Here is a 72,089-nt window from a genome sequence, read left to right as displayed (position 1 = left end):
TATAACTAGCACAGTGCATGCTGGAACTTCCAGCAGACCAGTTAACTTCAGTTAAGACCAGCTGCTTAGTGGGACCTGAAAAGATCAAAAACTTAAAAATCTCCTTATAATTATTAGCAAAGCCTCCAATTTATTGTACTTAAAAACTTTCAACAAACCTTATCCCTACCATATACACAAAACGGAGATTTTTAATATTGGTATTTTGGGTAGTATGGATTAGATGGACATTACCCCAAATATCTCCAGCAAAAGAACCATCTTCTTTTTGTAGACTCTGAACATATTCCACAACTTTATTTACATCAATAACATTAATACTATCATAAAGAGTAAGAATCTGTAACAAAAACAAAACAAGTTAAGTAAATACTTCAACAATAAGTTTGCTCTAATGATGTCCTTCCTCAACTACCTTTTAAATTGTCAAGCAACCATGTCCTTTTGTCTATGCATACTGTGACCTTTTCGCTATCTTCTACTATGCCACAGGCATTATCAACAAACCCAAACCAGTAATGTAAAGAATTTATTTCCTACATATAAATTGTAACTTAGCATTCTGAAACTTTTAAATATATTAGCTTACATATACAAAAGTCGACTTTAAAGCCGTAATTGTGAATCTTCACTATTACCAAAATTAAAACATTTACCCTACTTGGTGATTTTCTTTCTTTTTTTTTTTTTAAAGATTTATTTACTTATTTATTTGACAGAGATAGAGACAGCCAGCGAGAGAGGGAACACCTCGATCCCACAACGCCGGGATCACGCCCTGAGCCGAAGGCAGACACTTAACCGCTGTGCCACCCAGGCGCCCCCCTACTTGGTGATTTTCAAGTTATTTACATATACTGAAAATAAACACGTTACCATTCAAGGTCTCAGTGTAATTTTACAATTTACATCAACTTTGGATTCAGCTAATACATGCCATCACATCATAGACCTTGTAGAAAACACACTTCATTTGAAAAGATTAGGAAAACTTTTTTGACACAGACACCAAGTTTGTCATGTTCCTAATACCCAATTCACTTTCTCCATTCTCAGGTAAGAGAATACACTACCAAGATTGTTAAATAATTATTAAGTATTTACCTGGACAGCACTTAGAGTGTACAAAAGATGAGGGTCATGTCCGATACTAGCACTTATTCCACCACACTCGTGCTGACACGACTTAATAAATGTCAGAATTTCTTCTCTATTCATCCGATGTAGTTGTCCCATGAGATCCATTACAGTCAGACCCCAATAGATACCACTCATTCTCAAATACTCAGACATACAGTATTCCTAAAATACACAATTATTTCAATGTGCCAGTTTGAATTGATGCAGGGTTATTAAAGTGATAGAACACACAGAACTAACTAGCCACACTTACTGTTTAATTCAATTGATCCTAACGTCAGTATTTTTTTTAATTTGTGGCTCGGGAGGGGGTAGTTATCTGAGATGCATATGATAAACTCATCTGTGACAAACAATACAAATAGGACTTAATCTCTCCTTAGAGCCAACCACAAGGTCAAGTCAAAAATATACCAACTTTTTTTAAGCTTGGGGACAGAGTATTTCTTTCAGAGTACCTACATATTTATTCAGACATCCATTCTATTAATATACGGACTGTGTACAAAGCCTATCTACTACCTATTAGTGGTACAACTACTTGAAAACCAAAATGGCCAAGGCATGCAAAGATAAAACAGCTAACAGTCGCTAATCAAAGAGACATAAAAACTGGTACAGAGACTAGTAAGAAATAAATTTATGCTAGTCACCAATGCATTACATGTTAAGGTTCTAAAGGTGAGTAGTCTTAGGGAAATTCATCAATACTAGATGTTTCCCAAGATGGTAATTAATTCAGTTGTTTGGACACTACAGGGAAAAATATTTAGTTTTAGTTTCATTACTTTTTTCTAAGATTGTCCCAGAGAGGAAAACTATTCTTCAAGGTTTGAAACTTAAGGTAAAACCTTTTCAAGGTCTCAGCGTAATTCTAGAGCTAAAGTGTTACTACACATCAGCCATAAATTCAGGTAATACATGCCAACACATCACTGACCTTGAAAATAATACCTCAAGTACAAAAATACAAATTCCTTCTGTACCTCAAACCTCTTAAAAATCTGAGCAGATGGGGAATCTATTTTGTCTGTCAAAGCCTCTGAGAACTATGGTTAATTCTGATAGAACTCAACCTAAGATAGCAAAAGGTACACTCACTGCACTTCACGGAGAGATCTTCAGTCCTTGGCATGCAAGAGTTACCATTTTTAATGGGCCACAAATACTGACCTACTTACTGTTTATGCATAACAGTCTCATTTCTTCAAAATAGAATTTCAATATGAAATCATACATACATAATCATCTTTCTTTGAGCCATAGGACGCAATATAATCTGCATGCTTCTCTAACAATAGCGTGTCAGGTGCATCTGACTTGATAGTAACATCCTTCTGCGGTGTGCCCTTTCAAAATAAAAAAGCAGTGACTTCGTAACAGTTCATTTTTTAATGCTTGACCCCAGTGTATATTCAATATTCATCTGAACTTTACACTCTCATTCCATCTTGCCACACAGAAATTTTCTATATAAAAACTGCCAAGTATCTTAACCAGAAAGAACTTAAGCACTGAAGTCCTTGTAAAGATTCGGGTATTTTTCAGGTCTCAGAGTAATTCTAGAGCTCAAGTAGTAATAATCAGCTTCAGATTCAGAATACATGCCAGCTCATCATTGACCCAAAAAATTATTACCCTCATCTGACGTTGCTTATCTTTCACTTAAATAAACACCACAGAGCAGCCAATCTTGCCAATTCAGAACTTAGTTTACATGCAGAAAACGGAAGCATTAAAATTAAAATATTAAATATTTATATACAAAATATAGCTAGCGCATACTTTGCAGTAAAATTCTTTTAACGAAATTTTATTAATCCTAGGTTATTTATCAGTACGTTCCTCTAGCCTCATCTTCTCCAGCTTTAGTCTTAGTTTCTTCATTTGCAGTTAAGCCCTCAGGAAATGGATGCTGCTCTAGTTTCCGCATTTCTTATTGTAATCGAGACAGCATTAAACTCACTGTAAGTAGGCCATGACGATTACCGAAAAGAATTGAGAATTTCCATCAGATCCCACTTAAAATACACTGCATCTTCAAAGACCATACCAGTAATGACATTACAGATTCTGAGCCATAAAATGTAGAAAGGAAAAAAGAACCACCGACTGGCCCGGCTTTTTTGAGGAATTAAGAAATCGGGCCGTTGAATCTTGAGGCCTGCCTCTTAGGAGGAAGCCTAGATAAAATTAGAAGCCATACGTGCGCTCCCGAAGTCTGCAGAAAACGCTGAGTAATTCTTCACCCTCTGAGCCTAAAGAAACCTTCCAAAGGCGGTGTCTTAACCCAACCGTTCTCCAATGAATTGTTAAGCAATTAGGGTGACTGAGCTGCCCAGTATTACTCGACCTAGACGCCACCCGGGCAGCCCCAGCAAAGAACCACCTCACTCACCATGTCTGAGACCGAAAAGAGAACTTCGGTTCTTTCCTGGGCAGAGTTAGGCGGCACGCGCCTGCGCATAAGCTCCCCCCAGGTCCCTTCCTAGCACAGGCATAGCTGACCACAGTCCCGCCTGTAGGAAGGAGCAGCCGCTTGGCTGTCCTAGGACCCCGCCGACTTTTCATAGCTGTCCTCGCTGCCTGAGCCCAAATTCTCTGGCGCCCATTTTCTCGTTCCGTAATGACCTTGGTTTGTCTAAAATTTTTAAGTAATATTTAAATACCTGAATTATTTTTAAAAAGTAATTTGTTCTTGAGGCTCTTTGAAAATATGAAGGGGACGGTAATTAGTAGAATTCTTGCATGTAGGAAGTGTTCGATAAATGTTTTTTTGAGTGAATGTTAATAAAATGTTCACGTTTCCCTCCTGTTTGCCTTCTCGGTTCTGGATGTGACTTTCTCACTCCCTTCACTTCCTCAGCAAGTGCTACTAGCTGGAAGTTTTGTCAATTACTTTTGAAGAAGAAACATCCATGTTATTTTCACAAGCGTTCCATGAAATTCAGATTTGTTAGGGCTGTTATTACAGCTATTTTCATTTGTGCTTCCTTAGGTCTTTCGTACTTAAGTATTTTGAGCGCCCATTAGAAAATACTGTCACCCCATACCCTTACAATGTATTACATTCAGTAACGATTTGGAGAAGTGTTCTGACACACTGACATATATGGGCTATCAATAATTAAGAGTGTTGAATCTGCTATGATGATAGATTTCATTTTTTTCTCCCTGTAATTCCGTTAATATTCCCGTTTATAGTTTGAGACTACTTTATTAAATGCATGTAAGTTTGGTATCTATTTCTGGTGAGTTGATCCTTTTACCATTAAGTGATGACTGTCTCTAGCCCTAATACTTTTTGTCTTAAAAAGTCTGCGCTAAATGCCTGGGTGTCTCAGCAGGTTAAGTCTCTGACTTTGGCTCCGGTCAGGATCTCAGGGTCCTGGGATGAAGCCCTGCCTTGAGGTCCCTGTCAGGCTCTGTGCTGAGCCGAGCTAAGCTGGGAGTCCGCTTGTCCTTTTCCCTTTGCCCTCCCCTTGCTCGTGTGTGCGCACGCGCGCTCTCTCTCTCAAATAAATAAAGTCTTAAAATAAAAAAACAAAAAAACCCCTCTGTCCTAAATACTAATGTAATTTCCCCAGCTTTGTTTTGCCTCTAAATCAGATGGGGGAGTGATGTGGTAGAGGGAGGAAAACCAAGGGAGAGAGGGAGTAGTCAGACTTCTGGGAAAAGCAATGCTCAAAGTAGTAATAATACAAGCATCAGATCCAAAAAGTACCCTTCAGATTGAGCAGTAACTGCTGAAAGAATGAAAAACAAGCCTCACTTCCTACTTTATAAATTCATTCAACAAATACATAGTGAAACTCTAGAATGTGCCAAATATTATTCTAGATTCTAGGGGTACAATGGTGAGCAAAATGGAAATCTGTATAGGAAGCATATGTTCAAGCAATTCTTATAATTACGTTCAGCAATTCTGTTTCTATGTATTTATCCTACAAATACAGTCCTTTGAGTATGAAGTGACTTATGTGCATGAATATTCATAGTAGCAACTGTATAATAACAAAAGATTACAAATATCTCAATTACCATTAAAAAGTTAAACTATATTGTATTCGTTATGCAGCTGTTCAGGAGAATGAGGAAGCTCTGCATACATTGCTATGGAAAAATCTCCAAAAGATATTAAGTGAAAACAAAAACAGAAAGTGCCAAGCTGTGTATAGTGTGCTACTATTTGTGTGGAAAACAAAGAAGAAAAATATATGGATATATTTGCAAATGCACAGAATTTCTAAAAGCAGTTGCCTACAGGAGGAGAGTGGCTGGGGACAGGATTAAAGGGAGGCTTATTTTTCACTGAATACCTTGGTACTTTTGAAATTTGGTATATTTTACCTCTTCAAAAAATAAAAATATCCCCCCCCCTCCAAAGAAAAGTAGCTACAAAAACAAACAAACAAAAAACAGTATTAATTAAAAAAACAAGTTCACCTTGGTGCACCTAGGTGACTCAGTCGATTGGGCATCTGGCTCTTGGTTTCAGCTCAGGTCATAGTCTCCAGGTCCTGGATCAAGCCCCATGTTGGGCTCAGTACTTAGCTGGGAGTCTGCTTGAGGATTCTCTCCCTCCCTCCCCCCACTTGTGCTCACCTATCTCTCTCTCCCCCTCTTCCTTTACCTCCCCCTTCCTCACACTCTCTCCTCTTTCTCTAAAATAAATATTAAAAAAAATAAAAAGTTCATCTCTTGCCTCTAGACCTGTGCTGTGTGCTGTGTAATATAGCTAAATGGGACACTTCCGATAATGGTCAATCTAAACTGAGATGTGTTGCAAAGTATAAAACACACACCCTATTTCAAAGACTTAGTGGGAAAAATAAACTAAAATATCTCATAAACAATTTAAAAAGTATTGATTGTTGAAATAATATTTGGCCATATAGGGATAAATAAAACTATATTCTCAACATTAATTTCATCTATTGCTTTTTACTTTTTCCCCCTTTTTCTTTACCTTTTTTAAAGTAACCTCTACACCTAATGTGGGGCTCAAACTCATAACCCTGAGATCAAGAGTGTCATGCTTTACCAACCAAGCCAGCCAGGTGTCCCTCTTTTTACTTTTGTAAATGTGACTATTAGAAAATTTGTAATTACATGAGATAGATCATATTATATTTCTATTGGACAATACTGCTGTGGTCACTGAGCTTTATGGGAACTGTAGCTGTGTCTGCTTTGTTCACCATTACATATTCTGTAAATGAAAAAAGTTTTTCTTTACCTACAATTTTGTTCAAAGCCCATATTGTGACTATGAACATAGTTTCCTTAGCATTTGACATCTAAACTGTTTCTAGTCTAACATCTTTATGTCATGGAATAGCATATCCAGGACAAACAATACCATATTTTACCTAAGATGCCATTGATTATAAGATACATCCCAATTGAAAAGATAACAAATGTGGAAAAAAACAGCCAATGGTTATCAACCTAAACCTTATCCAGATTTTTGAGATGTTAAATATGAAAAAATGTGCATTTTGGAATCAATGAAATATAATAACTGAGTCATTCTGAAATATCAAATGTAGAAGCACAATATTATATGTTCCATGCTCCATATCCCACTTGTAAAAGTATATTACTTTCTATTCATTGTATGACATTTCTGATATCTCTACTCTTCCATTTTTTTATTCCATTCAAGCAATGAAATCTTGTCTACAGTCTTAGGATTGTATGCCTTCCTAACTAAGTAGTATCAAAAGGAATTGGATAGGTAAGATGTGGGTATAGAAGGAATAGAATTCTGAAGCCATTTATTTTTTAAGATTTTATTTATTTATTTATTTATTTATTTATTTATTTATTTGAGAGAAGCGGGGGGAGGAGCAGAGGGAGAGGGACAAGTAGAATCCATGCTGAGCTCAGAACCAACTTGGGGCTCAATCTCAGGACCCTGAGATCATGACCTGAACCGAAATCAAGAGTCGACTGCTTCTTTTAGGTACAAAACAGTATCTTTATTTGCAACAAGAGTTGATATTTGTTCAGAATACATTATAATTTACTCTGTTTTGTAGTGAATTGCCATTTCCCTGTTGTTCACTTGTGTTTTTCTCTTGGTAATTGGGTCTATGACATGGTATAAATACACTATCATTAAAATCTTCTGAGACAGCTCAGTTATATATACGGTTTATATTTTTATGATATGTGATTGCACGCACTATTACTTGGTTATTACAATCTAATAAAAATATGGCCAATTAATTTTCTTTCTTAAAGCTCTGTACATTAAAATATGTCTGCTCTCTAAAAAAAAGAAAGGGGAGTCAGATGTTTAACCAGCTGAGTCACCCAGGTGCCCCTGAAGCCATTTAGAAGAAACTTTTTAGATAAAGTTAGAGATGAAAAACATTTATAAACATAATATAAACATTTATAAACATAATATAAAATCCTGAGGTTGGGGAATGGGCTAAATGGCTGATGGGTATTAAGGAGGGTACTTGTTGTGATGACCACTAGGTGTTGTATGTAAGTGATGAATCACTAAATTCTACACATGAAACTAATATTGCATTGTATGTTCACTAACTGCAATTTAAATAGAAAACTTGAAATTAAAAATAAAAAAATAGAAAAATAGAAAATCCGTTTCTTTAATAACAAACTGTAAAAAAGACATTGAAGTTTAGCTGTTTAAAACAACATTTGAGACATCTAGGTTTTAAGGTTTAAATTGGTTTTATTTATTTTCATTTTTTAAAAATTTTATTTATTTGACAGAGAAAGAAAGAGAGGAAGAGAGCACCAGCAGGCAGAGTGAGAGGGAGAAGCAGGTTCCCCGTGGCGCTCAGTCCCAGGACCCTAGGATCATGACCTGAGCCGAAATCAGGAGTCGGCCCCTTCACAAACTGAGCCACCAAGGCGCCCCATAATTTTATTTTTTTAAAAATTTTTATTAATCTCTATACCTAATGTGGGGCTCAAACTCTCGATCCCGAGATCAAGCGTTGCATGTTCTACTGACTGAGCCAGCTAGGTGTCCCTAAAAATTAAGTTCTAATACTTTGAATGAGCTAGACTTTTTAAAAAAGATTTTATTTATTTATTTACTTGAGAGAAAGAGAGAGAGAGAGAGCATGTGAGCTGGGGGGAGGGTCAAAGGGAGAGGGAGAAGCCGACTCCCCAACTGAGCAGGGAGCTAGATGCGGGACTCAATCCTAGGACAACCTGGGATCATGACCGGAGCCAAAGGCAGATGCTTAACTGAGCTACCCAGGTGCCCCTGAGCTAGACTTTAAAGGAAAAAAAAATCATTCTTATACAAACTGCTAGCCAGAAACATTTTTAAAAATTCAAGTTTACATAACTAAGATGAATCTTTGGGCAGATCAGAGGGGTTTAGTAATTTGGGTTAATGAAAAAACCAGCTATGTGTTGTTTTCTTTGCTTATCAGTGTTAAATAAAATACAAATATGGTACTATATGTATAAGTACAGTTTAAAAACATTTTAAACATATAAACATTTTTTTCAAATTTTTGTTAATTAAGTAATCTCTACCCCCAATGTGGGGCTTGAACTCATGACCTTAAGATCAAGAGTCCCACCCTCCACCAACTGAGCCAGCCAGGCACCCCAGTAGAGTTTATTTTTTAATGAAGACACAAATTAGTCTGAATTTCCTAAACTTTTTATATTGGCTTGTTGGTCAAATTGGTTAACCTAACTCCTGCATATATTTTAAGATTTTTAAAATTATAAATTTGGCTTCCACTAAATTGAATCATAATTCTAACAAACATTCTTTTCCAACAATATGTATGTTTTCAATTGTGTCAGATTAAAAATAATTTTCAAGAACTTTAGGAAATTTAATTAGTTTGAGTTACTTAATTAATAATCATAGGCAAGCCTAGATTGTTTCTTGGATAGAATATTAAAACCTTGATTACTGAGCATAATTTTAAGTTTATATACTTCTGGTTCTTATTTCAATATGCTATGGATTAAGTGATATCTTTGAGTCAAGTTAATAAATGGTTCTTTTTGCCACTTTAAGGTATAAAAGGACAGGTACAGCTGTATAAAATTGTGTTAATATTCATGAACTTTGGGGTGCCTGGGTGACTCAGCCGGTTAAGCATCTGCCAGCAATAATGACAGAGAAATACAACTATTTACATGTTTTTATTTTTCAAGAGAAAATAATAGTTTGTTTCAAATTATCAGTTTGTTCTAGAATATGGAAAGGCATAGTGAAAGACAAAATTTCAGGAAAGTGAATTTTGTGTGTCTTGGTGTGTAATCCCAGAGTCTGAAAAGATACTGGGCTATGCTACAATTTTGGCAAAGTTCAGTCCGTTTTAAGGGGCTTGCTTCCTTGGCTCACTCATCAATCCCGAAAGTAAAAGGTTCGTCTTTACCTTCTGCTTAGATAGCAGAGATTTTGTCTTACCAGAATAAATCTTCTATGCTCTATATGTTGACTTTATCATATCTTTAATTACTAAAAAGAAAAATGAGCAAACATTCCTCATTTGAGAAATATCTTAAGTTCTTATAATCATGTTACAGTACTTCTTCTGTATTCATTTATTTATTGTCCCTTTAATTAAATAGATAACCAAGCCTTCTTTTTCAGGCACCTATAATCCTATCTTAATCAAAGGATCAAATCATCTCTGACATCTCTTTTAATTTTGCCTTCCCAAAGTCAAATCTTGAATGTAGAAAAATAAAAATTTCAGCATCTATTTTACACCTAAATGTAACTGTGAAATTTCCTGGGGGAGGGAGGACCAGGATGGAGGAATCTATTCTTTCACTTTATAAAAAGAAAGGTATTAGGGGCACCTGGGTGGCTCAGTTGGTTAAGCGTCCACCTTAGGCTCAGGTCATGACCCCAAGACCGTGGGATCATGGGATCAAGCCCTGCATCGGGCTCCCTGCTCAGTGGGGAGCCTGCTTCTCCCTCTCCCTCTGCCACCAGCGGCTGCTTGTGCTCTATCTCTCTCTCTGTCAAATAAATAAATAAAATCTTTTAAAAAATTAAAAAATAAAAAAGATATTAGAAATAATTAAGTTTACTTTATGTGCTCCATATTTCTTTCTTTTTTTTTTTTTTAAGATTTTATTTATTTATTTATTTGACAGAGATAGAGACAGCCAGTGAGAGAGGGAACACAGGCAGGGGGAGTGGGAGAGGAAGAAGCAGGCTCATAGCAGAGGAGCCTGATGTGGGGCTCGATCCCATAACGCCGGGATCACGCCCTGAGCCGAAGGCAGACGCTTAACCGCTGTGCCACCCAGGCGCCCCAAATGTGCTCCATATTTCTTAATTATCAACACTATTGTGTGAGATTCGTAGGAAAAGTTGGTAAATAAATCAAATCAACTCAGCCTTCTTTAGCTTAAATTTGTTTAGTTAAAATGTTATTAACATAAACATGGCCAAAATTGTGTACTTTATGAAAAGGACATGGAGATTTGCCACTGTTGTTTCCCCCAGGAGAAATAATGGTTAAATTCTTGTGAAACAGTTATGCACTGTGTTTTCACAGAGATTTTTTTTACTTCCATTCTATTATTGGATATAGTAACTACCTATAACCTTCAGTCTTAGTCATTGCAATGGAGTGAATGTTTCTGTCCCCCCCAAAATTTTTAATGTTGAAATCTTAGTCCCCAGTGTGATGGTATTAGGAAGTGAGGGTTTGGGGAAGTAATTAAGTCACATTAAAGTGGAGTCCTCATGGATGGGATTAATGCCCTGTAAAAAGGGACCCCAGAGAGCTCTCTGACCCTATTTCTGCCACGGGAGGATATAAGAAGTTAACAGTCTATAACACAGAAGTGGGCAGGTGCTTTGATATTGGACTTTCCAGCCTCCAGAATTTTGAGAAAGCAAATGTTGGTGGTTTAAGCCAGTCTATTGCTTTGTTACAGCAGCCTGAGCTAAGACAGTCATTTACAGATCGTTTCTGTTTTACTCTGATGATAGCTTGAAGGCTCTCTTATAAACTGTAGGCCAAAGTTTGTGTGTTCAGGGACAGTCTCAAAGCCTCATGGAAAGGATCAGGTACTTTGAACTATTGTAGATACTTTCAAGAATAGTCTTTTGGGTACAGACTTCCAAGTGAACATAGCTTAGACAAATCTCACAGCATACCATTAGACTGAATCAGGATTTCTAGGACTCTTTAGTCTGGAAGGAGAAGCTTCTTGAAAGCAGTTTACTGACTCAAAATCCAGCAGAACAATTACAGAGAACTGAATGAGCCAATGAGGAGAACTTAGTCATAGTTACTTATTTGGAATATTGTTCATGCAGTTATAATGTTCTGTTTCTATGGATATACGAGGAAGCCCTTTTTAATTCTTAGGCTCTCCTCAATTTAGCGGACTGTGTTTTTGTAAACTGGAAATCGGTGTCTGGTACTCACTGAGTCCCTAGAATTGAGAAGCATTTTCTGAGTCTCCTTACACTTTATGGCAATATTCAACATGAATCTGTACTCCTGTTTACCAGGATATAATTAAACAAATTGATTGTGTAAACAAGCCTATTCCTGGAGAGTCATATTTGAGAATAATTCTCATGTAATCAGGTTTGAAAAGCACATTATTAAGAAAACAAGTTGTGTATATTGAGTCACTGCTTTTGATGCTGTCCCAGTAAAACTGGAATGGTACAGGGTTCCAGTCTTACAGGTGGAACGGAAGGGACCTTTTTAGCAAGCCAGGAACTGTAGAAAATTTTGGAGATGCTGAGGAGAGAAATTCACCCAAATTCTTAGGTACTACTAGAGAACTCTGGTGCAGAGTTTCTTGGGTTTGGTTCCATAGCCTTGAGATAGCAAATTAGAGAGGCTTTTATCTTTTTTTAATTTTTTTTAAAGATTTTATTTATTTATTTAACAGAGATAGAGACAGCCAGCAAGAGAGGGAACACAAGCAGGNGTTCCATAGCCTTGAGATAGCAAATTAGAGAGGCTTTTATCTTTTTTTAATTTTTTTTAAGATTTTATTTATTTATTTAACAGAGATAGAGACAGCCAGCGAGAGGGAACACAAGCAGGGGGAGTGGGAGAGGAAGAAGCAGGCTCATAGCGGAGGAGCCTGATGTGGGGCTCGATCCCATAACGCTGGGATCACGCCCTGAGCCGAAGGCAGACGCTTAACCGCTGTGCCACCCAGGCGCCCCTATTTTCTTAAAAAAATTTTAAAAGATTTATTTATTTATTTAAGAGAGAGTGAGAGCGGGGAAAGGGGCAAAGGGAGAGACTATCCATNCTTAAAAATTTTTAAAAGATTTATTTATTTATTTAAGAGAGAGTGAGAGCGGGGAAAGGGGCAAAGGGAGAGACTATCCATGCAATCATGATCTGAGCTGAAACCAAGAGTCAGATGCTTAACCAACTGAGCCACCCAGGTGTCTCTATAGAGGCTTTTAAAAGTCTAATTTGAGTGTTGTTATGAAAACTTTCAGACAGAAGTTAATCCTGCAGTTTTGGTAATTGTTCAGTACAGTATGCCTCTGGATTTGCAAAGTAAATTCAAAGAGGCTTACATGGTTAATTAACACTGTGGCAATAATCTGGCCAAACATAATGAAACCTGTCTTTTTGTATCAAGAGTAATCTTGGCAGGTTATTTACGATCACAAGGAAGAGGCTGTCAAGAAACATTGTCAAAAACACGGAAATGAATAAAAGGAATGACTGAGTGTTCTTTCAGTGGAGGGCTAGGTATTATCTAATGGATCCTGAGGGTATTACCTGAAGGGGTATATACCTGTGATTGTCTTTCTATTGGCTAGGCTGTTTTACAACTCTGTAAACTTAAAAGTTAAATTATAGAAAATGGATAGTAATGCATTTGAACAATGAACTACAGTTGAATTTTGCTCCAAGGAAAAGATGACCCCTTTAGATTTTTTTGCCCTATGAGTTATTAAAGTTTTATATCTATTAGCAAATTCTTTTAAGCATTTCTGATTGCCTATATATCTGTTCTTCAAATTCTCTCTTATATCAGTTTTAACATCTTATTAGTTCCCTCATTCATTAGTGAGTTAAATGAAATCTTCAAAACATGTTTTTTTTTTTTTTAAAAAAAGTGCTTCCTGTAGGATTTAATCTTCAGTCTCCAAAGACCTTTTGTAGTATTTGATCATGGGTAATGCATTCAAATAAATGGACATCATTCCAGAGGCCATATAAACAGCCATTTTTTAAATCCAGAGGAGTCTTGGAATGATCTCTACCTTTATATGCGAATTGGTGACTATGGCACATTCCTTAAATAGTCATTAAAATTGCCAGAAACATACCAGCTATGTTACAACCATCAATTCACAGATGTAGGCAACTAAGAATCATGTTTGTAGTCTAGGACTCTCCCCATGCTGACTGTAATGGCCCTAGCCAGTTTATGTAAGTCACGAGAAATCAAATACATAAATATTAAGTCTTATTCTATCATTGGATCAAAGAAGCAGAGAAAGCTAGGCTACAGAATGAGAAAAAATGAAACATGACAGTGAGAAGTAGAGTTGAAAGGTAGAAAAACAGTATTTCATGGATTTCTAAAGACTATTTGGGTCCTAGACACTTCCTAAAACTGACTCCATTCCTGCCCTTAGGATCCATGAGGCACTTCAATACACTCAAAAGACATTTGTTCACTTTTTTCATAAAGTAGCTTAAGTTCATTTGTGTTCTTTGCGACTAAAAAGTCTTATTTGATAGTTACAAAATTGCTTAATACTTATAATCAAGGGTACTTTAATAATTATTTTCATCATCATATGACTTTGGAATACATGTATATGTCTAGAAGCCTTATGTTTAGAATTCGTAGGTAAATTTTGGAGTTATGTATTGGAAGTTCAAATCTGCATTTGGAAAATATTCTATTTAACTTGTAATTTCTGTGTAATACTCTTAATTTTTTTCTTTTCAAATTTTTATATAAATTCTAATTAGTTAACATATAATATTGGTTTCAGTAGAATTTAGTGATTCATCACTTATGTACAACACCCAGTGTTCATCATAACAAATGCCCTTCTTAATATCCATCACCCATTTCACTCATCCCCCCCACCCACCTCCCTCCATCAACCCTCAGTTTGTTCTCTATCCTTAAGAGAGTCTCTTATGGTGTGCTTCCCATTATCTTTTTTTTTCCTTCCCATACATTCATCTGTTTCTTAAATTCCACATGAGTGAAATTGTATGGTATTTGTCTTTCTCTGACTTATTTAGCTTAGCATAATTTATACACTCTAGTTCCATCCACATCCTTGCAAATGGCAAGGTTTCATTCTTTTTTAATGGCTGAGTAATATTATATTGTATATATATACCACATCTTTATCCATTCATCTGTCGATGGACACTTGGGCTCTTTCCATAGTTTGGCTATTGTTGATAATACTGCTATAAACATCAGGGTGAACGTAGCCCTTTGAATCTCCATTTTTGTATCCTTGGGTAAATACCTAGTAATGTAATTGCTGGATTGTAGGGAAATTCTATTTTTAACTTTTTGAGGAAACTACATACTGTCGTCCACAGTGGCTGCACCAGTTTGCATTCCTACCAACAGTATTAAGAGGGTTGGTTCCCCTTTCTCTGTATCCTTGCCAACATCCGCTGTTTCCTGTGTTGTTAATTTTAGCCATTTTGACAGGTGTGCGGTGGTATCTCCACGGTTTTGATTTGCATCTCCCTGATGATTAGTGATGTTGAGAATCTTTTCATGTCTGTTAGCCATTTGGATGTTTTCTTTGGAGAAATATCTATCATGTCTTCTGCCCATTTCTTAATTGGATTATTTGTTTTTTGGGTATTGACTGGTGTCCTTATATGAAGAGAAAAACACCAGAGCTTTCTCTCACCATGCAAGTGCACAGACAAGAGGCCATGTGAGAACACAGTAAGAAGGTGGCACTTTACAAGCCAGGAAAAGAGCTCACCAGAAACCAACCTAGATGGCACCTTAATCTTAGACTTTGAGCCTCCAGAACTCTAAGAAACTAAATTGCTGTTTAGCCACCGACCCTGCAACATTTTATTATGGCAGCCTTAGCCCACTAACACAGGTAGGAAATTTTAGCCCCACCCTTGACCTCTGAGGAGATAAGGGCTGAAGATTCTCCATAAAAACTCTTGAATAAGAGATTCAGGAGTTTCCAGGTTGGGGAACACACTGAGGCATTAGGAGGGTGGTGCATTAAGAGAAGGTACGAAAGCTCTGTGTCTTCCCCTGTACATCTATCTGTTTCATTTGGCTGTTCCTCAGCTGTATCCTTTATAATAAACCAGTAAAGTATGTCAAGTGTTTTTCCTGAGTTCTGTGCACCATACTTGAAAATTACTGAATCTAAGAGTAGGCTCATGGAAACACCCAAATTTGTAGCTAAATTAGACAGAAATGTGAATAGCCTGGGGACCCAGGACTTGTGACTGGTACCCGAAGTGAGTGCTGTGTGGTGGGACTGAGCCCTTAAACCCGTGGAATCTGATGCTAACTATTTGGAGTTAATGTAAGAATAGGTTTGAACCAGACGCCGCTCAGTCGGTGTCAGAATCAAAATGGTGTCAGAAACAAAATGGTGTCAGAAACACCATTTAGTAGAACATAGTTTGGCAGTATTTGATGTTTAAGATTACAAAGAAATATTAAATTCACAAACTTTGTTTCTTACATTATCTTATATTTATATATTTTGAGAAGTCTAACAATATCATCTAGTGAAAAATGAGAAGATAACTTTATACAGTTCAAAATCAGAACATGACTTTTTTTCATCACAGTAAGTAAATTAAGCATACACTATTACATGAAGTAATCAAACTTCCTGGAAAGAATACAAACAGATATACTAATAGGCACTCAACAATTTTATTTCTTTTTATAATGTATGCACATGAAATGAGATTGTATACAATAGACCAAAGCCTACCCAGATACCAGGACTCATATAAAAATATTTTAAGGCAAATTTTATTGATTTATTTCTAAATAAGGCAAGTGAAATGTAGATTGAGTTAAACAAGATTTTCAATAACTTCTGGTCATTGTATGGTGAGAGAATATGAACATCAAATTTTTGAGTATTATTGTACAAAACTGCAAACAAATGCTTTTCAAATTGTAACAAAATGAATTCCCTCAATATAATACCATTAAGTCTATAAAGACACTAGCAAGTTATTTGATGGCATCCAAATCCTGTAACGCTTTCTCAATGTAAATTTTGGAACATTCTGAATACTTTTTTTTTTTTTTAAGATTTTATTTATTTATTCGACAGAGATAGAGACAGCAGCGAGAGAGGGAACATAGGCAGGGGGAGTGGGAGAGGAAGAGGCAGGCTCATAGCAAAGGAGGCTGACGTGGGGCTCGATCCCATAACGCCAGGATCACGCCCTGAGCCGAAGGCAGATGCTTAACCGCTGTGCCACCCAGGCGCCCCTGAATACTTTTATAAGCCCACTTTTCAAAAATGTCAGTGGAAAAATACTGAAATCCAAAGAACTTCTTGTTACTTTAAGTGGTTAACAAAACAAATGTACTTTTCTAGGTTAATGTAATTCAAGTACAGTAGTACTAAAGATAACACATCATTTTAATGAAATCTAATCTTTTTGAGTAAAAGCAAGTCACAAAGTTAAACAAAAGTGGAAAACTAGTACTAGCATCAGCTGCATGGGTTTTTGTAAGAGTACTTTTTTAAAGTTTTACCAGAAAAAATCTTAAAGCTCTTTCTCTTCTTTGGAGCTTAAACAGTAGACCGTGTTCTAATCACTCAACAATTAATCATGTTTCTATAGCTAGCTCTTTAATTTTTATACCTGCCAATGTGTTCACGGGCTATAATAAGTCTTTGAATTTGTGCTGTACCTTCATAAATCTGCAAGAAAAAAGAATATATGTAAGTGAAATATCTTCAGTACATAAATACTTCAACTTACTCAATATTTTGGACAGTATTATGAGCGCCATTGTAATACTAAATTGAATCAAACCACATATAGGGTCTATAATCTATAGAGATTCCAAAACCTGATTTTGTGAAACCATGAAAATACAATTTTCTGAAGATTAAATATAAAAAGTCATTTACCAAAATTTTGGAAGTCTCAAAAAATCAAAGGATATCAACATTTCAACAAGTTTGGGAAATCTAAAGTTTAATGTTGCAAAAATATTTGTCCAACTTTTCTGAACTGTTTTTAGCTAGTTGTAACCTTCAGTCATTTTCCATTTTTACTTTTACACCTGATTTTCTCTCTTGCTGATTAAGGAACAGAGTTGCTAAAGAAAAAGATGCTCGAAGGATTTGGTTTTAACTTAGACATTCCTAGTAGCAGTCCTTACTTCCAGTTTAAACCTCTAACCCTAGCAATTTGTTATATATAGTTCATCTTCTCAGATGAACTTCCATCAAATGGTTAGTACCACTTTATCACTGTCTCTTCATGTTGTTTTACTCCCAAATATGGTTTTAATTAATTAATACTTTAAGTGGTTAATATAACAAAACAAATGTACTTTATATTAATTAAGCAAGATTCAAAATTAAAAAAATAATAAAATAATTTATTTTTAATTGTTACTATTTATTTTATATTTTTAATAATTTATTTTAAATGATATGTATACTTTTAGGAGAACAAAGGGTGGATTACAATTAGCTAGGATGTTAAGACTCAAATATGGCTGATCCAGACATACAGGTACATGTCTGTGCCATTTATTTTGTTAGCCTGTGCTCTCTTAAGGTGTATACTTAAAGGTAACATTCTTCTGTGTTAATTAGTTTTACAAACCTCGGTTTACAACAATATATGATAGTTTGCTATTATTTTTAAGATTTTATTTATTTATTTAGAGAGAGCACATGAGGGGTGGGGAGGGGCAGAGGGAGAGGAAGAGAGAGAATCTCAAGTAGACTCCACGCCCTGCGTGAAGCCCAATACGGGGCTCGATCCCATGACCCTGAGATCATGACCTGAGCTAAAATCAGAATCGGACACTTAACTGAGCCACCCAGGCACCCCTATGACAGTTTATTATTCCTAATGGCATAAAATCCCTAAATAATTAGAAATCTGTCATCTATGAATATTCTTTTACCTAAAAAACAACAAAAATCATTTTTAACCTTACCTGATAGATCTTAGCATCCCTCATTAGTTTTTCTACAGGATATTCTGTATTAAATCCATTGCCTCCAAAAATCTGCACAGCATCAGTAGCTAACTGATTTGCAATATCTGCAGCAAATGCCTTTGCTATAGAGGCATAGTAGGTATTTCGGCGACCAGAATCAACCTCCCAAGCAGCTCTCTGGTAACTCAATCTAGCTATTTCAACTTTCATTGCCATTTCAGCCAGCAAAAATGATATTCCTTGGTGCTAGAATTAAAAAGAAAAAAGTTTAAGGATTATCTATTAACTATTTAAAAGTTTTTCTCCTATAACTTTTCTTTGAACTTTAAAACTAATTTTAGACTTAAAAAGTTACACTCTGCTTCCTCCAATGTTCACATATTACATAACCACAGTATACTGATCAAGAACAGGATATTAACATTACTACAGTATTATCAATGAAACTGTAAACTTTATTCAAATTTGGCCAAGTTTTCCACTAATGTCCTTTTTCTGTTCAAACATCCCATCCAAGATTTCAACTGTTATTTCTTCTTAATGTTCCCCAGGCTGTTAGATTCTTCAGTTTCTCCTAATCTTTTATGACCTTGGCACTGCCGAAGAATACTGAGTGGTTATTTTTTTTTGTAGAATGTCTTTCAATTCAGGTTTGTGTGATGTCTTCTCAGAGCTGGAATGAAGTTATGCATTTTTGGCAAAAATACCATAAAAACTACATGTATCCTCGTGGGTATCTGCTGGGAACTTTTTTTTTTTAAATGTATGTATGTATTTTTAAGTAAACTGTACACCCAACGTGGGGCCTGAACTCACAACTGCAAGATCAAGAGTTACATGCTCTACTGACTAAGCTAGCCAGACACTCCTGCTGCGACTTTTTAAAGAAAATTATTATAGATAGATACAGTGAAAAATAATGTGATACTGTATCAGATGCTGACAGAGGAAAGTAAGCACCATGACAAGGACAAACAAAAAATGCTTCTTATCCTCCCTCTAGAAGTTCATAAACAAAGAGGAGACATAAGACAAACACCTTCAATAAAAGACAGCAAGTCTTCTATCAGTTGTACAGCCAAAATATTATAGGATAGAAATACATTCACCATGTATTGGTAAGCGAAAATTTCAAATATATAGTATGGTTACAGCTTTGGAAAAATATATTCATGGAAAAAAAGAATACAGAGCAAAATGGTCACTCTAATTATTTCTGGACAATGGGATTATGGAGCAGTTTTATTACCTTATTTTACTTATGCTGTATCACATAAATTATTCTACAATGAACTCGGAATGGAACATATGCTTTAAAATAATACACACTAAAAGAAGGTCTTTAGGCATTTAGAAACAATATTAAAATTATTAAAAAGATGCTTTGTATCACAGGCAATATCAAAGTGGGTTTTGAAGACTAAGAGGTTATAAAAACCACGTAAGTTATGACTGTGTACAGACTAATATGCGCCAAAGGTCACATGAAACAAAAAACTGAGATGTTCAATTTCATATATTTACTGTACTTAAAAAAAACACACTACTTTAGAATGTGACAAGTTGCTTGAGAGTAGCAGGGTAATTATGTATTTTTTTATAATAATTTTTTATTATGTTATGTTAGTACATCATGGGGCAATTATGTCTTAAGAGGAGGCAATTATTAACCAATATAAATAATTCCTACATGGAACAAGGAGAGTAATATCCTCCTTTATTTCTGATTGTACCCATTCTTCTAAGCCAATGATTCTTTCAAGTTGTTTGTTTTCGTTTTCACTCTATTTTTTGAATAGGTAATACTTCCACCAGTTTGAAGTTCAAACTTTCCTCCTTCTATCATCCCTGCTGTCCCAACCCCATTTAATTCCCCTTCCTGGAGGTAACCAGATTAACTGCTTTTCATCTTCTCAGAGATATTACATACACGTATAAAGAAATACATCTATAGTCTCTCCCTTTTTTCCACATATGCTGGCCTACCATGTTGACGATTCTTCATTTTGCTTTGCTTATCAATAAATCTGAGTGCTTTCTATAGTAATACATGAAGAATTTCTTTATACTTTTTTATAGCTGCAAAATATTCCACTGAATGGATGATCCACATTTTGGTTGTTCCTATATTTGGCTGTTTCTACACAATGCTGAAATGAATTAAGTTATTGATATGTCATACTGCACATATGGGAGTAAACCTGAAACATGCATATGAAAAACAGGTGTAGAATAACCACTTTTGATATATAGTGCCAAAATGTGGTTCACAAAAGTTACAGTGAATTATAGTCCCACTGGCAATAAATAGAAGCACTCACATCACCACAGCTTTGGCAACCTGGTGTAAGATGTTCATGCTTCTCCCGTGAGATTTTGACGAAAAAATCCCAACGAGTCTCATTCAGCTTCTTTTTAGCCCATGCTTTTGAGAAATCCTGTGCTAAACACAGCTCAGAATCCCTGTAATGTCTCTGGCCCACCCACGACAGCTTTTCCTTTTGGTTTCTCTAACCCTGTCTGTAAGCTCTCACTTAGGGACTTAATCTTATACGGCTCTATATTATTTCTTAATATCTGTCTTAAGATATATATCCTATCTCCAAAGTAAGGTTAAAGGTTCCCTAGTAAGAGGCTATGCCAAACTTCTTTGCTGTTCTTGGAAATAGCACATGTCGTGTGCAAAAGGACAGACTTTTTAAGTGACTATCTGGGTTCAAATCTTGGTTTCATTATATATTAGGCAGACCTAATGTTTTATATGCAATAAATGGGACTAAGAGTTCCCACTCCACAGTAGCATGACAATTAAATGAGTTAATACATGTAAAACCCTAGAACAGTGCTTGGAACAGAGAAAGTATCCAATTATTAGTATTTTAATGTGGTAGGTGTTCATTTACTATTCATTGAATGGATGAAATAGAAGTCGATAGTGGAAATGCATTCTAAGTGCTAGGAGTATAAGGGTTACCAAAACAGAAATTCATAGCCTGTATGGCACTTACATTGAAATGAGAGAGTAAGGAGAGACTTATAATAAACAAACACATACATGATATAATGTTGAGTGGTAGTAAGAACTATGGAAAAAAACCCAAGTGGGATTAGTATATAGAATGTTGGGAGGTATTATTTTACATTGGATTATGAAGGTAGACTCATTAGTGAAATGAATGAGGAAGTGGATATTTGGGGGAGAAGAGTAAAGGTAAAGACAACCACAAAGGCCAGCGTGGCTGACAGAAGTCCACTGTAAAGACTCTGGATTTTAATCTGAGTGTAATCGGAACACAGCAAGTCAGTATTAAAATTACCTCTACGAGCAGCTTTCCAAAAGTTTTCCTCTCCAGGGCATACTTGGTAGCTTCATCCAAAGCTCTTTGTGCTAGTCCCACAGCACCAGCTGCTACCTAGTATTTTAACATTTTACAAAGCATAAGTTCATGTTGTCTTTAAAACACAGTTCAATGACTATTTGCCTAAAATTCCAAGTTAAGAATTATACAAAGAGAAGATGACCTATTACCTTCAGGCAACAAAATATTGGGGAATAACAAGCATTTCAATTTATATTTTTTATGAAATAAAGGCATTTGTGAGGCAGAGGATCATAGCCTAGAAAGTCATTCCTTCTGTTTAACAAGGGAAAGCTTCTTAGGGGAAATATTCCTAATGAGTAAGGGAAGAGGAAATAAGAACATATCAGCAGGAATGATTAAGTATGGACTGCCTCTCTGTAATTTTGTATTTGCTAAAATAATTTCTGTAACAGGCAGCAAGACAGTTGAAGAATTCTAAAAAATAAAGAAAAATGACAGTATCTCTCCATCCTTAATAAAAGTAGATATTAAAAAGGAAATACACACCAAAAAAGAGAAATATATACAAAATATACCACATTAAAATAAAACTACTCAACGTAATAAATAAAAGATCCTTTAAAGATTGTCAAGTCATTGATATTACTTACTGGAGGTCTGGTTTTATCAAAAGCTTGCATTGCAATTTTGAAACCAGCTCCCTCACCAATTAAAACATTTTCTTTAGGCACTCTCACATCCTCAAAGACAATTCCTCTTGTATCTGAACATCGCTGACCCATATTTAATTCCTAATAAGGAAAATAATATATATTAAGGAACATTTTTGAGCTAGCATGAAGTTTTTTTTTTTTTTAAGATTTTATTTATTTATTTGACAGAGAGAGAGACAGGCAGCGAGAGAGGGAACATAAGCAGGAGGGAGTGGGAGAGGAAGCAGGCTGCCAGCGGAGGAGGCTGATGTGGGGCTCAATCCCAGAACACTGGGATCACGCCCTGAGCTGAAGGCAGACGCTTAACGACTGAGCCACCCAGGCGCCCCGGTTTCCTGCAATTACCTAAAACAGGGGTCAACAAATGATGGCTTCTAATACCTGTTTTGTAAAGAAAGCTCTGTTGGACTAGAGTCAATACCTATTTGTATACATATCATCTATGGCTACTTTCTTGCTACAATAGCATAACTGAGTAGTTAGGGACAGAAATCTGTGGCCCTCAAAATCTAAAATAGTTATAAACTGGATCTTTACAAAGCAAGTTTGTTTTAGATGCCTAGTCTAAAACAATGTTTCACAAACTTTGAAACCAACAATAGTCTAAAGGTCTACATATATATATTACACTACAAAGACAGATTTCATGTTTGAAGGCTATCTTTTTTACCATGAATGTCAGGAAAAGCATTTAGCAAACATACTCTGATTTAGGATGCTTAATTTAGCTTAATGGAGCTAGCAAAGTAATGTACCAACTCTTTCTTAAAATCAGGTTTACTGAAGTGGAATTTACATACAGAAAAATTCACCCTCTTTACATATAAATCTCTAACAGGTTTGACAAATATATATGTGGAACCACTACCACAACCAAGATACAGAATATTTCAGCACCCCCAAAAACTCCCTTGTGCCCCTTTTAAGTCAATTCCTTTACTTTACTCCTAACCTGAAGCAACCACTGATCTGACTTTTGTCCATATAGTTTTTCCTTTTCCAGAATGTCATGTTAAGTAGAATGATAGTAATAAGTGCCTTCTGTGTCTAACTTTTCACTTAGCAGAGTGCTTTTAAGATCTATGTATACTGCTGCTGCTCAGTAATTTATTTCTTTTACTGCTGAGTAGTATTTACTATAGGGAGGCACCACTTATCCATTATCTGTTCACCACAGATAGACATTCTCTTCTTACTCCAGTTTTTAGAAATTATATAAAGTTGCTATAAATGTTTATGTATAGGCCTTTATTTTCATTTCTCTTGGATAAATACCTAGGAGTGCTGGGTATGTGGTAAGTGCACATTTAATTTTATAAGAAACTGCCAAAGTAGCTATATTCCCTCAACTTTTTATTTTGAAAATTTTTAAACCAACGGAAGAGCTATAAGGGTAATATAACAAATACCTACGTACCCTTTACTTCAATTCACCAAGTATCATTTTGTCACATTTGCTTTATTTCTGTGTTTTGTGTGTGTAACTATTAGCATTATTTGCTGAATTATTTGAGAGGAAGTGCAGATATGGTGACTCTTCTCCTTAAGGAAAAAAATTTTAATCTCGTTTTTAATCAACAGCGTGAGAAGCAGAGGAAATGGGAGGACAGAGTTGTAAACAAACTCTTTCACTTGCTTGCCTTAATCGTAATAGTCTGCTTCCAGGCTTGAATAAATAGTAAAATAATATACAGTTTTACCAAGAAAGAAACCAACATCTCTATAAGTCAATAAACTCTAGTGCCTTAGACCCTCACTCAATATAATGAGAAAACACTGTTTACAAAAATGGTTTACTCTAGGCTGTTTCCCAGACTCACTCCAAACACGGGAACATTTTTTTAAAAAGATTTTAAAGAGAGAGAGAGAGAGCACGAGCCTGTGCTCCTGCGAGTTGGGGGGAGGGGGGTAGAGGCAGAGAGAGAATCCCAAGCAGACTCCCAGCTGAGTGCAGAGCTGGTTGGGCTCAATCCCAGGACCCTGAGATCATGACGTAAGTTGAAACCAAGAGTCTGATGCTCAACTGACTGAGCCACCCAGGTGCCCCAAACACTAAAACATTTAAACCAAAATGCTTCCTGTACTCCTCTCAAGCCAGATTTCTAAAACACAAAAAACATTTTTAAAAACATCAAATTTCACAAATCTAAAAAATGCCCATATATTTAAAAAAATATTTAAGGAGGTTTAAATATATACAGTATAATTATCTGTCTCTCACTAGAAAGTAAGCTCCCAAGGGCAGGGATTTTTGTCTGTATTGATCTATATGATATCCCCAATACCAGAATACTGCCTAGTATATAGGATGAACTTAGAAATAAGTATTTATTGAATTAGAGATATTTTTTAAGTGAGAAAATTGGGAAAAAAGAGACTAGAAATAACATGATAAAATCACAAATGGGTTTACTCCCAAAAAGAGTATAAGCTGTTAGGTCCTTTATACTTTTCAGAGATGGCCATAAATTTAGCCTTAAGTTTTCCAGCAACCATCCCTAAAAAGGAAACATGAATAGAACATAAATAAAAACAGATCATTTGCTTGGAAGAAGCACATCCATTCTTACAACTTTTATTTTGTTATATACAACAACCTTACTATAATTTCACTGGTGAAGTACAGTCTACCTTTAATATCTACTCTTAAAAGAGAATATAGAAAAATAGGGTTAAAAGCCACATTGGGCAAGTTCCTAGGATACTTTAGTAGTAATCTCAATTTCACCTCTAAGTTTGTAACATTGGGTAAAGCATTTACTTGGATCTTTCAACATTCAGTAAACAAACTGAAACGTGTACATCTTCTACCTTTAATATTCTGTGACCTCAAAGAGAAGTTACCCCTCTTTCATATTCTAGTAAATGCTTCCATTTTCAAGAGGCTTGAGTACAACACAGGGATTCCGATGGCTTTTAATAAAACGGGATTATATGAATACACATGACTGGTGTAGAACTTTGCAAGTTGGTCAATTCACATTAGCCTTTCCAGGTCAGGTTATGCCACCCGTAGTCTAGTATCTCACATCTCTCCAGATAATCTGTCCCATTCCCCATCTGGGAGGAAGAAAATTTATTCATGTAACCTTTGTTAACTATTAATAAACTTCCATAATTTCTCCTTTCCCTTCAATAGAGACATCATTTGGTCATTAATAGGTTTTCTGTTTTATAAATTCATTTTTGTAAAGAAGAGTTTTACAGTTCTAAAATTGAGTCTCCTCTTCCTAGTCTCAAAGTTATAATCTTAATCCTATTTCCTTAGATCTCACTAAAATGACTTTAATGACTTCATTTCTTCTTTCTTTGATTTGCTAAATTTTAAACTCTTCTCTTTAAATGCTAGCGCTAAATTATTTCCACACATTCACTTTACCACCATTCTCAAATATGTTACCTTTTCTTATTTTTTTTTTTTTAAAGATTTTATTTATTTATTTGACAGAGATAGAGACAGCCAGCGAGAGAGGGAACNTGCTAAATTATTTCCACACATTCACTTTACCACCATTCTCAAATATGTTACCTTATTTTTTTTTTTTAAAGATTTTATTTATTTATTTGACAGAGATAGAGACAGCCAGCGAGAGAGGGAACACAAGCAGGGGGAGTGGGAGAGGAAGAAGCAGGCTCATAGCAGAGGAGCCTGATGTGGGGCTCGAACCCATAACGCCGGGATCACGCCCTGAGCTGAAGGCAGACGCTTAACTGCTGTGCCACCCAGGCGCCCCTACCTTTTCTTATTTAAATAAAATTTCTCCCCTTCCCACATTCAAGGTTCTTTACCATTCCCATACTTTCCTCAGGCATGGATTTTTCTCTTACTGTTGTTATACGATCTGGGGTATTGTTTTAATCAATACAATGGGCATAATGCCGGTTATCCTACCTAACAGGCTGTTGTGAGGAAGGAAAAAGAGTGGGAAAGTCTTCTGAAATATCTAAGACTCTATTATTGGGCAGGACATGTAAATGACAGCTAGATTTCTGCTTCATTATCCCTCACAGCTGTTTATTAGCATTCTTTACAGACTGGCACCATGAACAACCACTTTTTCAAATAATGAATCAAAAGGATTATTCTCAACTTAAAATCTTCAGCTGTAATAAATAGACTATTTCACCTAATATCAAAACATAGCTTTATTTTTAGGGATGGGTTAAATAGGTGATGGGGATTCAGGAGTGCACCTGTCTTGATGAGCACAGTGCGATGTATGGAAGTGCTGAATGCTATAATGCACACCTGAAACTAATATAACACTGTATGATAACTGAATTAAAATAAAAACTTAAAAGAAAGAAACAAGGGAAAAAAGGCTTTATTTTTACTGCAACTTACTACAAAGAAAATGTTTTCAATAAAGGAAACTGAAGTAGTAATTTTGAAATTTATAGTTAAAATAGTATTTGAGGACTTAATCACTGATAAATATACACTTTACCTTTCTTCCAATCTGCACTCCTGGGGTATCTGCTTCCACAATAAATCCAGTAAAGGCTCTATTAGCAGGAGCCTTTGGATCCGGATCAGAACGAGCCAATAAGAAATACCTAATATATATATATATAATATAGATATTATGACAAAGATAATGACATCAACAGATAACACGTGGTGATGGCTATCTCATTTAACCCTCCCAACAATCCTGTTGTTGCGAGAATCCTGAGAATTATTACTCTCCCGTTTTCCAGATGAGGAAATAAAGAATCTGAGGCTCAAAAGCTTGCCCAAGTCCCATTCTTATGATGTGGCAGAACTAATATTTTAACCCAGGTCTACTTCTTAACTAACCTGGTATTTACATTTTTTTTAGGAGTCTGAGTTGTAAGTAAAAATTCCTCATATCAAAATTATACAATATAAAAAGAAAAGTACATGCCATATTGGAAATGGCATTTTTTTTCTTTCCCAAAACTATGATTCTTTAAAGAACAAGCTATCTGGAAAAGGACAACAAATAGGGCTGCCTGTGAAAGGAATAATATATAAGATAACGACCCCTATATTCTGCCTATTGTCCTCTTTTTGCAGCCAAATCAGTGTTTTTTGTTATAGTTGCATTACTATGAATATTTGCTAGGTTTTTCTCTCCAGAACTTTTCCCAGATAGATTTTAAAATGAAACAGGAGGTATGCAAAAACACTGAACTGTAACCCATGTTCTAAATAGGAGAATTTTTAAAAAATTCCTTAAACAATAAATTATTTTCTATGCTTAACACAAATAAATTATCATTCACTCTACAATTTTACTTGATAATAGTAAAAAATAGTAAAAATTGTTTTCTAGTTTCATATATTACCTAATTTGTTTTACTACATGGGAGTTATACTTAATGAGTTCTTAAAATTATGAAAACTTCTAATTGCACTGTTAGATTTCTCTCAACTTGCTAAATTTTAATAGTTTCTTCATTTTTCTATTACTTTCTCATATTATGATGACTGACTTAAAGATAACGATCTAGCCTTCCTTAAAACTGGATAGTCATGAAGGGGTTGATAGGTATGTTTAAAATAAACAATTTCCTGGTAGGCTCAATCCCAGGAATAATGCTTTACCTGCCAGAAAACCGCACTGCAGAGCACAAATATATATTGAATCGGAACTTCTGCAGACAAGGAGGGACAGCCCATTTAGCTCATTATTCCAATCACAAGAGAATCCTTGTCCTAGGAAGTCTCTATACACTTGCAGTGATGGATAAATACATTATTCTCCATGACAACTCAACACACATTGGACAGCACTGTTGTTGGAAAGCTTGTTCTTATGTTGAGCTATAGTCTACACTTTTCTAACTCTGACCCATTAATTCTAAACTGGCTTCCAGAAGCAAATGTACAAGCCCGCTCTTGTTCCTGTGGAACATTATTTCAAAACTTCCAAAATAACCAAACAATTCCTTTACTCTTCACAGGACATGTTTTCTAGACTCCTCCTAATGAAGGATACTTACTTGCTTCTGAATTTATTCCATTTTGTCAATGCATGTCTTAAAATGTGTTATACAGAACTATTACCACTTCTTCCCTCGTTTGCGCTATACTTCTATCATTTCAGTAAGAAATTACATTACCTTCTTAAAGACAGTATATCACACTGATTCCTACTGAATCTAGAGGTATACATTTTACTTTCTTCTTCTTTTTTACCGTTACACAAATAATGGTATAAATAAGTTCTTCAACATTTTATATTTATGCAAGTGATTTTATGATCCTTTGTTGAACTTGATGTCATTACGTCTGGACCTTTAGATTTTACTAAAGTAATATTCTGTCTTCTCTAAAAGATAATTTGAGTTTCAAGACTGTCTTTGCCTGTTGTTCAGAATCAGGGAAGTGTACTATACCAATGGTTTTCCTTTTTCCTCAGTCTTCAGGGAACAGTTCCAAGGAGATGATAGTATAGGGTATAGACAGTGGAGACAGTAGGCCAAGTAGATGGATCCACATTCAACCAGAGCAGGTGGTTTTGTTTTATTTTCTTTTACAAATTAAACTTCTCAAAAGTTAATTTGAAGAAATAATTCAGGGCTTAAACATAGTTTTTAAAAATAACTGAACTCTTTATGATCTTTTATGGACATTCCAGTTCCGTGAATAAAACTTACCTTATCTTTTTTTTTTTTTTTTAAGATTTTATTTATTTATTTGACAGAGACCATGCACGATCCAGTGCATAAGCAGGGGGAATGAGAGAGGGAGCAGCAGGCTCCCCACTGCGCAGGGAGCCTGACGCGGGGCTTGACACCAGGATCCTGGGAGCATGACCTGAGCCGGAGGCAGGTGCTTAACCCACTGAGCCACCCCAGGCATCCCTAAAACTTACCTTAATTGTGGTGTTTTAATAATAAAGGAGAGAAGGAAGATTCTGATATGAAGTAATTAACAAGCAATATACAGAGATGTTTTAAACAACATACCAATTAGCTTTTCCTCCATTGGTTATCCACATCTTCTGACCATTAATAATATACTCATCTCCTTTCCTTTCTGCTTTGGTTTTTATACCAGCTACATCAGAGCCAGCTACAGGTTCTGTTACACAGTAAGCCTTAAGTATATGGAAACAATAAAAATAATTTAAATTTTAATTTTATGAATGTTTATTTTATTTTTTTTAAAGATTTTATTTATTTGACAGAGAGAGAGACAGCCAGCGAGAGAGGGAACACAAGCAGGGGGAGTGGGAGAGGAAGAAGCAGGCTCCCAGCGGAGGAGCCTGATGCAGGGCTCGATCCCAGAATGCTGGGATCACGCCCTGAGCCGAAGGCAGACGCTTAACGACTGCGCCACCCAGGCGCCCCTAAATTATGAATGTTTAGAACCAGGAGTATATTTTATTTTTTAAGCCAGTATTCTAAATATTTTTAAATGTCTAAAAATAGAATGTTCTCAGAGAATCAAATAAGCTACTCAAATGTAGAAACATTTAATATATAATTTAAAACCAGATGTAGGATATCAATAAACCATATCAATTAAAACGTTAGATATCTTCAACCAAGTTAAATTCATTCACACATAATCATTCATTCAAATGTTTATTTAGTATCTACTACGTACCAGGCTATGACCAGGAGATGGAAAAACCAGAGATAAAAGACATCCTATCTTCAAGATTTCCACAACAGTGGAGATGAGTACTAACTATATTGTAATTACATATCTAAGTACTAAAGTCATACACAATGGTCTTGTGAAACTAGGTTAGCTTTAGGGTGTCAGGAAAAGCTTCCTAAAGGTGATGCTCACATCAAGTCTCAAAAAGAAAAAGCAATTCTTTGGGGACAAAGAAGGAATGTGTATTCCAGGCAGAATAACATATGCAAATGATACTGAGATAAATGCAGGGTTACCCAGCATTTGTAATTCCAAAGTAGCAGAGTTCCATACATGTAAATTCCGTGCATGTAAGGGAATTGACTATTTTCATTTTTACTCTTGACTTCCTATTTTGGATACATATACTGCTATTATGCATTAGAAGGGGGAAAATGTATAGTAAGCTTTTATTAATTCAGAAGTTAGAATAACTTATGGACTACAGTACATTTTTTTTTATATATACTGAAGGTATTGATAACAGACAAAAAATGTTTAAAATACCCGAACGTGTTAAAGGCTTTTATCTTAGAAATACCTATTTTTAAGCAATAATTATAAATATTCTTATCAGTGGATTGAGGTAGGTTCTCCTAAGCATCTCTACGCTAAAATTTTTTAACCTATTTCTAGGTATTATATATGCTACAGGAAAACAATCTAAATGTGTCACACTTTCTTAGACAATATTGAGAATTAACCTACCAAACTCATTTGTTGAAAAGTTACCAATTAACTAAGAAATCTGTATAAATGTTTTTATTAAGCTGTTTGTCTAAAATTTAGGTACCTAAAATAAGAAACCTTGATTTTTAACTATTACTTTCTACTCTTTCAGACCAATTTTCACAATTAGTTCAAAACAAAAACAATTTATTGTATTTTGGTATCACAATCACACCCTAACTTGAAATCTGTTCAACTGATAAAAGAAGTCAAAATCCTTATGTAAAAACACTTTCAGAATAGATCCTCAGTGTGTGTGTGTGTGTATGTATATATATATATGTATATATATATATATATATATTTTTTAAGTAGGCTCCATGCCCAACATGGGGCTTGAACTCATGATCCTGAGATCAAGAGCCACCTGCTCTACTGAATAAGCCAGGAGGGGGCCCCTATAACTATCTTTTTAAAATCCAATTTAAATATTTTGTTGAGTAGTGCTCAGGGAATTAAATAAAATCTGTTAACTATTGTTCCCAAGTCACTCATTCAACAAATAGAATGATAACTTTTCAGTCACATTAATTTCTTATTAGTTCAAAAGACTACCAGTTCAAACACCTACTGTGATACACTCAATCTGAACTTCCTGACACAATCACTCAGGTCTTAAACTGCAGAGTGCTCCATTAAATAGCAAATATTTCTTCCTTGGAAATAAGCTAGGAGATTATGACATTTGTCTGGTACCCCAGAAACACCATGATACCTAAATATGTTGCTAACTTTTGTCTTCACGTGTTATAGCCCAGTGTACACATTTGTACTGAAAGAAGAAAGAGCACCCTTGTTTCCAAGCAGCAGCTGCACATACTCACACACATCAATGGCTCCTCAGTCAGCCTCCCCAAATACTTCTTTTGTTGTTGGTCATTTCCAGCAATAAGAAGAGGCATTTGCTACCAAAGAAAAGTGACATTGGAAAAAGCAAGATATTTTTATTAGGTATATAAATTCAGAGATACTATAATTCAAAACAAGAGAACTACTTTCTCCCAAGGGGTAAGTCCAAAGAACTGGCCTTTATTCTTCCTTTAAGAGAGCTAAAACCATGAGGAAATAAATCTGGGAATCCAGTATTTTCAAAAATTAAGTTATATAGGACTTGTTGGTAATATGTAAACATCCACTGTAGTAACACGCACAAAGAATTAAATTTTGGACAAATGATGTGGTATATATGGTCAGGCCTCTTAAGAATTGCTCACTAAATTCAGCACTGCCCGCAGCCATCCTGATCCTTCTCTCCTGAATGCTAGTTTTTGGCCTTGCCCTTACCTAAGAACTGCCACTGAAGTAGCAGCCAAAGTATACAGTTTCCCTACAAGGACAGCAAGGACTCCAATTACTAGAGACAACAGGAACAGAATGATCAATTTAGGCAATAAGAACTCTAGGCTTCACTGTAGAATCTTGTGTTCCTTTTATTTATTTTTAAAAGATTTTATTTATTTGACAGAGAGAGAGAGAGCATAAGCAGGCAGAGGGAGATCATGACTGGAGCTGAAGGCAGACGCTTAACCGACTGAGCCACCCAGGCGCCCCTCTTGCGTTCTTTTTAAAGAAAATTGTGTTGCACCAACTAACCTAACCTAGCAGTACTGTCTCATTAATGGCTCACATAGGCAATTAATTTTCTAAGAAACTTACCCCCAAAGAATTTGCTTCAATAGCAGTCTGAACCCCCGTACATCCATAAGCCAATTCTTCAGTAATTAAACAAGCATCAAAAGTTCCAAGTCCAAGACCTCCTATAGTATCAAAATGTTTTAAGATCCCATTATAATATGTAGTATATCTCATTAGAAATAAAGGTGAACTATTTTAATTAACAAGAAACTAAAAAAGTGTTCTGGTTAATACAGTAATAAATTATACTTCTCTAAAATAAGTTTTAAATATTTCAAAAAATTTTCTATTTGGAATCTGGACCTGTCTTCCTGTTTCAATTTGATTTTGTAAAAATTTTTGATTTAACTGTGCTGAAACTTTGACTCTTTCACCTGAAGGAGTGACAATCTCACACACAAAAAGTCTTAACAAAATGTAAAGTCAAGGTAGAATCAAAACGTAACAAACTGACTAACTCTAAAGAGAAATTAACATCAAGGATGAAGTTAAGGTTGAAACAAGCTTTAAAGGAAAAATGCCTCCAAGTGTTAATACAAGGCTTCTAAAAATAGGCAAACACTGAAGTCTGAACAGAAGGATAAAGGTAGAAAGCCCTTTATCATAAATGACTTATAAAAATGGTAGTTAATATTTGAAAGAATGAGTAGGGTTTTACCATTTTCCTTGTTCATATGCACTGCAAGGATTAAAAATTATTTTAAAAGCTTACCACAATTCTCTGGAATGTGTGTATTCATTAAACCAAGTTCCCATGCTCTTTTAATTAGGGGGACAGGGTACTAAAAGGAAAGAAAAAGTAAAAAAAAATAAAAAAGAAAAACCAATTATATTAAAATCTACATAGTTCAATTATATAATCTTATAAAAAATGTAAAAAAATTTTTTCCCCTTAAAATGCATATACCTACCTCGCCAGTTTTATCATATTCTGCGGCAACTGGGATTATTTCTTCCCTGGCAAATTTACGAGCAGTAGCTTGAAACTCTTTCTGCTGTTCAGTGAGCTCTAAGAGAAAGTCATTTAGAAAACATTAAACCAAGATAATGAGCTGAGGAAAAAGTCCTATGGAATCAGTACGTGAAACTTATAATGGAGTCTTTAACTTCTGATTAACCAGAAAGTCCAAAAATAAACCACAAAGACCACCATACACTTTTGGACTAGCAAGATTTCACTGTACAATATAAATAAACTTATGTCAATACAAGTACCAAAGGAGGTAGGTAAGATTTCTAGCTTTTACAAATGAGTAACAGACATAAACTTGTTTTTTTCTTCCAATTGGTGAGAGTAAAAAAAAATTGCTTTTACTTGTTATTAGTTCCTAAGGAGATTTATCAAATGTTTAGTAATACTGAAATGAAACTAAATATAAGACACTCCCTGATCTCAAAAAGTGACCGGTCTAACTAGGGAGATGAGACATGCCCAGTGACCATAAACCAATAAAACTTATAGCCAAATATCATATAAGAATAACAATACTATAATTTTACTCTTCCTTTAAACTCAGCTAATTTAAGGTTATAAATTAGCACAAAGCAACTGGTAAAAGTGGTGGGAGGGTTTCTCAAAAGTTAACAGTAACATAAAACTCTAATTCTATTACATAAAATACAAGGTGCAGTTGTTATAAAACTAATGTAATGAATACGGTGGCTGGACTGAGGACAGGTGCAGATCACTTGTATTTTTTCAAATCCACACTATCATAGGGTTTTAACGTGGTCAGGTCCAACATCAAAGGATAGGTAAGATTTAAAAGAGTTTTAGGGTATTTTGGGTAAGAACAATGGGAACAAAAGCAAAGAGATAAGAATGAGCAATCATACTCAACACTGTAATAATCATTTGTATAGGGATGTGAGAAATAAAACGTAAAAGGTATCTCCACTTTAAAACAGCCAGATAAAACTGCTCACAGATGTTATCCCTTGTCCTTTACTTAAGCTTTACAACCTCCCTCCTCAACACCTGTATCTATCTCATCCTGTTACTCAACAAACCACCAGATTTCTCCTGCTGCTTTCTTACTACTAAATATGAATCTGTATGTGACAAACTGAAACTAAATAGCAATTATATCTAATCTATGTTAATAACACAATAAGAAAAAATCCAATGCCCCAAGCTGTTATCCTCACATGGCCTAAAATTTTCCATTTAATTCTCTTTAAAAAAACTGTAAAGAAGCTAACAATCTTAAAAAATAAGATACAAAAAAAAGATAGCCCTAGAGAGCTTTTAGTTTGTCATTTGTATCTGGGTATGAGTTAATTATCTGACCTGCCTTGTAACTATTTTCTGAGACCAAGAAACCAGAGAAAATGGATTTTTAACTAAAGGAAAGGTAATAATTTTGAAGCAAGAAGCACTTCAGGAGGCAATAGATGCTAAAAATAGGGATTATTATTTTATTTTTTTTTGCTCAGGATCTCATTTTAGAGAGCAAAAAGGAAAGGAGATCTTATTCCTTTTCCTTCCAATACCACATGACTCCTTGATCCCAGAACTTTAAACCCTATCCATTAGTACCAAAACTGCAGTTCAGATATGTTAGGGTCAAAACAGGCTTTGGCTTATTAGCAGGTGTATCTAAGTGTTCAAAACATATTTTTTGCACTCAAATTTTTTTTTTTTTTAAAGATTTTATTTATTTGACACAGAGACAGCCAGTGAGAGAGACAGCCAGTGAGAGAGAGACAAGCAGATGGAGTGGGAGAGGAAGAAGCAGGCTCCCAGTGGAGGAGCCTGATGTGGGGCTCGATCCCACAATGCCGGGATCATGCCCTGAGCCTAAGGCAGACGCTTAATGACTGAGCCACCCAGGCGCCCCTGCACTCAAATTTCTAACTTGAAGACTGTACGTATCAGTAAATTTGTTATTTATTTTAGGGTTACATACTTAGGAAAAAGGGCACAGATATTTATGTCTGCTGCTAACACAGATCTCTACATAGGATATTATGCGGAAATAAAAAAGATCAGGAAGAATGGGTGTGACTGGAAATCTGTGGATGGTAATTGGTTCTATTCACTGGCAGATGATTTGTAAATATATTCCAGACAAATACATACACAGTGCAATATAAATGTATATATATAACAAATATGTTTAAAGTCAAAAGAACAAAAAATATACCAAAATTAAATCCCAATCTTGGTTCATGGTGTAGGGCAGCTTTTGTATGTTGTGATCTCCAGTTAAAACGAGAAAGACTTTTTAGGACCTGTAAAGGACAATTTTATTAAAATAAATTTGATAAATTAAACATCAAATAAGAGAATACTGGCAATTACAAGTGAGTACAGCAACTTGTTTGACTTTACTCAAGAGCATAGTTTTTAAGTCATTACTTAAATGCCTTCAACAATTTCTATATTAAATAAGCCAAGTACTAGATGTGTGAACACTTACTACAAAGGAAATTTTTTTTTTAAAGCAATGAAAATAACACTAATCAGCAGTATTTGTATTACTCAAGTAGAGTGTCTCCAAGACAAACAATAGTCGGGGGTAGTACCACACTTAGGACTGCTATTCTGGAAATCTCACCTACAAGCTTTAGGACACTCATGATTGAGAAGTTGGGGTGGGGGCAAAAATAGGACGGTATAGTACTGTGTTCAAGAGTTCCCTAGTCTATCAACTTTGATACTCTGTCCCTGTGACTCTCACAGGTATGCCTCTGGCAATCTTCCCCTTGTAGGATTCTCTTTTCTATGATACCTCACTTTATTTAACAAAACAAATTAGCCTAAAACTATGTTCTATATTTTCTGCTGTTGTCTATAGGCTTTCTTAGAACATTCTAAGACAGTGGTCAGCACACTATGGCAGGCACCAGTTTTGTAAATAAAATTTCACTGGAACACCATATTGTCTATTGCTGCTTTTCCAGCAGAGTTGTACAGTTGCCAGAAACCATGCGGTTCACAAAGCTGAAAATATTTACCGTCCCTTTACGAAAGTTTGCCAACCCTGTTCTAAACAATTGCTATGCTACATTTCTTAACATCTGCAATATACTCCTGTTTCTTCAAAAAGATATATAAAAAAGTATAATCAGATATATATTGTTCTTTTGCAATCTATTGTTATACTCATGACAGTTTAATGTACACAAAAGTAACCATTTGCATTTATTAAAATTAATGGAAACCATACTGTAACTCCTTCCTATGTTTGAGGAAAACAAAATCACAGTTTATACTTCAAAGGATTTGATGGAAATATCCCTATGCAATTCTAATATTCCTAAGAAAAGAAACTGAACAATATACCAGAAGATCAAGAACCAAACTTATGTTTTTTGAAAACCATAAAAAGAAACTGTCCATTTTGTAGATGACAACTTCAGCTTATACAGAGAATCACCTACATTTAAAGTGACAATAAAGATTGTCAAATATCTCAAATAGCTCTTTCAAAATAACACTTTATACAATTGTGAAAAAAATAACCAGAGTATGAAAATTCATCTTTTCTTTGCAATTTTCATTACATTTATTTTGGAAGTAAAACATGGTTTCTGTAATCCTCATTGTTCAGTCATCATAGACCAAACCTATACTGGTTTACAGTCACATTCCACATATTAATTCACTGAATCTCCAAGTCAAGCCTAGGATTAAAACACTATTTTTATTCCTATTTTGCATATGAAGAAACTGAGGGTCGGAAAGTTCAAGCAAAATTGGCCGAGGACACTCTGATATTAGGTAGTGGAACCAGGATTCTAATTCTAACATTTACTATAGAGAAGCCATACTATCAACCACCTTGTTATACTGCTCTTTCAATTTCAGTCTCCTAATTGGTCATTACATTCAATAAAGAAAAACATTCCACAAAAATCAGACCAAAAATCTTGGCTCTTCTAAATCTGTGTTTAGACACCAGTGCACAAAAATCAGACCTCACAAAACAGGTAAAATAGTCTGCCGAGACTTTAAATAGGGAATTATTAGTGGATTTAAAATAATTTATAAAAAGTTCACATATTTTTCAGGAAAATGTTATATAAAACAAAATACAAAAGTAGCTACAGCCCAGGAACAATCCCCATATATTTGCTAATGATATATAATGTTAGCCATTTAGAGAGGTGGCTCGGTAGACACGAAATATAGAAATAGATTATTTGGACTTAGAATGGCTTAATTTAAGTCTAGACTCCACAAGTATTTTAAAGACCTTGGGCCAATTACAAACTTACTGTAGCTTCTTTTCAAATCTAGAAAATGAGGCTTTTCCTACTGGATAATTTGTCGAGATGATTAAAATAAGTCTTGGAGGCATAATGCCATATAAATATTGATTTTTTTACTTTGGGCTATCTGCTAAGAACAAGCCGATTCCAAATCTCCAAAAGACAGCGTCTTCAATCAAGCCTCAATTCTGCAATAATAGCACAATTATAATCAAACGCTTCTGTGTATTTCTTAGGAACATAAGAATCTTACATTTTATGGGAGTGTCAAGAAGAGATACAGAGGTGGTGTTAAGTTTTCTGGATCAGGTTCTTCTACATTTTTCCTTGGAGAGATTTGGAAATCGAGTCTTTTTTTTTTTTTCCCCCTGGTGTCAGAGTTAAAATTCAACATCTTTAAAATCCCCAATTTCTGCCTTCAGGGCCCCTCAACTTGTGTATCAATAATAAATATTGGGCAAGAATCCATTAGAATTCTTATAAATTCTAAAACTTCTACTCTTTTTGGCCAAGAACATGCATTTCTCAACTCAATTATAAATGACATTTAAATGGCAGTCTTGTGTTAATACACCGATAATATTTAAGATAAAGAGCATCTAAGCGAGATAAGTCAGAATCTGTGAGCCACAAGACGAGTATAGACAAACTTCGAGCAAAATTCTGCGGTTCTTCTTTTTGCTTTGTAATGTACGGAACATAAGCGTTCTCCTCCATAGTCCAAAACCAAAAGCGTATTATACATATTAAGTATCCCAAGAAGCAGCAGCTTCATTTTCCTTTTCCTGGTAACTTTGCAGGCACCCAAGATAATGTCTGAAATCTACACTTTCTAGCATATATCAATTGCACGACGAAATTTACTTTACGATTTCTTCTTGGGCTGGAGATAGAAAGCCAGTAGTTTTCTCAAAAACATACTGCAAAAACAAGGACTTCGCTCGTTCTGAGATCTCCGCCCAATTCAGAGACAGTTTCACGTTCGGGAAAGGGTGAGATTTCTGGGGGAAATATTTGGAAAGTTCCCGGGCCAGAGGGAGGGGAAAAAAAAGGACATTCTGAAAGTGACTGCCGCCTATATTGGTACGGGGGGGGTCCCCCCACCCCAGGACAGCACCTATTTTCATCCCATGCTATCCTCCCTCCCACCCCCTCCAACACCACAACCTTCATTTCCCACCCCCACCGAGCCTTGCTCTCTCTCACCCCATAGCTACGCCTAAACACCGCAGCCATGTTGACTCGCGGTCCGGGTACTCAGTCTCTAATTCACCGCGCCGCGCCGACACTGTCAAGGTCCTCCCTGGCGCTAGGCGCGAGACCCGTCCGGCCCCGCCCACACCCTGGTCCCACCCACGGCGTGGATGGGGCTGGGGAAGGAGGGGGAGCCGTTTGCACCGAAAGGGGGCGGAAGGGGAAAAGGATGGTGGGAAGGTCGTGCGTGCGCGATGTAGTGGGACGCCTCTTCGGCAGCGTCCGAACGACCTTGGGCGGGTGGGGGAGGGGACTCTAACGATCTGGGGCCTAAGGGGTCCCGAGAAGGGGTGATCCACGAAAAGGCGTTTCCCTCGAGTCCTGAATTTACACGACGCGACTTCTCGAGGGCAGCGGAGGGCTGTGCAGAGAACGGTCCCGGATTCGCGTTCCGTGGCTGGAGCCAGAGGGCGGGCAGGCGCCGCGGGAGGGGGAGCGGGCGGCGCGGGGCCAGCTGGGAATCTAGGTGAGAGGGCGCAGCGAGGGACCTCTGCGCGGTGTGAGCCAACGCCTGGCGGAGAGATAACTCCCTTGCCCGCCGCCTTGACAGCTGTCTGGGAAACTGGTCAGACCCACGTCGTTTCTGCTTTAAGTAACCAAAGTACACTTTACTATTAGACTCTGGTTCGAAGACCAAAGGATGTGCTGTACTTCAGAAAACAGGAGAATTGAATCTCTTAGGTAAAGTTGACCTTTTCTAATACTCCCAAGGCTATTTATTACTACCCACGTGTGTGGTTGTGCAGTGTCCTTGGAAATAAGATGAACCTATCAAAGCTCCTGGTTCAGCGAATGAATGTCGGAAGTGAATGTTCGCCTGAAGAATTCTACTTAAAGTCACTGTCTCTTCCAGTTAGACCCTGAGTTCAGAGACGGAAGTTGTAGCGTTAACAGTGCTGGCGGGATTTATAAAGCTGTGCAGGTTTGGATAGCATTTTGTGAAAGCTAGTAAGAGCCCCAGAGCAAGGGGAATGTAATGTTCCCCATAATTCCCAGGACTTTTCTTTTTTTTTCTTTCTTTTTGAAAAGATTTTATTTATTTTTTTGACAGAGCACAAGCAGGGGGAGCCCCGGGAGAGGGAGAAGGGGAAGCTGGCTCCCTGCCTGGCGGGGTGTGGGGCTTGATCCCCGGATGTGGGATCATGATCCCAGCCTAAGGCAGACGCTTAACCTTAATCCAGTGCGCCACCCAGGTGGAACTAGGATTTTTCATTTTTATCTCTACCATGCTGGTTTAGGCTCTCATCACTCACCACTACATCTTGTTAACTTGCTAAATAATCTTTTTTGCCTGGTAAAGGCCGGCCATGATCTCGTTCTAATTTAGCTTTTTCATTCCTATATCCTGTTATTGTAGTTTCCTACAGGAACCTTCCATTTTGTCCTCTGGGGATTTATAATGTATTTATTGAGACTGGGCATAAGGCAGAATGTTAATTATGTGCCAAATTCAAAGTCGAAGTACCAGGCAAATTCGGAAAAGGGAGAACACAGTTTGTCCTGGAGTCATTAAGAAAGCCTTCTAAGAGGGCTTGAAGTAAAACACAAAGTGGACTGTTAAAGATGGGTAGGATTTAGTGGGGGAAAAAAAAGATGTGTAGGATTTGACTAATGCACCCTTAATTTTTTCAATTTTATTCTGAACGTTTTAAACACAAGGAGGATGAACAAAAAATACAAAATCACCCTTAAATGCCCATCACATAGATTTAAAAATTGTTATTGTCCACTCATATGGAATTTAAGAAAGAAAACAGATGAACATAGGGAAAAAATTATTATTGTCTTATTTATGTGTGTGTGTTTGGTGTCATTTTGTTTTTGTCAGAACCCTAAGTTGAAACATTAAGATACTTCACTTCCCAATACTTAGCTGTACATCTCCTGTGAGGACATTGTCCTATATAACTACAAAACTTTTATCACACCTAAGAAAATGAACTATTATTCTCTAATATCATTAATATCCAGTCAATATTTAGATCTCCCCAGTAGTCCTCTAAATGCCTTTTGTATGTAATTTGTTTTTGAACCAGGATCCTATCAATAATTACGTATTGCAGTGGGTTTTAACTTTCTTTGGTCTCTTAACCATAAAATTTTAATCTAATCTCTTTACTTACACCTCCCCCCAATAATTTTGATATTTTTAAAGAAACAAAGCCAGTTGTCCTGAAGAATCCCGTATTTCTAAGTTGTCTGATTGTATTCATTTTTGCTTCTAAACCTTGTATCTCCTATAAACTGCAAGTTCCTGGAGGCTTGAGTAGTTTACATTAAACGTATTTTGCAGGGCTACTTCTTAGGTCATACTGTGTAATGTCAGGTTTATCTCACTGTTACTGGTAAGTTTGATTGTTTGATTAAGGTAGTAACAGGCAGTTCTGTGGTAAAGGTATATTTTTCCCTTTGCAGTTAAGTAATCTATAGGATGATATCATGTCAAACAGTATTTCTAAATTTTGCTCCGTGGTAAACATGGAATCAGCTCTCAATGAACGCTTTTTTAGTTGGATTCTGTTCCACAGAACTTTTACTATATTTTTAGGTGAAATAATTCAAATAGCTCCCCGATGTTACTTCATCCCTTGCCATCTCCCCCTAACTGATGGGAATATGACATAAAGAGAGGTCATTCTTAACCCCAGTGGTTATGTGGTTCTTTACCTGGGACCCTTGAATAAGCTTTAGATAGATGTGAAAATCCTTTGGCATTAAATGAAAATTTGCTATGTATGCATACATTTCTGAGGAGAAAATCCTCACACAGGTAAAGTAAGTATATGAGTTCAGATGCTAATAGTGTGGTAGATGTGATGGAGGGAGTAGTTGGAGGTTTTCTTCAGGTTGTTTTTGTTTCTTGATCAAATAGGGAGAAGTTATCGGTAGAGAGTGAGGAAGTGTTGGAAATTTGAGGAAAGAAGAAAGTGAAAAATTATAATAGTACAGACTCCTCTTTCTTCAGAGTTTCTGGAAATTAGGCTGTGAGGGGATGAGGGCCAGTGCGGAGGTGGTGAGTTTGATGGATTGGCATGCCTAGTAGGTTTGAAAAATTAATGAAAATGAAACATTGGAGACAATGAGCTGAAAAGATTGAGCGTTGTCAGGTAGAGGAGTACAGTCACAATAAAGACAAGGTCTAGGTTATCATCATGGAAATAAGTAGTTGAAACAGAACAGAGAACAAAGTTATTGTAGGAAAAGAAGTCAAAGAACTAAGAGGCCAACTTAATGGAAGGATCATCTCTGTGGGTACTGAAATTAGTAAAACCTGGGTCATCTGGCTGGCTCAGTTGATAGAGCATGCAACTCTTGATCTTGGGGTCATGAGTTCAAGCCCCATGTTGAAGGTAGAGGTTACTTAAAAAAATAAATTATTAAGAGTTATGACCAAAGTTTGAGATAAAGTGACTTTGAGCCAAGTGCAAAACTCTTGGTAGTATTTATATTTTTTCTCTCTCTCAGTTAAATAAGAAAAAATGACGATAGAACTGTAATAATCTAATGTGTTTGGTGGAAACAACACCATTAAGCTTTTGGGTACCTGATTTTTTTTTCTCTTGCCTTTTTCAAATAGAACTCTTACTCTGTTTTTCTAGAAATAGTAATAAAGCCACACATACTGCATTATATTAGTAGGAAAAATTATTTAATAGAAAAGGGATTCTTTTTTAAAGGGGGGAGGTGGGTCAGAGGGGGTGAGTCTTTTTTTTTTTTTAAGTTATCTTAGTCACCATACAGTACATCATTAGTTTTTGATGTAGTGTTCCATGATTCATTGTTTGCTTATAACACCCAGTGCCCCATGCAGTACATGACCTCCTTAATACCCATCACCGGGCTAACCCATCCCCCTCCCCCCCTCCTCTCTGAAACCCTCAGTTTATTTCCCGGAGTCCATAGTCTCTCATGGTTCATCTCCCCGTCTGATTTCCCCCCTTCGTTTTTCCCTTCCTTCTAGTGGGGGAGAATCTTAAGCGGGTCTGTGCCCAGCACCGAGCCGACCTCATGACCCTGAGATCACGACCTAATCCTAGATCAGGAGTTGGACGCTCAACTAACTGAGCCACCCAGGTGCCCCTAGAAAAGGAACTTACAGTAGTACTCTACCAAGCCTCTGGGAGTCACTTAAGGCTTTGTTAATCTTGACTTTGAAAAACCAGTTTCTCTTTCCGTGACACTTTTGTTTTTAGAGCAAAGATCTTACTTAAAAATTGTTGATCCCACTTTAAACACTAGATGTAGCTGTTTGGCTTAGATCCCAGGAACTAATCTTTATGGTGAATTTTTCTCCTGAAGACCTCTTTTACACGTGAAGGATTAATCTGTATTTGTGGGGTTTTTTTTTGTGTGTGTGTGTTCGTTTTTGTTTTTTTAACTTGCTGGCTCAGGAACTTAAAATGATCAGTTTTTCCCAAATAACAGCAGAGTGTAAATTCAGATTCTAGTTTGGACCACAATAGGTAAAGGAACTATGTTTCACTGAAAGGTAAAACCAGTCTTTACTTTCTAGTATATATTCCCCAAGCCAGAAAACAGAGAGGAGCATGTTAGGGACAGGGGCAGGATTTCCTGGGTCCTAGGAACTGATAGAAGGATGAAGAGAATGCTTATGAGATCAGATTAGGTGCATAGTGCTTAGTAAATGTTACCTTCACAGGGAAAGGTCCTTTAGAAACCAAGGAGTAGAGAGAGCACAGTCCAGAGCCAGAGGGAGAGGACTATCCTTGACAGATTCTAAAAAGAAGCTGAAACTACCTCAGCCTGAGCAGCAGTAATAATAGAATTCTTACTTAGGCCAGAAGTCAAAGTAGCATGGTCATAAAAGGTGATCACGTATAAAGTGATTATCAACAAGGGCTGCATATAGGTACCTGGCTTGTGAGCTAATTTCAGCATGAAATTAGTCTACTAGAGACATCAAGCACTGGCTTCTCTCATACCCTTTGTGGAAATCTGCTCTGCCTACAGTTTGTGGTTTCAAAGCAGTTGTGTCCTGAACTATGTGAACCTTCCTGCCTCTTGACCACAGTTGTTTGGACCAAGGGATGGGCAGTCTGACATAAGGGAAGTCAGTTCATGAGCTGATCAGCAATTTACCAGTGTCCTGACAAAAAGATGAATTTAGCTAGTCAGGTTGCCTGTCTTGGGAATTTGAATCAAAGAAAGTGAAAGAGGTATTTGTTGGTAGTGGGGCAACTGTCAACCCACCAATTAAACAGCTCATTATGTTCAAGTTATGCAAGTTAAAAGTTATAGAAGAACAGAAACTATGAGCATTGGAAGCCAGTGGGTAGAGGAAAATGGAATTACCACGAAAGGGAGGCAGATGAAAGCCTCACATCTTAGGGGCGCCTGGGTGGCACAGTCGGTTAAAGTGCCTGCCTCTTGGTTTTGGTTCAGGTCATGATCTCAAGGTCATGAGGTCAAGCCTAGCGTAGTCGAACTCAGCTTGGAATCCACTTGACTTTCTCTGTGCCTCTCATTCTGTTCCTCCCCCCTTCTTGTGCTTTCTCTCTCTCTCAAATAAATAAATAAATAAATCTTTTAAAAAGAAGCAAACCCTCACATCTTCAAATAGAGATGATTAGTTCTTTCCAGGACCTGCCTTCCAGTTCAGTTGTCATTAGGTCCTATTGTGCTTAGGTGCCTTGTCCAAGTTCCATAAAGTCCAGTTGTATCTGTCCAGGAAAACTTAAAATCGGTTAAGCAGGTCTTTTTTTTTTTTTTAAAGATTTTATTTATTTATTTGACAGAGACAGTGAAAGAGGAAACACAAGCAGGGGGAGTGGGAGAGGGAGAAGCAGTCTTCCTGATGAGTGGGGAGCCGATGCGGGGCTCAATGCGGGTCTTGATCCCAGAACGCTGGGATCATGACCTGAGCCAAAGGCAGACGCTTAATGAATGAGCCACACAGGCACCCTGGTTGAGCAGGTCTTATAGGTCCTTGTAAACAGAAAAAGCAGAAACCATTTCTCTTTTTCCAGAGAGCTATGCTAATCATGCTAAATTGTACCTACCTGTATTCTTATATAAACTCATCTGTTTCTATATATTGGAGCTCTTATTTAGCAGCTAAATTATACATTTAATTTATACGATTTAAATATTTAAATCATATTTAAATTATACGATTTGGGTGGCACCTGGGTGGCACAGCGGTTAAGCGTCTGCCTTCGGCTCAGGGCGTGATCCCGGCATTATGGGATCGAGCCCCACGTCAGGCTCCTTTGCTATGAGCCTGCCTCTTCCTCTCCCACTCCCCCTGCTTGTGTTCCCTCTCTCACTGGCTGTCTCTATCTCTGTCGAATAAATAAATAAAATATTTTAAAAAAAATTATACGATTTGATGAGTTTTGATATATTTATATACCTATGAAACCATCACACGATTAAGATAACATTTTCATCACTCCAAAGTTTCCTCATGCCCCTTTGTAATCCATCCTTCTCTTTATTCCTGTTTCCAGGCAACCACTGATCTGTTTTCTGACACTGTACCTCAGTTTATATTATTTTTGAATTTCATATAAATGGAATCATACAGTATGTATTCTTTCCTGGCTGACTTCTTTCATTTACCACAATTTTGAGATTCATTCATATTTAGAGTATCACTGGTTTGTGCCTTTTTTGCTGAGTAGTATTCCATTGGGTGTAGCGCAATTTGTTGATAGACATTTAGGTTGCTTCCAATCTGGGACTGTTATAAAAAATGTTGCTGTAAACATTTATGTGCAAAAGCAGACATTAATGTAGAAAATAAGCAGTAGAATCGATAAAAGCTGATTCTTGGAAAAAGTAATAAAATAGACATGCCTCTAGCAAGGCTGATACAGATAAATGTTTAAACAGTTTTAGAAATTATAAGAGATAGTATGATTTAGGGAGATTTAGAAAAATTTTAGTGGAAATTTTAAAATATCACAAGCAAATGCTATAAAGAGTTTTATGCCTCTTTTCTGGGTGAGTGGCAGCAGGTGCACCCTCGTGACATGCAGAATGATGCCCATGAGCTCCTGCACCTGTACCTGGCCTGGAAATGCTCCTCCAGCAACCGCATCATTGGCACCAAGGGCCACGCATCCATCCAGATGAATATGGCTGAGGTTGACAAGGTGATAGGCAGGTTCAATGTCAGAAACCTGTGCTCTCTGTGGGCCCATTTGCAGGATGGGTGAGTCAGATGACTCCATCCTCTGATTGGCTAAGGCCCATGGGATCATTTCAAAGAACTTCTGACTGGAGAGGATCACGGCTGTGGGATAGTTGTCATAAATAAATAGTAACCCACCCTCTCCCCAAAAGAGTTTTATGCCAATANAGGGGCGCCTGGGTGGCACAGTCGGTTAAAGTGCCTGCCTCTTGGTTTTGGTTCAGGTCATGATCTCAAGGTCATGAGGTCAAGCCTAGCGTAGTCGAACTCAGCTTGGAATCCACTTGACTTTCTCTGTGCCTCTCATTCTGTTCCTCCCCCCTTCTTGTGCTTTCTCTCTCTCTCAAATAAATAAATAAATAAATCTTTTAAAAAGAAGCAAACCCTCACATCTTCAAATAGAGATGATTAGTTCTTTCCAGGACCTGCCTTCCAGTTCAGTTGTCATTAGGTCCTATTGTGCTTAGGTGCCTTGTCCAAGTTCCATAAAGTCCAGTTGTATCTGTCCAGGAAAACTTAAAATCGGTTAAGCAGGTCTTTTTTTTTTTTTTTAAAGATTTTATTTATTTATTTGACAGAGACAGTGAAAGAGGAAACACAAGCAGGGGGAGTGGGAGAGGGAGAAGCAGTCTTCCTGATGAGTGGGGAGCCGATGCGGGGCTCAATGCGGGTCTTGATCCCAGAACGCTGGGATCATGACCTGAGCCAAAGGCAGACGCTTAATGAATGAGCCACACAGGCACCCTGGTTGAGCAGGTCTTATAGGTCCTTGTAAACAGAAAAAGCAGAAACCATTTCTCTTTTTCCAGAGAGCTATGCTAATCATGCTAAATTGTACCTACCTGTATTCTTATATAAACTCATCTGTTTCTATATATTGGAGCTCTTATTTAGCAGCTAAATTATACATTTAATTTATACGATTTAAATATTTAAATCATATTTAAATTATACGATTTGGGTGGCACCTGGGTGGCACAGCGGTTAAGCGTCTGCCTTCGGCTCAGGGCGTGATCCCGGCATTATGGGATCGAGCCCCACGTCAGGCTCCTTTGCTATGAGCCTGCCTCTTCCTCTCCCACTCCCCCTGCTTGTGTTCCCTCTCTCACTGGCTGTCTCTATCTCTGTCGAATAAATAAATAAAATATTTTTAAAAAAAATTATACGATTTGATGAGTTTTGATATATTTATATACCTATGAAACCATCACACGATTAAGATAACATTTTCATCACTCCAAAGTTTCCTCATGCCCCTTTGTAATCCATCCTTCTCTTTATTCCTGTTTCCAGGCAACCACTGATCTGTTTTCTGACACTGTACCTCAGTTTATATTATTTTTGAATTTCATATAAATGGAATCATACAGTATGTATTCTTTCCTGGCTGACTTCTTTCATTTACCACAATTTTGAGATTCATTCATATTTAGAGTATCACTGGTTTGTGCCTTTTTTGCTGAGTAGTATTCCATTGGGTGTAGCGCAATTTGTTGATAGACATTTAGGTTGCTTCCAATCTGGGGCTGTTATAAAAAATGTTGCTGTAAACATTTATGTGCAAAAGCAGACATTAATGTAGAAAATAAGCGGTAGAATCGATAAAAGCTGATTCTTGGAAAAAGTAATAAAATAGACATGCCTCTAGCAAGGCTGATACAGATAAATGTTTAAACAGTTTTATAAATTATAAGAGATAGTATGATTTAGGGAGATTTAAAAAAATTTTAGTGGAAATTTTAAAATATCACAAGCAAATGCTATAAAGAGTTTTATGCCTCTTTTCTGGGTGAGTGGCAGCAGGTGCACCCTCGTGACATGCAGAATGATGCCCATGAGCTCCTGCACCTGTACCTGGCCTGGAAATGCTCCTCCAGCAACCGCATCATTGGCACCAAGGGCCACGCATCCATCCAGATGAATATGGCTGAGGTTGACAAGGTGATAGGCAGGTTCAATGTCAGAAACCTCTGCTCTCTGTGGGCCCATTTGCAGGATGGGTGAGTCAGATGACTCCATCCTCTGATTGGCTAAGGCCCATGGGATCATTTCAAAGAACTTCTGACTGGAGAGGATCACGGCTGTGGGATAGTTGTCATAAATAAATAGTAACCCACCCTCTCCCCAAAAGAGTTTTATGCCAATAAATTTAGAAACAGACAAAACATACTTTTCTAGAATTATGTAGAAATCAAGAAGAAAAATTATATCAAGAGGAAAGAAAGAAATACCTGGAATAAAATAAAGCATTAACTAACCTGCCAACTATCCTACCTCTAGAAGGTTTGTAATAATTCTTTGCTGTGTGAATATTTTGAATCTGTAATTCAACATATGATTCAACAGGTGGTTCCCATAAGTCTAATCTTTCTAAATATTATATATTTTTTAAAAATTAATTTTAAAAAAGATTTTATAATTTGACATAGAGAGAGAGCATAAGCAGGGGGAGTGGCAGAGGATAGGGAGAAGAAGGCTTCCATTGAGCAGGAAGCCCGATGTGGGGCTCAATCCCAGGACCCCGGGATCAAGACCTGAGTTGAGGGAGACGTTTAATCGACTGAACCACCTAGGTGCCCCCCAAAATTTATTTATTAAAATAGATTTTTGATAGTCAAAATCTCAGCATTTACTGTTTATCTGATATTTTATCTAGTTTAAGGAGCTAAGATCTAAAGTGTTACCAGCAGCCTCCTGGGGAGGACACTAGAGCAAGGCCAGCTTGTTGTAGGTGGAATATTGCCTTTAGTTTGGAACATAGGGCCTGTAGAGTCCACAGCTGAGCTGAGTTGTTATAAAATGTCAACACTTGTCAAGGAGATTACCTGTCAAGGGGATTATCAGTGAGTTAATTGGATGTAGCTGACACAGCAAACAATTGCTGTGTATAACCAGAGTCTTCAACTGAGAATCAGTTTTACTTGCCAGAAAGCTATGTATATTTAGTTATAGAGATGAAGAGTCATTGACTGTAACCAGGAAAGTCTCGTGGATTCAAAGTTAAAACTCTGAGTTAAAACTGTAAGTGATTGAGTTACTAGTATGTCAAAATCATAGTGCAAGAAAGCCTCAAGATCAAAGATTAACAAAGGCAAGTTTAGGCAGGCACAGGCAAAGTACAAGGAACAAGGAAGATAGTGGACTGGCACGATGGCCAGTTGTTTTGACAAGGTCTTAACTGACTTATATTCGAAATAAGAATAATTCATCTGATTATAAGTACTCACTATTTATCTCACAAATAAAGGTATGCATAAAGAAGAAAATAAGCAATGGTTAAAGTTAATATTTTGTTATATGGCCTTTAGATTTTTCTCTGTGCATAGAACACATTTATATTCATAATCTTTTTACAAAGTTGGATTTTCCTACATAAATAGTTTTGTATCTGCATTTAAAAATGAATATTTTTATATGAATATGTAATTGTCATCATTTTAATGTTTCCATAAATATAACTTAATTTTCCAATTTCATATTGTTGGACATGTGGATTAATATCTTTGTTTTTATAAGCACTGGCATAATAGCCATTTTAAACTGGCATCTCTATGTACTTGTCTAATTATTTCCTTAGTATATATTACTGGAATTCATGTACTTCCCAGGTCAAAGGGACTAATAAACATTTTTAAGAATTTGGTATAATTTCATATATATATAATGTTTTATCAGTTTACATTCCCACTAGCCTAGCCTTGTCAGAAACAAATATAATATTATTGAGAGTAATAATAGCAAACATCTATTAAATAATTACTATGTGCCAACCACATGTCAAATAATTTGTTACTAAACTAGCAATTTTTTCCCAGTCTTACTTATTTTTAGTCTTTGACAAATTTTTTCCCAGTCTTACTTATTTTTAGTCTTACTTATTTTTAGTCTTTCCCAGTCTTACTTATTTTTAGTCTTTAATCTGTCCAGCCTTTTGATATTTTTCCATTGGAGTAATATCTTTCTTTTGATATTTCTGTTCTGTTCTCCAGGCATATATTTGGAAACCCCTTATGTAGTATTTTTCAGGTTTCAGAACAATGGCACGAGGTTAGGGCTTTCATAATAACATTGTAGATGATTATCAAGTTAAGGTGGAAAGAACCTTTTATTGGTTTTTCATTAGCTATGTTTAGCAAGGTTCCATTATTATAAACATTATTTTCTATATATACATATTAAAAATGTGATCAGTTTTCTGTTACAACATGATGTGAAAAAAACTGGTCAGATTCTCACCAGAATTTGAAAGTATGTCTGGAATAGTCTGCCTGAACATATACAATTGGTAGCAGACATAAAATTTATTTAAGGGATCCCAGGAGGCACCATAAAGATGTAAGCTGCCATCCTCCAGAAAAGCTGTAACTGAGATATAGAGAGAAGCTTGCCAATTGAGAAACATTCCACATGTATTAGAAGCTGTGGGCAGCAACTGGCAGTTAGGAAGAAAAAGAAACAAGGTATTTTATCGATCCAATAGAAGAGAGGAAAAAGGAACAGAAAAAGAGAAAAGATTGGTAAACAGGACATGAAGACAATATGACAGAAATGAGATAAATATATCACATAAATCATCTTCTGAAAGATTATCAGATTTGTTACTTGCAAGAGATATACATAAGACAAAACCATACAGAATAAAAATAAAGAGTTGGAAAATACTTGTATGTAGTTAACAACAGAACCTACACCCATAAGGGGCAAAAATAATAGCTATATTGGAAAGCTGATAAATCTATAATCTCACTAGGAAATTTTAACATAACACCATTAGAAACTTTTTTAATGATTTTATTTATTTGTCAAAGAGCACAAGCAGGGGGAGTAGCAGGCAGAGGGAGAAGCAGGCTCCCTGCTGAGCAAGGAGCGTGATGTGGGACTCAGTCCCAGGAACCTGGGATCATGACCTGAGTTGAAGGCAGATGCTTAACGACTGAGCCACCCAGGTGTCCCCATTAGTAATTTTTTAAAAAGATTTGTTTATTTTAGAGCACATGCAAGAGAGTGGGGGGAGAGGAAGCAGGGGAGGGAAAGAGAATCTCCAGCAGACTTCCCGCTGAGTGTGGCACCCAATGCAGGGTTCCATCTCAGGACCCTGAGATTGTGACCTGACCTGAAACCAAGAATCAGCCACTTAAGTCAGCTCTGAGCCACCCAGGTGCCCCTACACCATTAGAAATTAGTAGCTAAATCAGAAAATCATGAATAAAATAGATTAACAAAAAAATTAGCATGTATGATCATATATACGTTAGTGTACAACAAATAGAGAAAATAAATTTTTGTATTAAAGTGCACATGGAGGACACCTGAGTGGCTCAGTCAGTTAAGTGACTGCTTTCAGCTCAGGTCATGATTCCAGGGTCCTGGAATTGAGCCCCACATCAGGCTCCCTGCTCAGCGGGGAGTCTGTTTCTCCCTTTCCCTCTGCCCCTCCGCCCCTCATGCTCACTCTCTCTCTTTCTCTCTCAGATAAATAAATAATAATAAAATCCTTTTTTAAAAAATGAGAACGAAGCCTAGAGATATATTTGGAGTTAACCCTTTGCCTGATTGTGGAGGCTAAAGATAATCTGTCTATACCTTGTCTCTGAATGTCTAGAGGATGGCATTGAAGTATGGCCTCCTAATTGCTTTCATTGTGTATGGGTACAAATCCTATCTAACATGTCCTCCTCTGTCCCTGGAGCTGAATTTTTTTTTTAAAAGACTATTTATTTATATGACAGAGAGAGACAGCCAGCGAGAGAGGGAACACAAGCAGGGGGAGTGGGAGAGGAAGANTAAAGACTTTATTTATTTATATGACAGAGAGAGACAGCCAGCGAGAGAGGGAACACAAGCAGGGGGAGTGGGAGAGGAAGAAGCAGGCTCCCAGTGGAGGAGCCTGATGTGGGACTCGATCCCAGGACCCTGGGATCATGCCCTGAGCCAAAGGCAGACGCTTAACGACTGCGCCACCCAGGCGCCCCTGGAGCTGAATTTCTTACTTTCGCTTGAATCCCTAGTGTTTGACCATCCCCTCAGGGTTTGTTCCCTCAGAAAACTAGAGACCAGTTCTAATTCCCAACTAGATGGCTATAAACTGTTTTAAGTCAGGCTACTATAACAAAATACCACAGATTGAGTGGCTTAAATAACACATTTATTTTCTCATAGTTCTGGAGCCTAGGAAGTTGGAGATCAGGGTGTCAGCATGGTTGGGTTTTGGTGATACCTCCTCCCTTGCAGACAACCACCTTCTTGTTATGTCCCAGCATCATCTTCTCTCCTCTTTTTTTTTTTTTTAAGATTTATTTATTTATTTTTTTTGAGAGAGAGAACGAGAGAGAGTGCATGTAGGGCAAGGGGCAGAGGGAGAGGGAGAAGGAGTGGGAGAGAATCTCATGCAGATGCCCTGAGTGTGGAGCCCAACTCAGGGCTCTAACCCGCAGCCCTGAGATCATGACCTGAAGTGAAATCAAGAATCAGACGCTTAACCAACTGAGCCACCCAGGTGCCCCCTTTTCTCCTCTTCTTATAAGGACACTAATCCCATTATGGGGGTCCCAGGACCTCGTCTAAATCTAATTATCTTCCAAAGGCCACCTCCAAATAACATTGGTTGCCATCCCGGTGCAAAGATTTTTCTTTGCAAAAATGCCTCTAGCTAAAGGTGGGTCTGGAAGCTAAAATTGAGTCTGGGTTCTGCTAGTTAAGATCTGCAACCTGGTGCAGGGAAGGGAGGGACATTTTTTTTTTTTGGTAATTTGCATAAACGTACTCTGTGGGTTAACAGAAACTTGATTGCCCTGGCATCTTCTTATCCAATTACTCTTGTTTAATTAATCTAGTGTCCTCTAAATATTCTTGAGAACACAAAGTAAATATTTTCTAAGATTTTCTTTTGTTTTTGGCACAAAAATTCGTTGTGTGAAATTTTATCCACTTCTTTCTTAGTCATCAGAACATTGCTCTCATCTCTTGCTGTACATTTTTATATAGGTTTGCTGTTGTTTCTTTTTCTCCTGATCGTTTAACCTTCAATAAAGAGATCGGTAACTTCTACTCTTTACTGAGGTACAGCATAGACCCTTTTGCTCATCTATGAAGGTGGAAGGTGAGGTGATTTGTAGGGAGTTTAGGAAAGTTCCTGGTATATTTGAGATTCTATTTCTATTCTCAAGACAGTGAAGAAACTGCTCAAGCAGTTAAGGCTGAGTGTCAGCAAAAGGGTGTGTGTGTATGTTTTGGAGGTGTGGGGAATATAATGGGAGGATTTATAATGACATTGGGATTCTGAAAGCAAGAGAGTTAGAGAAACTTTCATTATTCAGATTGACAAGATTTCCCAAATATTGGCTTCCAGGGATTCTATCTATCTCAGCCATCACCTCCTAAGTTGGGGCAACGTGATGGTTTGACATAGGATCTCATTTTTGTCCTACATTGGATGAGGCTATCCAGTTAAAAGTGAGAAACTCTAGGGGCTGCCCCAGGAGACAGGTAGAGTAGCAGGTCTTGGAGCAGTTTGTTGGAGTGTATATGAAAAGCCAGATGGGAAACTAGATGTAGAGAGAATAGACCATAAGCAGGTAATCACTACAGTGCCCTAAGGTATAAGGAATCCAACTACCAAGCTTGTGGATTCAGAAAGGAGACTGGGTCAAGATTAAGGACTGGGACATCAATAGAAATGAAAAATTTATTTATTTATTTATTTATTAATTATTATTATTATTTTTAAAAGATTATTTATTTATTTATTTGATAGAGATAGAGACAGCCAGTGAGAGAGGGAACACAAGCAGGAGGAGTAGGACAGGAAGAAGCAGGCTTCCAGTGGAAGAGCCTGATGTGGGGCTCGATCCTAGAGCGCTGGGATCATGCCCTGAGCTGAAGGCAGACGCTTAACGACTGAGCCACCCAGGCGCCCCGATATTTATTTATTTTAAAGATTTTATTTGAGAGCGAGTGAGAGAGAGCATGTGCCCACAATCAGGGGGAGCAGAGAGGGAGCGAGAGAAGCAGGCTCCCTGCTGAAGCAGGGAGCCCGACTTGGGGCTCAATCCCAGGATCCTGGGATCATGACCTGAGCCAAAGGCAGACACTTTAACCAACTGAGCCACTCAGGTGCCCTAGAAATGAAAATTTTAAAAAGATTTTATTTATTTATTTGAGAGAGAGAGTGGGGAGGGGCAGAGGGAGAGGAGAGAGAGAATCTCAAGCAGACTCCCCGCTGAGCACAGAGCAGGATTCAGGGCTCCATCTCACAACCCTGAGATAATGACCTGAGCTGAAATCAAGAGTTGGATGCTCAACTGACTGAGCCACCCAGGTGCTCCAATAGAAATGAAATTTAAGGAAGCATCACCTGATTGACAGTATTTTACCTGCCAGTGTGCAAACACTCAAGAAAATAGAGGAACAAATTGGATAGGAAATTTAATTTAAAAGATTATGTTTAAGGGGCGCCTGGGTGGCACAACTGGGTAAGGGTCTGACTCCTGGTTTCAGCTCAGGTCATGATCTCAGGGTCCTGGGATCGAGCCCCGTGTTGGGCTCTGCACTTAGCATGGGTTTGCTTGGGATTCTCTCTCTCTCTCTCCCTCTGCTGTGCCTGCTCGTGCTGTCCCTCTCTCTCTCTCTTTCTCTGTTTCTCTCAAACAAATCTTTAAAGAAAAAGATTATGTTTAAGACCTTATACTTCTATATTGGTCTTTTCTTCATTGAAAGTTAGATGTCCTTTCATCTATAGAAAGATAAATAGGAAAGTTTGGAAAAAGTCTATCAAAAGGCTCCCAGGATTCAGAATTCTTACTAAGTAAGTCTCTGCATATAAGGACAGTTAATAGTTACCTATCTTTTTTTATTAGCCCAGTGCCACTTCCCCAATATAGCTTACTATCTCTTACCTGGACTATTAAAATAACTTGTTTTAATAATTATGTATAATTTCTATTAAGTAATTCCATTGTTGTCTCAATGGGACCACAATATGTTTGGTAGAAAAATGGCAAAAGACACTCAAAGGATTCAAAGTTTCACAAATGTCAAAGTATGTAGAAACTATTGAAGCCATTATCCAAAGCAAGAGACAACCATGATGCTTCTAGGCTTTTGGAGGGACTTCAGTCTGGAAGCATACTTATCTTCTGCTTTGTGGAAATATCTCCATATGCTCCCATATTCCATCTTCTGGCAGTGACCATTGGGTCTTTCTGTCAGTTACATCATGTTTTCTTTGTGATAATCATACAGTAATACATTCACATGGTAAAAAACTTGAAACAATACAACAGAAAAAAGTAATTTTTCCTTTTGTTTAAGCACTTACTTCCCTGAAGCAGCCACCATTACCACCAGTTTCTCGTGTGTCCTTTCAGATATTCAACACATACCTGTTTCTCAGTATCCTGATCTGTAAAATGGAGTTTGGAGTTTTTTTTGGGAAGGGTGCACAAAAGAAGCATACTGTACGCAGGGTTGTGTCTGATGGTGTCTCTTGGAGTGTGTGGCTTGCATCCATTGATTATATAATTGTGTATGTGATACTGGTTTTTGACAGTGTCTGACAATTTAGAATGTAATATAGAATATTGAATTCCTCTGAAAATTTGAACAGTTTTTTTTTTTTTTTAAGATTTTATTTATTTATTTGACAGAGACAGCCAGCGAGCAAGGGAACACAAGCAGGGGGAGTGGGAGAGGAAGAAGCAGGCTCCTAGTGGAGAAGCCTGATGTGGGGCTCGATCCCAGAGCACTGGGTCATGCCCTGAGCCGAAGGCAGACGCTTAACGACTGTGCCACCCAGGCGCCCCTGAACAGTTTTGATTTTAAAGCAACATTAGTGTAACTTTCCAGAGCTTGTCATATAGACAAAGAAGCTCTGTTTATTTTTTAATTATTTTTAAAAATATTTTTAAAAAATTTATTTGACAGAAGGAGAGAGAACAAGCAGAGGGTGTGGCAGGCAGAGGGAGAAGCAGATTCTCTGCTGAGCAGGGAGCCTGATGCGGGGCTTGATCCCAGGACCCTGGGATCGTGACCTGAGCCAAAGGCAGATGCTTAACCAACTCAGCCACCCAGGTGTCCCAAAGTTCTGTTTAAAAGGGAGAACCTTGTATAATTCCTTAAGTATTTAACCTGTAAAGTGAGTTCCTCTATTTCTACCGGGCATTGAGTATATTCCTTATGTGAGGAACACAGATCCCATGAATGTTTTTATTGCAACAGCTGCAGGATTAATCTTTTAGCAAGAGAAAATATAAACCAATGAGAAAATTTCAGATTATTTCTAAAATATATTTAAAGTTTAAATTTAGGCACCTGGATAGTATCCATTTCTAAATGTTTAGGTGGTCCTTGAGGTTTATCCTACCTTTATAGTTGTTTCTTGTGTTAGAATTGCAAATAAAACAACGTTTTGTCACTAGTTGAGCCTGTCAGGTAGTATATTCTAATAATTTTGTAATGTTTTGTCCAATTCATCCTATTGTTGTGAGTGTTTCATTTAACAGGAAAACAGAAGTTCCTGTTGGTGGATTTATGCACCACCAAGTTGCCTTCTGTGAAATGCCAAGTCCATTTTGCCATGCATGATGGAGATTGAGATAAGCAATAACTTTTTCTCTTCTATGGTGATAGATTCGTTGTTTGATCTGCATAAATCCTCCTGAGTTCATTAAATCAGATTGGGAAGCTATCTTTTAGATGCTAATAATGTACAAGTCAGTGTGGGCTGTTGGTTTCACAGAGTAGTAGCCAGTCCTTACCTTTAGCTTAAAAATTATCTTATGTGTGAACTTCAATCTTAACAACTAAGATTCGCTTCAGATGTTGGATTGACTCTAATAACTTGTTTTCCATTTTTGAATGGGATTTCTGAGTTTGTTTCAATGGACTACCAAAATCATAAACAACTTGAAGGCATGTTTATTAGCATCGATGTTAACTATTAAACCTTTAGCAAGTTGGGGGGTGCCTGGGTGGCTCAGTCATTAAGTGTCTGCCTTTGGCTTGGGGTGTGGTCCTGAGGTCCTGGGATTGAGCCCCGCCCGCATCAGGCTCCCTGCTCCACTGGGAGGTCTGCTTCTTCCCCTCTCACTCCCCCTGCTTGTGTTCCCTCCCTTGCTGGCTGTCTCTCTCTCTGTCAAATAAATAAATAAAATCTTAAAAAACAAAAACAAAAAACCTTTAGCAAGTTGGCATAGTCGTGTTAAAACTATCAGTTCAGCTAGCTGAGCAGAATGCACTATGATATAAAGAAGTTTTAATCACAGAATGTTAGAAGTATAGCATATGCAGCATAACATAGACCTTTATAAATTCTAAGTTATGAGCCATCACCCAAAGTATCATATCNGCTATGATATAAAGAAGTTTTAATCACAGAATGTTAGAAGGTATAGCATATGCAGCATAACATAGACCTTTATAAATTCTAAGTTATGAGCCATCACCCAAAGTATCATATCTTTTGTCTGGAGAAACATCAGTAGAGTTAGGACATTGTATGCTTAGATTTTTAATAACTGTTAGTCATGAGAATTACCTTTTTCAGGAAGGGAAAATAAAGCAGCTAGATTTAGATGTGGTTAGCATTTGTCACTTATGAGGGAAGCAGACAAAAATTTTTTTAAGTAGTAATTTGGCTGGCCAACAAGAGTTGAATATTGTTTAGAGTAGAAAGGCTTCTCCCACAAGAGTCCCTAGGGTGAGAGGTTAACCTAGAACAACATCTGTAGAGGTTTCAATTAAATTAGGTGCCTTTGCCACAACATGTAAATAAGGTGGATAATTCTTAGCTGTAGGGCCCAGGGAAATGCTCAGGTAGGTAATGTGCTTATAATAAATTCCTGGTTTTTGAAAAAGGGTCCCTAACGCACAACCACATCTTTAGGTACAGAGTTTAGCATAGTGAGGAATGCTCAAATACTCAGGGGCTATATATTTAAAGATGGCAAATGCCCTGTTGGCACCTGTCTCCTAAGAAAGGGTGTCTGGGTTATTTGTTATAGTTACTATATTACAGTGATTGAGCTAATTAAAATATGGCAAATGTATTATTTTAACATTATGCCTTTTGTATGGCAAATGAACAAATTTTGGTGTTATCAATGGCTGTCTGGGAGACATCAAAGGTAGTTGAAGTATAAAGGACATCTTGACAGTTTTATTATTTCCAATTTGTTGTTTGAATTTCGCAAAAACAGTATCTAAAAGAGTTGTCAGAGGAATTTTCATTATACCAAGATGTGTGTGTAGGGCAAATATGCCTACAGGCAAGAAATAATTAGTCTTGACTTAAAGCAGGAATTCTCAACTTTTTTTGAGTCTTAGACCTTTTGTGGCAACTCAATGAAGTCTCCAGACCTTTTCTAACAAGAATATGTTTAAATGCATACCTGAAATGCATGGAATTTGAAAGAAAACCAATTACATTGAACTGTCCTTCTGGAATTTGACAGTTGTTTCGTGTGTTGTCCTGTATTCTGTGCTTTCCTAAAGCAATGATTCTCATGTCTGATAGCATTCAGTTACTCACATAATTATTTAAAGAATTTGTAACATTCTCATGACTAAAAATCCATAAGCACTATTTGTATAACACACAACATGTGTGTCCCTTATAATATTACATAATATGGACAGAATACAAAAAAAAAAGAGTACAAAAAACAAAAGAAAGAACCTCTACACTACCTTACAACCCAGCAATTACACTACTTGGTATTCATCCCAAAGATACAAATGTAGTGATCCAAAGGGGCACCTGCACCCCAATGTATACAACAGCAATGTCCCCAATGGCCAAACTGTGGAAAGAGCCCAGATGTCCATCTACAGATGAATGGATAAAGAAGATGTGGTATTTATATGCAATGGAATATTACTCAACCATCAAAAAGAATGAAATCTTGCCATTTGCAACTATGTGGATGGACATAGAAGGTATTGTGCTAAGCGAAATAAGTCAATCAGAGAAAGACAATTATCGTATGATCTCACTGATATGTGGAATTTAAGAAACAAAGGAGGATCATAAGGGAAGGGAGGGAAAAATAAAACAAGACGAAATCAGAGAGGGAGACAAACCATAAGAGACTCTTAATCATAGGAAACAAACTGAGGGTTGCTAGAGGGGTGGGGGGGTGAAGGAAGGGGGTAACTGGGTGATGGGTATTGGGGAAGATATGTGTTGTAATGAGCACTGGGTATTATATAAGACTGATGAATAACAGACCTGTACCCCTGAAACCAATAATACATTTTATGATAATTGAATTTAAATTTAAAAAATCTGAAAAAAAAAAGGAAGAACCTCTGCTACTGAACTAACATACAGGGCTTAATTGATACATAAGACTTACACAAGCTACAGATATTACTCAGTATCAAGCTTTACTAAATAATTTCAAGGACACAATGTAGAGGTTCAGAAGAAGCAGGGAGATTTGGGGACACTAAGATGCCCTAAGGCTCCCTACCCATGTCTTTCCTTCCCATTTGAAACATGCAACTCTTCCTCAGAATAGAGAAGGGCCCTAAATGTGGTTTGTGGGGTTTCTCATGGTTGGTGTTTCAACTTCGAAGCATCTCTATTTTATATCTTACTGAGTTGAACAGTTTATGTGACATTGTCCAAGAAGATATAGATCCTGATTCTGTTTATTTTATGCCTTACCAGGAACATTCTGCTAAGGACAAGTTCTCTTCCTTCTAGCAAATATCACTCGTCTATTTACTTGGAGGGCCAGTTGACAGATTAGATTGTATCACTAGCATTCTTTTATTTGCCCCAGAGATCTTCATTCCCTATCCCCTTTTTGAAGGAAATGAATGGAAGGCTGACTAGCTGCTTTAACACCTTCCTCCCAGTTATTCATAGAAATTCAACACCTTGTATGACCTGTGACACTGTACAATCTCTTACCAGTAATTTTATTCTAGGTAAGAAATAGAAATAGAAATAATAACACTTAAAAAGTTACCTTACCTGTCAGATGTGTTCGAACTTGTCTGGTCTACCCATATAGGCTGCACACCTATTAGTGTTATATAAAGCCATGCTGTTTTAGGGATTAGAGATTATTTAGGGATCACTCATTTGAATTGCCCAATAGTAACATTTTATGCCATTAATCAATAAGCAATTGTAGAGATATCAGTGTCACCATTGTAAAAACATGTGATTTCACCATTTTGCTGCTGAGCAAGTACTAGCCACAAAGTTGCCTAATAGATATCTGCAACATTTTAGGGACATCTTTTGACAGAAAGACTACACTCACTTTTGATATAGCTTCAGGTCTAATAACTATTGTACTTTCAAAATGGCATGAACCTAAAAGGTATTTCAAGCTCTCTACAACAACTTAATGTGTTATGAAATATCCATAATTTCTATTTAAGACAATATCACAGGCACTGCAAATTTTATAGTGTTATTGATTGATTTGCCTATGTTCATAAGGCAAAGACACATTAAATTTCAGATTCCTTAAATCCCTCAGTTTAGAGTAAAAATACTAAAAGCAGGTAACAATAATTGTTAGAAACATTAGCTTTTTCAAAGGTGAACTTTTGCTTAAAAGTCATTCAGGAGTATGACAAAAGCATAGAAAATTGTGGGACAGCCTTTAAAGAAGGCAGCATAGGAGGCTCTGAATTCCCCTCACCCCACAGACATACTGAATGAACAGCTACACGTGGAGCAATTGCCTTTGAGAGAACTCCAGAAATTAGCAAAATGACGCCAACATTTCAGGTGAGCAAGAAAGTATCCACATCAAAGCAGGTAGGAAAGACAGACACACTCTCCATAAACCCTATCCCTGGCACAGTGCCATACAGTAGGAGGGAAGTCCTAGTTTCTCCCTGAGGAGTAATGGGTTAGAACCCCACATCCAGCACCCCAACTTTTAAGACTCTGTCAAGCATGGGGGTTGTTACATACAAGGGAACCCCCAAGACTATCAGTAAATTTTTTAGCTGTAACTTTGCAGGCTTTAAAGAAGTGGCACGATATATTCAAAGTGCTAAGAAAAGAAACCAAACTGCCAACCAAAAATACTCTATCTGGCAAAGCTGTCCTTCAAAATTGAAAGAGAGGAAAAGTTTTCCAGACACTCAAAAGCTGAAGGACTTCATCACTACTTACTAGCCTCATAAGAAATGTTAAAGTGAGTTCTTTAACCTGAAATGAAAGGATGCTAATTAGTAACAGGAAAACATTTGAAAGTATAAAACTGGTAAAGGTAAATATATAGTTAAATTCAGAATACTCTAACTTACTCATGGTGGGTAAATGACTATAAGTTTAGAATGAAGCTTAAAACAAAAGCATTAAAAATGACTAACTACAATAATTTGTTAATAATACACAAGGTAAAAAGATTAAATTGTGACATCAAAAGCATAAAATGTGGAGGGGTATAGACTGTAACAATGTAGAGCTTTTGTGTGTATTCAAAATTAAGTAATTATCAACTTAAAATAGACTGTTATAAATGTTAGATGCTTTATGTAAGCCTTATGGTAACCACAAAACTAAAATCTGTAGTGTACACACAAAAGGTAAAGAGTAAGAAATCCAAACACAGCACTCAGAAAATCATCAAATCATAAAGGAAGAGAAAAAGAAAGGAACAAAGGGATTATAAAACAACCAGAAACCAATGAACAAAATGGCAATAGTAAGTCTATTTACTGGGGTGCCTGGCTGGCTCAGTTGGTAGAGTGTTTGACTCTTGATCTTGGGGTTGTAAGTTTGAGCCCCACGTTTGTGTAGAGATTATGTAAAAATAAAAACTTTAAAAAACCTATATCTGTCAATAATTATTTTAAATGTAAATGGATGAAATTCTCCAATTCAGTAGCTGATGGATTGAAAAAATAAGACAAATTTCACCTTTAAGAACACACATAGACTGAAATTGAAAAAATGGAAAAGATATTCCATATGAATGGAAACCAAAAGAAAGCAGGGGGTAGCTATACTTGTATCAGACAAGAGACAAAAAAGGTCATTATATGATGATATATGGGTCAATTCATCAAGAGGATATAACATTTGTAGATAATTAAGCACACAACATAGGAGCACTTAAAAATATAAAGCAAATAAAACAGATCTGAATGGAGAAATAGCAGTATAACAATAGTAGGAGGATTCAGTATCCCACTTTCAACAATGGATAGATCATCCAGACAGCAAATCAATGAAAACATAGGTCTTGAATTACATGTTAGATCAGGTGGACTTAACAGACTTTTGCAGAATATTCCATTCAACAACAACAGAATATACATTCTTCTCAAGTGCACGTGGAACATTCTCCAGGGTGGATTATATATTGGGCTACAAAAGAAGTCTCAATAAATTTAAGAAGATTGAAATCAAATCAAGCATTTTTTCCAAATTCAGTGGTATGAAACTAGAAATCAATTCATGAGTATGGAAATTTCTGGTAAAATTCATGAGTCTGTAGAGATCAAACCACATGCTACTGAACAACCAATGGATCAAAGAATAAATCAAAAGAGAAATCCCCAGAAATATATTGAGACAGATGACAATGCAAACAGAACATACCAAAGTTAGGGGATGTAGCAAAAGCAGTTGTTAAGAGAAGTTCATGGCAATAAATGCCTACATTAAGGCAAAAGAAAGATTTCAAATAAACAACTTAGCTTTATATCTCAAGGTGTAGAAAAGAAAAAACTAAGCCTAAATTGGTAGAAGGAAAGAAATAGCAACGACAGAGTAGAAATAAATAAAATAGAGATAAAAAAGATAATAGAAAAGATCAATGAAATTAAGAGGTGTTCTTTTTTTTTTAATTATTTTGTTTTTTTAAAGATGTCATTTATTTGTTAGAGAGAGAGTCAGAGAGAACACAAACAGGGAGAGTGACAGGCAGAGGGAGAAGCAGACTCTCTGCTGAGCAAGAAGCCCAATAGAGAACTCCATCCCAGGACCCTGGGATCGTGACCTGAGCTGAAGGCAGACATTTAACCAACTGAGCCACCCAGGACTCCCAAGAGCTGTTCTTTTTTTGAAAAGATAATAAAAATTGACAAACCTTTAACTGGACTTACCAAATATAAATATATATACATATATATATATATATACACACACACACACACACACACACATATATATATTTGTGATTAGAAGCGTGTTTTGTGTGAAAGTAAACTGAACCAAGTTTTCCTGATACGATTATATATAGAAAATCTTAAAAATTCTACCAGAATTCAGTAAAGATTCAGGATACAAAATCAATACATGGAAATCAGTTGTGTTTTTATACACTAACAACGATCTATTGGAAAGAGAAATTAAGAAAATAATCCCATTTACAAAACATCAAAAAGAATAAAATATTAGGAATAAATTTAACCAAGGAAGCAAAAGGTTTATCCAATGAAAACTATGAGACATTGATGAAAGAAACAAGAAGACACAAATAAATGGAACGATAATTCTGTGCTCCTGTATTGGAAAATTAATATCATTAAAATAGCATACAATGCAAAGTGATTTGTAGATTCAACACAATCCCTATTAAAATTCCAGAGGAATTTTTCCACAGAAATAAACAATACTCAAATTTGTGTGGCACCACAAAAGATTGAATAGCCAAAGTAATCTTACGAGAAGGTCAAAGCTGGAAGTATCATACTTCCTGACTTCAAATATATTACAAAAACTATAATAAAACAATATGGCCTTGGCATAAAAACAGACACATCGATCAATGGAACAGAATGAAGAGCGTGGAAATAAGCCCATGCTTATATGGTCAATTAATTTACAACAAAAGAAAATATACTATGGGGAAAAGATAGTCTCTTCAACAAATGTGTTTGGGAAACTGGATAGTCACATGTAAAAGAATGAAATGGGAGCCCTGTCTTACACCATATACAAAAATCAACAGAAAATGGATTAATATTTGAACATAAGACCCAAAACCATAAAATTCCTGGAACAAAACATAGATGGAAGCTCCTTAACATTGGTCTTTGTATTTGACACCCAAAGCTAAGGCAACAAAAGCAAAAATAATGTTATTACATCAAACTAATAAAGCTTCTATGCAGTGAAGGAAAACAAAATGAAGAGGCAACCTATGGAATGGGAGAAAATACCTAGAAATCATAAAACTGATAAGGGGTTAATATCCAAAATATATAAAGAACTTCTATAACTCAATAAAAAAACATTTTGATTAAAAAATGGACAGAGGAACTGAAAAAATATTTTCCCAAAGAAGTCACACAAATGCCCGGCAGGTACATGAAAAAGTGCCAAACATAACTAATCATCAGGGAAATGCAGATCAAAACCACAATGAGGTATCACCTCAAACCTGTTAGAATGGCTGTCCTGCAAAGACAAGAGTTAAGTGTTGTGAAGAAAAGGGAAACCTTGTGCACTATTGGTAGGATTGTAAATTGGTGCAGCCACTATGGGAAACAGTATGGAGTTCTTTCAAAAAATTAAGAATAAGACTACCATATGATCCAGTAATTCCACTTCTGGGTATATGTCCAATTTAATGAAAACAGGATCTCAAACAGATGTCTGTACTCCCATGTTCATCACAGTGTTATTCACAATAGCCAAGATGTGGAAACAACTTAAGCACTGGTCAACAGGTGAATGGATATAAAAGATGTATTCATATATTTTTTTAGCCATGAAAAAGAAGGAAATCCTACCATTTGTAACAATAGAGATGGAACTTGAAGGTATTATTCTAAGTGAAGTCAGTCAGAGAGAGATACATATTGCATGATATCACTTACATATGCGATCTAAAAAAAGGTGAACTCACAGAAACAGAGACTACACTGTTTCCAGGGCCTGGCGGTTGGAGGAAATGGGGAGATGTTGGTTAAAGAGTATAATTTCCAGTTATAACATGAATAAGATCTGAGGATCTAATGTATAACATGGTGATTAGAGTTAGAATACTTTATTATATACTTGAAAGTTGCTAAGAGAGTAGATCTTAAATGTTCTCACCACAAAAAGAAATTTGTATTATTTGACATGATGGAGGTGTTAGATCTATGGTGGTACTCATTTTGCAATATGACCAATCAACAATATTACGAATATTTGCAATATTACCAAATCAACATGTTGCATATCTTAAACTTACACAATAATTTATGCCAATTATAGCTCAGTAAAGATGGAGAAAAAAACCCAGAAAATATAGTCAGGGACCAAGTATCTGAATTATTACCACTTTAAAAAATAATTTTATTTAGGGACACCTGGTGGCTCAGTCGGTTAAGCTTCTGCCTTTGGCTCAGGTCGTGATCCCAGGGTCCTGGGATTGAGCCTCGAGTCAGGCTTCCTCCATGGCAAGGAACCTGCTTCTCCCTCTGTCTCCGCCCCCTGGCTTGTGCTCTCTCTCTTGCTCACCTGTCTTTCTCAAATAAATAAATAAAATGTTAAAAAATTTTTTTGTTTAATTTATTACCTTGAGATGTACATTTTTGAAACATACTTAAATACACATATGGTTAAATGACAAATTTAAAACTTTTAACTTTAGCTTTAAAATATACTTGCCTTATTAATATGTAAGATATTATATATGCTATGTTTAATTCATCAACTTAATACAATTTCAACATTTCCCTTGATAAACAAATGGATAAAACACATTCATCTTTATATTCATATTTCTTTGTAATGAGTATATCACCCATTTTAGCTACATCTTTAACCAAAGCAATTAACTTTGGAATTCTCACAGAAGAACTAGGAGATAGGTAACTGAGAATGATCTATCATAGACCAGCATTTCGCCCTGATAGGACTCCAGTGAAAGTTGCTTATATTCTATGAGTACCTTTCTACATCTATTTTATATTTGTAAAGTATAAGTGCAAACATGACCATGTATACTAGCAAGACCTAAAGTTATTTGCATATCTCTTTTAAACTATGAACTAATGGTCGATATAGAATGTATACAAATAAGAAATAGACACATGTATGATAAAACTATGTTTGCTTGTTTTTGTTTTCTGTATTTTATGAATTTAGATCTACTTAGGAATTGTCCAGGTAGCCTAAGATTATTTTAACTTAATTAAATTAATTTATACACTAGTCTATGTTCTCAGGGATTTTGGAAATCTTGTTTGAGGTTGAACTTAAACACAGTCTAATTCTTCAGAGAACTACGATATTTAAAAATTTTTATAGGTAGTATGAGTAAAGCTACTAGGACTGTATGATTTGTGGTTGTCTGAAGTTCATAAGGGTAAATCTTTCAAAAGATAGTTGAACCATAATTTTTATATGTTTGTAACTTTATACATTTAATGGCAGTAAAAGATCAGTATAGGAAATCAAGAAAGTTAATTAGGCTTTCCATGAGAAAATAATATTATGCTAACATGTTTTACACTATATTAAAATCAGGGAGAACGTATAACTATTTTTAAACCCAAATTATCAAGCCCATTAACTTGCTCAAGGATTCATCTTGATAGAAATATAACCAAAACTTATCCTTATATAATTTCCCCTGTATTTATATGACTATTTAAAGTTTAAAACATTTGTTTAAAAGTACTGTTTTTTAAAATAATTTTCTCCCCACTGTTTTCTAACCTGATCATCACTGGTGTTTCTCTGGCTCTTTTCTTGAAACTTTGTAACCAAGACCGTGAATTTAATTTACAGTTAAGCAACTCCATCTCCTCTTCCTCCTCTACTTTATACTGTTTTCTTCTCTGTCATTGTGTTAACAAAGTATTAACAAGCCTCTGAGGCTTTTATAAATTGTCAGCACACTGAAAGCATTCATCTGCTTTCTAAAGATTATTGAATGTCTTAAATTAGTCTTTATAAGTCGACGAGAACAGGAGTTCCTTTAAGACTTTATAATTACATTGTAAAATTTTCTTGAGAAATAGACAAAAATGTGCCATTTGTTTAGAAAATATTTCATATTTAGTAGACGAATCTTACAAACCCCTGTGCAAGGGAGGGAACTCTGGAAGAATGTAAGGTTGCTTTTCCTCATATTTTATGATGTGCTTTTTGGAGAGAACTTTCCGGACAGGGTCAACTTTTAAGTTCTACTATAGGATTTTGTAACACCTCATTGTAGTTTACAGAAAGCTCTCCCTCACATCTTTACTTGGCTCATTCATGTATATTTCCATGGGACTTTCTTATTTCTTTCCAAGAGGAAGGAACCAAAACAACAAAATAAAACAAAAGCCATCCATGTTGAATCCTTGAGTTCTCAGAATGTCACAACGCCCCGGAGAAGCCAGAAGCAGTCATTCTCATTCCAGTGACATTCAAGCTTGTTCACAAAATTGAAATGCACACCAAGCAAAGCTATTTTAGAAGCCCAGCTCTATTTTACAAGCTGTACAAAACCAGTTTTAATTTTTCCGTGTTCTCTTTCCTTTGAAGATCACTCTTTTTGTACTGAATATCCCTATAGTGTGCACAGGCGATAGATCTCTATCACCAACTAATCTTGAGAAGGTTCCCGAAAGAGAAAGGGAGATAACTAGAGGGAATCAGTCCAGCTACAAAAAGAGCTGCCAATATAAGCAGAGTGTTATAAAAGACTAATTTCCTTGTCTTACCCTTCTGTATCACACTTCTCTGTATGTCTATGTATCTCTTCCACATTGACACTGGACTTGGCTGTGTGACTTGTTCCTGATAGATATCAGCAAATCCACACAAGCAGTGGTTTGATAAGCATTTGTGTGTTGAGTCTTAACCCTTTCTGAACACTACTGCCACAGCATGAAGAAGCCAGCATGAAACACGCGGAGAAAGGCCCAGCTGGCCTAGGAGTCCAGTCCCTGCTGAGACCCCAGACATGACTGAGAAGTTGTCTTAGACTATCCAGCCCCAGTGAAGTCACAGATGATTGCAACCGCATGAGTGAGCCTTGGTGAGATCAGCAGAAGAACCTCAACAAAAATGTGGAGAAATAATAAATTGTTTCAATCCACTAAGTTTTGTGTGGTTTGTTACACAGTAACAGATAATTTACACGTCTTTCTTTTCTAAAGAAGGGAAATGGCTTTTCTTTCTTTCGATACAAAGACCTACAAAGAACTGACAAAAGAAAATATAGAGCATAAGACAAACAACATGAAATTNTATGAAGTTCTGGCAGTAGTTGGAAAAATTAACGAATCGGAGGTAGGATGTAACGGGCAGTTTTTCAACTCCAAGAATCAGACCAGCCAAGTTTGACTATATTATCTCATGATCTGGTAGCAAACAGATATCAGGAGATACCAGAATTTNCATGAAATTCTGGCAGTAGTTGGAAAAATTAACGAATCAGGGAGGTAGGATGTAACGGGCAGTTTTTCAACTCCAAGATTCAGACCAGCCAAGTTTGACTATATTATCTCATGATCTGGTAGCAAACAGATATCAGGAGATACCAGAATTTCTAAGACAGACAATCAAACAAGACACATAAAGGAACAACCAAATTCCCCAGTCTCCTGACACCTGTGAGACCTCCATGAAAACAACCGCTCAGCATTATTTTAACAGCAATTTTTGTGGACAAAAATCAGATTTGGCAAGACCCAGGTTCAGGCATGCAAGAGCCAACAAGTTTGATCCCTGAACAATAACACTCACAGGAGAAGTGAGAAAAGAAGATAGGACTTGCGGGATCTGGATGAGGTGCTTGCTTAGGCTGCATGCTTCTGATGACTCAGTAGGCTTCTGATAGCTCAGAGTCATTTAGTTGGCTTAAAAACAGAGCTGGAAAACACACCAACAAACAAGCAAGCAAAACAAACAGCTCAGTTTACTTAGATATGAGAGAGAGAATCAACCATAGACTGGATGGATGTCATTGGAAAAAAAAATAAGGCAGTTTATTAAAACAAGAACCATAGACTAGCAGTAGAACAATGAATCTTCTTTGCTGTCCTTGGACAAGTTAATTGGCTAACACCGAGCCAAAGAAGAACAGTTTGCCCTGGAGCAGGATAGCAAGATTAATATTAGGGAAAGCAAATTCAGTTACTTATGGGTTATCTGAGAAAAATTATGATTTCAGCTGTGGAGTACATTTGATTGCTATCTCTGTGTAAAAGAGTTTAGATCTTTCTTCAGCTTTTCCACCTCAGTTAAGCCTCCATTTCCTGCATTGTAAATCCACAGGGCAGAATTCTGAAGTTTTCCTGCTGTCTGCGGGGTTTATTTCATCTCATTTTCATATTAAGACTCTATATACGTATTATAGCTTACATTACATTATAATGGCTTGTTTGTCATTATAAAGACCAAGATTAGATATACCACGGACATAAAGTTTGAGGTGGTTGCGTTCTGAGGTCAGGCTGTTGATGTGACTCCACAGTATTCATCTGTCTAGTGAGTATCTTCACAATGTCAATATTCTATGCATGTTTGATTGGTAAGTTGATAGAGTGAATTTTGGTTAAAAGTTTTATAGTTCTCAGGAACCCACTTCAGTGCTTTCTTCCTCATCAAATACTCTTCAAGCTTATAAAATAATGATTAGAACTAGAGTCCACTTGCTATGTTTTAATCACAGGTACTCTGTGCTTCACTTGTGTGGTTTTGAAACAATGGTGGATATCATAGTCATTATACCTGTCACATAATAATTGCTTTAATTATAACTATTGACCTCTAATATTATGATGAAAGAAGATAATAAATATGGTGTCATAGTCTTTAAAACCTTTTCATTTTTTAATCATATTTACATCATAGAGATGTTGTAATAGTAAAGTGAGTTACTAGAATAATTGCTACATATTAACGATTATTATATAATTGTGAGAAACATTATAAAAGGGAGGTCAGGAGTGTGTACAATAATTTGGCAAGACTATATGAAATATGTAAGCTGAATTATAAGTATACCACTGTGGTACTAGATAATGGAAGAAAGGTAATTCACTATGCCTTGAATAAAAATGCCAACACTGTTCTAATGTCTTTTTGGAAAAAACTAATTCAAGAGGATCTAATGGCTTGTCCATTTAAAGGCATGCCTGTGTACCTTGTCGTGTTTTAATTCTTACAAATTTCCCCACAAAATTCTCTTTTTTTTTGATCAGTCTCATCTGTTCCCTCAATTTTAGACTCTACTGATAAATCTTTTTTTAAAGGTTTTACTTATTTACTTATTTATTTAAGATAGCACAAGCTGGCAGGGGGAAGCGGTGCGGGGCAGAGGGAGAGGGAGAAGCAGGCTCTCCACTGAGCAGGGAGCCCGATGCGGTGCTTGATTCCAGGGCCCTGAGCTGAAGGCAGATGCTTAGCTAACTGAGCTGAGTTAGCTGACTGAGCCACTCAGACACCCCACTATTAATAAATCTTAAATTCATAATGGTCTTCTGATCTCTGGATTTGTACTTCAAATACTTACCTAGGTATACCATAAGCACCTTGATGAACACCTGTAAGTACCACAGAACCTTCCCCCCAAGCATGTTTTTCTTTCTATACTCCTATTGATTAATAGTACGATTATCTGGGATATCACCCAAACCTAGAGACCTTGTCATCCTCGTTGATTCACACTTCTCCCTTATAGCCTCATCTAACAGTCATTATGTGGGTTCACTGGTTGTGCTATCCAGCACGTTTCTTCTCCATTCCTATTTCCTCTGTGTTGGTTTAGGTCTGTAAGCCTCTCTTGCCTGCTGTGCTACAATAATCACAAAATTCATGTCTTCTTTAATGTATTCTCTACATTGCTTCTAGAGTTTTCTCTCTCAAACATAGGTCTAGAAATTCTGCTTCCTTGCTTGAAACCTTCCAAGTTTCCTAGTCCCTTATAAATCAAGTTCAAATGCCTTATCATGGAGCACCTCGCTGGCTCAGTTGGTAGAGCATGCAACTCCTGATCTCAGGGTTGGAGCTTGGAACCCCACATTGACAGTAGAGATTACTTAAAAATTAAAAAAAAAACAAAACGAAGCACCTTATCATGCCCTAAATTCCCTTTTTGTTTGTATCTCAAAGCAAGTTTTCCTTATCTTTATTAGTACTTAGTACTCTGTATTATCATGATTATTTACATATCTATTTTTCATCTAGATATTCATTTCCTTATAAGTAAGCACTATGATTTATTTAATTTTATACTGCCAGAACCTAACAGAGTACCTGGCATTCATAGTTGAAGTTCATTAGCTTTATAAATAATAATTCTAACAAATATTCATTGAGCTCTTACTATGTGCCAGACACTGTTCAGAATTTCTTTCACATGTAAGTAAGGTATTCTTCACAACAGTCCTACAAAACACATACTCTTAGTATTCCAATTTTATAGGCGAAGAAACTGAGATTCAGAGAAATTAGTATAATATGTCCCTAGCTACACAATTAGTAAGTGCCAGTACTGGGTTTTAGATCCAGACATTCTGACTTTAGAATCATTTTTCAAAATCACTATACAGGATTGATGAATAAAAGAAAATCAAGAGAAATGTTTTTCATATATTATTCTAATCCATCTGTTCACATTTTCCCCAGCTTTAAAACATCAAATGATGCTGTCAAGTGGAAAATGCGCTAAGATGAACACACTGTTAGGAAGCACAAATAAAAATAAAGCTAATACACATAGTGCTTATTGTATGCCAAACATTAAGATCCAATTCATTTGCTTTACACTTGCTTAATATAATTCTTTTTCCTAAATTCTTAAGTCAGTTCTTCAATTGTCTTTATGATCAATTTTAATTTCTCATTTGTAATAGCTATAGGAACAAACTTATGTATATTTTAACTTTATAGGAGAAAAAAATGATCAAGACTTATCTGTAAAAATCTAATCTAAAAAACAATCTAAAAATTGAAAGTGGGTGCAGTGCCTGGTTGGCTCGGTTGGTTGGGCACCCAACTCTTGATTTCAGCTCAGGTCGTGATCTCAGAATCTGGAGATGGAGCCCTGCACTGGGGCTCATGGGCTTGGTTCTCAGCGGGGAGTTTGCTTTTCCCTCTCCCTCAACCCCTCGCCGTGCTCTTGCTCTCGCATGGTTGTGCTCTCATAAATAAATAAATAAATAAATGAATAAATAAATAAATAAAATCTTCAAAAATTGAAAGGCAGTTGAGAAGGTAAAAAGTCTGATTGATA

The 72,089-nt window shown here is 36.6% G+C and overlaps 2 protein-coding genes, 3 non-coding genes and 2 pseudogenes across 6 annotated transcripts in view; 2 read left to right on the top strand and 5 right to left on the bottom strand.

The window, feature by feature from the left end:
* Nucleotides 1-3,628, bottom strand: part of RABGGTB (Rab geranylgeranyltransferase subunit beta) — an 8,421-nt gene extending 4,793 nt beyond the window's left edge. Inside the window, exons 1-4 of one of the 2 annotated variants that reach the window (XM_002916911.4) lie at nucleotides 3,539-3,628; nucleotides 2,382-2,489; nucleotides 1,105-1,302; nucleotides 235-340 (exon numbers count right to left, since the gene is read on the bottom strand). In XM_002916911.4, the coding sequence (XP_002916957.3) occupies nucleotides 235-340; nucleotides 1,105-1,302; nucleotides 2,382-2,489; nucleotides 3,539-3,607 (481 nt within the window). In that variant the 5' untranslated portion in view covers nucleotides 3,608-3,628. Of the gene's footprint in view, nucleotides 1-234; nucleotides 341-1,104; nucleotides 1,303-2,241; nucleotides 2,490-3,538 lie in introns of both variants that reach the window. The other variant, XM_034653711.1, reaches the window with a different exon arrangement.
* On the bottom strand, nucleotides 882-953 carry LOC117801302. Its single transcript, XR_004623818.1, has one exon. It is a non-coding gene; the product is annotated as a small nucleolar RNA SNORD45 (small nucleolar RNA).
* On the bottom strand, nucleotides 1,998-2,081 carry LOC117801300. Its single transcript, XR_004623815.1, has one exon. It is a non-coding gene; the product is annotated as a small nucleolar RNA SNORD45 (small nucleolar RNA).
* LOC117801301 lies at nucleotides 2,686-2,764 on the bottom strand. Its single transcript, XR_004623817.1, has one exon. It is a non-coding gene; the product is annotated as a small nucleolar RNA SNORD45 (small nucleolar RNA).
* A 12,881-nt stretch (nucleotides 3,629-16,509) lies between the features above and the next one.
* ACADM (acyl-CoA dehydrogenase medium chain) lies at nucleotides 16,510-38,892 on the bottom strand. Its single transcript, XM_019797170.2, has 12 exons — nucleotides 38,739-38,892; nucleotides 35,462-35,549; nucleotides 33,227-33,324; nucleotides 33,028-33,097; nucleotides 32,337-32,437; nucleotides 31,505-31,585; nucleotides 29,273-29,403; nucleotides 26,782-26,890; nucleotides 22,271-22,411; nucleotides 21,615-21,710; nucleotides 18,295-18,543; nucleotides 16,510-17,035 (listed from the first exon to the last, which is right to left on the bottom strand). The coding sequence occupies exons 1-12, from the start codon at nucleotides 38,766-38,768 to the stop codon at nucleotides 16,964-16,966; spliced, it is 1,266 nt and encodes a 421-aa protein (XP_019652729.2). The 5' UTR covers nucleotides 38,769-38,892; the 3' UTR covers nucleotides 16,510-16,963.
* A 6,811-nt stretch (nucleotides 38,893-45,703) lies between these two features.
* On the top strand, nucleotides 45,704-46,072 carry LOC109489252 (annotated as a pseudogene).
* A 1,032-nt stretch (nucleotides 46,073-47,104) lies between these two features.
* LOC117800998 lies at nucleotides 47,105-48,309 on the top strand (annotated as a pseudogene).
* The last annotated feature ends 23,780 nt before the right edge of the window (nucleotides 48,310-72,089 follow it).

Source organism: Ailuropoda melanoleuca, chromosome 2 (genome assembly GCF_002007445.2).
Source record: "Ailuropoda melanoleuca isolate Jingjing chromosome 2, ASM200744v2, whole genome shotgun sequence".
NCBI classification, from domain to species: domain Eukaryota; kingdom Metazoa; phylum Chordata; class Mammalia; order Carnivora; family Ursidae; genus Ailuropoda; species Ailuropoda melanoleuca.
Note: the sequence above shows the minus strand (reverse complement) of the source record. Positions and strands in the feature narration are given on the sequence as shown.

Coding starts and splice junctions, on each gene's coding strand:
- ACADM (XM_019797170.2), bottom strand. CDS start 38,768: ATGGCTGCGGTGTTTAGGCGTAGCTATGGG. Junction 33,098..33,226: donor AATATGATAAAACTGGCGAG/GTAGGTATATGC, acceptor CTTTCCTTTTAG/TACCCTGTCCCCCTAATTAA. Junction 21,711..22,270: donor TTGATAAAACCAGACCTCCA/GTAAGTAATATC, acceptor TTAAAATACTAG/GTAGCAGCTGGTGCTGTGGG.